Raw genomic sequence first — 64,491 nt, 5'->3', positions numbered from 1 at the left:
AGCGATATAAGAGAGAGCCTCTAGATCATGAAGCCTATCAAGCGGGTCTGAATAGCATTCATACTGATGCAGTCGCAGAGGTAGTTAATAATTACAGTATGAATGCCATACTCGGAGTCCACCCCCATCCATTGCAGCTGAAGAACGTCGGCTGCCTAGGCAAACCAGGGTAGTTTTGGCCCAACTACGTTCAGGATGGTGTAGCCGTCTCAATTCGTATTGGACACGAATTGATGAGGATGTGCGGAACGCCTGCCCAGCGTGCGATACAGGCCCGCACGACACGCTGCACTTGTTTAATTGTCCTGCCAAACCTACCCAACTCCGTCCAGAGGATCTATGGCTACAGCCCATAAAGGTAGCAGAATTCCTAAACCTGGACATTGAGGAAGAACCGGATTAGTCGGAAAAAACAACAGAACGTGTAAAACTGCTACAACAACAACTACAAAGAAGGCGTTGCGTCTGCAGACACTTTTTCGTGATTTCCATCGGATACAACAGCGATAAATTACCATTATTTACAAATTTAACAAAAACAAGTAAAAAAGCAGCTAAGTTCGGTCGGGTCGAACTTTTAATACCCTCCACTTTTTGGAAGGAATTTTAAAATTTTTAAAAAAAATCCGAAAACTACCACTAAAATGAAAATCGTTATATGAGGACTATACGAAGAAGTGGACATGCTTACGAAATTTTTGTCAGAAGCTGTAGTACCCATTACGAACTTCAAATACGATATTTGAAACAATTCCAGTGAATAATGTTGCTAAATTATTAAAATATCGAATATCGGGAATAACCGTTACATGAGTGATATACGAAAACGTGAACCTGCATACGAAATGTTTTGTCATACGCTGCAGTACCCACTTTAAACACAAAATTTGTTACAATTCCGGTGAATAATTTCATGAAAATACCGAGTAAAGTACCGTCATATGGTATATGAAGATGTCGGTCTGCATACGATTTTCTACGAAATATTCATATTTCGAGAAGTTACAAACGGAGTGACAAAGCTAATATACCCTCCATACAATGTTGGAAGGTTTGTGGATTATAAGACAATATGGTGCGGTAGTAAGCAAGCAAGTAAGCAAGCACCGGTCCGTCCAGTTCATTGATTCTATTTGCCAGCAGCTATTTAGATAGCTATTATTTAAACTTTCACAGTAGACTCCGGCTCCCGTTCCACTTTCCATCTTTGATCCATCAGTATAAACAGCTATACCGTTAAAAGGTGGAGTGTCACTCATATAACCATTTGATTATATGCGGCTTGAAACCCCAGCTTTTTCCTATAGAGTGTTTACAAGAATAAAGTGCAATTAAGCCCTTCTTCGCTCGTTCTTCGATGTTCCTCTTCCAGTTTAGCTTCTGGCCTAGGAAGGTACCGAGGTACTTGGCTTCCGAGGAAAGGCTTAGCTTAGTAGTTCGTGTTGTGCTGATTCAACAGATCTGCTTTTCATATAGGCATGTTGAGCTGTGCTCAACGAGGTCAGGGGTATCATAGATCTAATCTCAATGTCTAGTAGTCTCTCCAGCGTTTTCAATAGAAATGATGAGCGACTAATAGGCCTGTAATCTTTTGGAAGCACATGACTTGGTTTCCCAGCCTTGGGAATGTAAGTGACTGTAACTTCGCTCCATAGTGATGGAATGTGAGAAAGACGCAGACAAGCCTTAAAAATCGCCTCCAGAAGTGGTATTAATACCGTCGATGCATGCTGTAGCATGGCGGGAATAATGCCATCTGGTCCCGGTTACTTGAAAGGTTTGAATGAATTTATAGCCCACAAGATCTTGGGAGCGCTCATAATCTCTTAGACAGACTAACATCCTCCACCCAAGATGCTGACTTGACCGATCTAACAATTGGTCAGTTCGCTTCGGAGCAGTTCGGAAAGTGAGTATTGGCTAACAGGTTGAGTGTCTCTAGACCAGAGTCAGTCCAGCTACCATCATTCCGCTTTATGCAACCAATGGATTTGGGGTCCTTTGAAAGCACTCTACGGAATCTGGATGCTGCGTTGACATCTTCTATGGATTCAGTAAAGCAAACCCAAGACCTTCGTCTGGCCTTCTTGATTTCACTGTTGTACTTGTTGAAGGCTGATTTGTAAGCCTCTCAGTCCGTACCCAGTTTGGTCTTGTTGGCCCTATTGTAGAGGCATCTGCTTATCTTCCTGAGCTAGGCTAGGTCTTTCGACCACCAGGCAGGTTGGCACCTTTTTCCCGGGAAGGTAAGCGGACAAGCTCTTTCATAGCTCCCAATCAGGATTTTAGTTAACAAATTGACGGCCTCGTGCACATCAGAGACGGAGTCTACCTGAAGATAACCAGTAGATCACAGCTTCCATGCAGTGTGCTCCGCAAATTTATCCCATCGAGCCTTTCTCGTGTTCCTATGCGGTTTTTGATGCAATCCCTCTACCAATAACTGGAATGTTTTCTTCCGATGATCCGAAAAGAAACGATCTGCTGAAACTTTCCAGCTCGGTATGAGTGATTCATCCAAGTTAGTAAGGGTGAGATCAATGACCTCCTCCCTATTCCTATTTTGAAAAAAAAAACTTAATGTGTAAGTAATTCAACTAATTAGTATAAGTTCTATGAAAGTGTAAATTTTAAAAAGTAGCAAAAACAATAAAAATTACGGCGTTTTTTTCACTCTCAATATCTGTCGAAGTGACTTTTGTGATTATTACGATGCACTATTTAGTCACGCTGAAAACAGTCGTTCATTTCTTTCCGAAGGATGTTACTTCCGCCATGAGAAAGCAATATCAACCTCAATGATTTCTATCGCTTAGCTGTGACTTCTGGAATATTTTTTGTTTGCAGGAACACTCGACATCGATATTATCGAAGCAATGCATGCATAACATACCAACAAAAGTAAAGCACGACAATCAACCATCATATCAATGTTGAAAAGGCAAATGCACTGAAGAAGAAACTAATGTGTTGTCTAAATTAGAGCTTGTTGATTTTAATTTTAAATTAAACACGTGACCTATTATGAACTGGCAAAAAAAATATTTAGTAGATAATTTCTTGTCATTTACAATTTAAATATAACTTCTTAACTTCTTAACGTTTGTTTGAAAATACATTTCTATTAAACCCACTGAGGTGGGTTAAGTCCTTTGGTTCTTCATATTTTAATACATTTAAGTGTCTAGGCCCTCGGTTTCTACGTAATTCAGCCCCTTGAGGTGTTCAAGCTCTCGGGTCTCCGTTCGTTGTTCTTACCTAGATCACTGTTGAAATCGAGGAACTTCGTTGCTTATATTCATTTATTCCTGAGAGCTGTGTAATCTAAGGTAACCTCAATTAATTAAAAAATAAACTAAAATTATTTGCTTAAAAATCAAACCACTTGCGTTTTTTGCTCTCTCGGCCCCTTTATAAATTTCTTTGACAGATCATAGCCCCTGTACATCTCAGCTAGACAAAGAAATTTAAGGTTACAGTGGCGCCCATGAAATATGAATTGATTGGAATGTTGGTAGGATGCTGGCATCTTTGTTGAAAGACTTGTTGGTATATTAAGAGGAGTTCGATTGCCCAACATCTAGGAACATGGAAAGAAACAAGGACTGGCCGTAGCCGCTGCTTCAAATCGTTCTTCTTCGACATAAAATCAATATGAACACGGATAATGCGGCGATTATTCGAACACGGATAATCCGACGAATACCAGCGGTAAATACGAGAAGAGGTTTATACCCAAGTCATCTTTAGCAACCGGCGATTGTAAGTAAAATATCAGCTGCGCCGGTCTCACTAGTGTATTCGGTATGCAGTCGAAAATACATCGTCTCGGAACGATCTACACCACGTCAACAGTAAACGAAGGGGGAGCCGAAGTGGCTGTACATAAAAGTGCAAGTGCGATTGAAACAAACCAACAACCAAGGATGCAATTCCTAGAGTTTGAGCTCCAGTTCGGCAAAACTACTTAAAGTTTTCCTTAAGTAAACAAAAACAATTTGGCTCAAGCCGGAGACAATAAAAAGAACGGTATATTCTAATCCTAGTATAAGCGATGGATAATTTCGAGTCTAAATTCAAAGGTCCTTCGAAATCATAGCGTTTTCCTCCCCGTACATCTCCAGGATTAGAAAAGTTGACAGAAAACACGAAGGGAACGCTCACCTCGGGGATGTGAAACTATACGTTTCACTGTGTAAATATTCAAATTGTGTGGATAGGATTCGAAAAGTTGACAGAAAACACGAAGGGAACGCTCACCTCGGGGATGTGAAACTATACGTTTCACTGTGTAAATATTCAAAAATTAGTAATGAACAAAACCCAACCACCACGCATAAAGGCTTTTTACAAACAGTTTGGTTAGCTTAGTGTGTTTGCTCATTATTTCGTGTTGCTTTGCTTTTGTCGTGACGTTTTTGTTATTGTTACTGAAACTGTTTGATAACCACAATTAAACATTTTTAATACTTGAAATTAATAGCATACTTTTCAAAATAACGGTTTTAGACCCTAGGTCTCTTTGGACCAAATATGAAGTAAGAGACCAATTGTCTTCAAATTTCACACCTTCCAATATTTTTAATAGCCCAATGTCTGGGCTAGAAGAAATAAACATCTAACTCTCTCTTTAAATTTCACACATACAAATAGTTTTCTTACACAATATCTGTTGTGTAGTTGATATATATCTGCGAACCACTTCTTGTACCGACAGAGGGTCACCATTTTCAATACTTTTATCGGTCATAACTTCTGAAACAAGTCAGCGGTTCTCTTCAACTTTCTATATCTAAATATATTTTTCTCAACCAAAAATCCTGAGATGAATGTATCGCATTAAATTGGATATAAATGTTTGATTTTGTTCAGATAAAGTATGAAAATGGATTACTTCGGTCGACTTTATATCATATTTATTTAGATACTTTACGACCTATAGTTTGAATAATCATAACACAAGTCAAAATACATTCAAGTAATCGAACATAGGCTGAGGGTATACATCTGTCGGCAAAACCGACTGGTACTATTTTACTTGTTCTTTTGACAATTTCATGCTTGATAAAGCATATCTTAAGGCATAATAATAATATAGTGTGTGCTTATAAATGTAATACAACAAAACCAAATGAAAGGATATTGACATGCTGGCTATGTGATAAACATTGTCAATTAAAATGTGAAGGAATTAACAGTAGGAATTTTGACCTAATAACAGATCGTAAAAATTGTCTTCGTTGGACATTCATAAATTGTAGGTTTCTAGAAATTGACTTTTATCGTCTTTTTTAAGACTCTAAAATGGAAATAGCTGCCCTGAAGAAGGACTTTATCATAGTTTACACAAGACTTCGAAACGTAAAAAACATCCTCTGATATTGCTTCTAGTGAAAACTTGATAAGTTTAAACTCACCAGCTTTGGCTCTGCCACGCAAAATACTGGGAACAATACACACAGAGAATAAAATCGCGCCTCCGGTACTATACTGCTCTAATGTTAATTCCATAACAATTTCGAAACCTACTGTAAATATTCCGATTGAAGTCCAATCTTCAGAAGTTACCCCATATATTGCATCGAGTTTGCCTTCAATAGTCATATGTGCTTCTGAAAATGCTCGTTGTACTAGTAATAATGAATTAATCGTATTTGCTCCCAGAATAAGTATATTTGTTTTCTAGTCTAAATCTTAGTCCTTCTCTAGATACCATTAGTAATTATATCAAGTCCAAAATTCAAAAAGTTCATACACCACGTAATATATCATAATTTAAAGTAGGTTAGGTTGAAAAGAGGGGCGAAAACGATCGTCAAATGTCCTGGTGGACATACACTTGAGCCGGTATAGGCCTGTTGTGCGATCTAGATTAAGGGGTTTTTGAAAGAAAACAAGCAGTTTACAGTCTATTATAATTGCAGTTAAGTTGCCTTAACAAAATTCCTTTACTGATTATTTCATATTCCATATTCTGGTTTAGGTCTGGTATGGAGTCGTTCCCTAAGAATTGGGATCTGATATTTGCAAACGCTGTTTATTGACAGAGAAAATGCTCCAAAGTTTTATCATCTTCCCCGCATATCCTGCATATGCATTTATCTGCACAACCTATCTTGTACAGATAAGCTTGTAGGCCCAGGTGACCCGTGTAGATTGTCCAAGTTTACTGTTGCTAATTCCCTGTCTTTTATGGCGAGAGAGTTCGCTATCTCGTTACCTTTAATTCCCACATGACCCATATAATGCGCACTGAGCCGTGTTGGAAATAATTGTTGATTGAATTTATACATTCCAATACGGTTTTTTAATTTACTGTTTTGGATGTTATAGCTTTTATAGCGATTTTTACACATTTCGACATTTGTGATAGGAATCCGTTAATACACGAGTCTTCGGTCAGTGTGTCATCCTTGGATTGAAACCCCATTTTGAGCCTATAGCCGTTTTATACCATCTATGAACTTTATTTGCTCTTTCTTGGATATGGTCTCTATAATTAATTAAATAATGGTCTCTACGTGTGTGTTTATCAAATGCCCTAGGGTCTTTCCTATTGCTTCCATCTTATTACCAATATTATCCATTATTGTCTCGGCTTGTGTATGCGTTTTAGAAAGAAACTTTTTAATTTCTGAGGCATTAATTACGCTGTCAACCTGTTCGAAGAAAATCTTCCAGAAGTTGCGTTATGCTGTTCTTACTATTTTGTTGAATTCTTTAAGTTTATTATGATAGCTTTTTCAGAATACTGCTAATTTTTTACGTCGAGCTTTATAGTAAAGCCTTCGGACCTCTTGTCCTTTGTTATAAACTTCCCTGTCATCCAGGAGTTTTCGTAGGTAGATTTCCTCTTTCGAAGGGGACAACATTCTTCGAATGACTTTACTAAAGTGTCCGTTAACCTATTGACATTTCTGTCTATGTCCTCTATGCTAAGAAATTTAATGTTTTCTTGCACTAGCCTTCTTTTTACTAGTCTCCCAAACTTCATCCAGGAGTATTTGGACCATATACCGATGATCCAAATACTCCTTGTTTATCCGAAACCCTCCAATTTTGACTCTGGTTTATAAGGTTTTCTGAACAAAAAGTAATGTCTAAAACCTCCTCCTTCATTTCTTTTACAAAGGTTGCTTTATTTCCAATGTTAAGAACTATTAGGTCGTTAGTATTTAGATAATCTAGTAGGGTGGGACCCTTTCGTTAGTGTTAGTACTACCCCACACAATGTGGTGTGAGTTAACCTCGCTACCTACAAGTACTTCGTTACATGTTTGTTTTGCTTGCAGAACTGTTGTGTCGGATGTTGACAACTCTGGAGAGAAAAGAAAACATAATTTTTTGTGACATATTATACAAGTTCTCTGTCGAGACACAGTATTGGCATAGAACCGTTGCTAGTTAAAATGGTTTAGTCCAGAGACCTTGTTCTTAACCGCCCAAGGTTCCTGAATTAATCCAAAGTGTGTTTATTCCTTCAATCAGAGCACTAGTTGAGAGCCGCTGATGTCTTTTTCGACTCCTTGTTTTGTGTTGCTTGTTGCTCTCCTCCTCGCTGGACTTTGATGCTTTTGCATAAGATGGCGGCTTGCTAAATCCCAGGGTTAGCAGTCGATTTCGCGGCCGGGTCACCTTTTCTGTGTTGGGGCCTACCTCGTCGCCCTCGGCCAAAGGATTCTTATTACAGCCTCCTTTGTGAGGTCCTTGATTGGGTTTCCTGGGAAGATTTTTTTCCATGTTTGCTTTAGATTCATCTACACCACGTGATATATCATCATCATTTAAAGTCACTTTTCATTGTTAATGGTTTATAAAAAATTCTGAATTAATTAAAGAAGTCTCTCATATTCACTCTTCAACATCCCTTTGTCTATATTTTTGTCCAAGTTCTTTAAATGTCCACCTTTTGTGAAACCGGAAGATGAATATCATACAACACTCGTCATAAACCTTTAATTTAATATTAAAAAAAAAAGTGTGCAAAAGCACAAATTATAACCTAACAAATTAAATTTTTCTAAAACCAATATTTATCTTCTTCGTTCTATATTGACCAATTCAAGGTAAGTTAGCTATATCAGTGACATTTCTGAAGTTCTATCCCAACTCGGGACCAGTTTGGTTTACCCCACATCTTGGGTGCTTGCGTAACATAAAAAGTAGGTTTTTTAAAAAACTCAAATTTCGTTATTCTAAAATTCTATTGTTTGCTGATGTTGTGAAACTTTTTTGGAATAAGGACTCTCACATTAGGTCCCTTTATTTGCAACATGATATCTACTCCCTTGTACAGTGCTAATGGTATGATGCTAAACTTCAAAAAAAGTACTGAATCTTTTAATAGAGGTTAATAGAGGTAGATTCATTCGGTGATATTGACGTAATTGTAGACATCAAATTGAGTTTAAAGTTTGTTATTTTAAATGAAACACTCCAACCATATGAAGATTGCCATAATTATGTTAAGTAAGTTAAGAGCTTTATTTATTATAAAACTTTTGTGCCGTAAAATCGGTTCTCAGTTTCTAATGTTATGTTTACGTTAGAACTTTTTTCAGGGTTAACTTACTTCAAGAGGATTTATTTGAAGTATAAGTAATCGATATGACAATTTTAATCCAAATCCAGTAGGTTAACCTATTTATATGTAAACGTACTGTAACCGATGATTTAAATTTTAACATTCCTTCTCGTAACACTTGAAATTACACACCACTTAAACCCTGATTTGTAACAGTGAACATTTAGGTTCAGTGACCATCGAAATCAAAAATCAAACGCACAACTACAATGGCAAAGCATTGCATAAACACAAAACATGCATTGCATAAAACGATCGAAACAAACAGAGCTTTGCATAAAACTGGTGCATTAACGCCCAAGAACAAACGAACTATCATTCATTTTCTATTTTCAATAAATTATTTTAATTTAAAACTGTTCATTTTTGGAAGTTCATAGTTCTAGAAAATCGCGAAAAACATCATCCCTTTCAACATAAACTGTTCTACATTTTCCAAATTTTAGAAAACATGAAATATATGACTATATTACCCAATGTAGTAGTAGTTCCTTAACCGCGAAAAGGTTTCCAACCATCGCTGTTGGCGTTTTGTTAAATATAACAGTGAATTTTTCTATTAATAGCAAGAAATATGAAAAAATTGTATATCAAGAAATAGTATTAAATCACAAAACGTATTATTGAATTTGATTGAGAAGTAACTCCGGGATTTCATTGTTTACATTTAATTTGTTTATGTTCTTATTACACTTCTTAAAAGTATATATCTATATTGCTTTTGTTATATAGGCAGGTTTCTTGTTTATTTATACATATATTTCCTGTATAAAATTATTTTGTAGTGGCATATCTACGTTTTATTTTATATTTCTTTTATTAAATCTTATATAAAATGTAATTTTTATTTTGACCGAATTGTATATAATAAATTTACAATTAACTTACTATGGTGTGTACTTTTTATATATTTATTCTCTATTAATTCATCACTTTTTGGTAGAGTCTCAGTTTGTATTTGTTTTAATAGACTTATTTTATTTTACAATGCGATAAATGAATATTCATATTATTGTAATTATTATAAGAAAATTCATTCCCAACAAAATATTCTTACTTAACGTAATTTCTATAATTTTGTTTAAGTTTGCACAGTCTTCAATATTGATATTACCAACTATTGGGTTGGCATTAATTAATTTTTTGTATAATATTTATAAAAATATATTCTATATACCACTACTTTGTTTGAAAATTTTTTGTTGTGGAAGGTCAAACTGCAATTATTAAGAACACCAAGAAAGTCTCCAGTTAAAACTAACTCCCTATCATCGCAATTTTTTAAGGGTTCAGAAAAAGCAATTTTAATTATTATTCTTTTTTGTTAAATTTTCTTCATATTTGTATGGGATGCCGTTTATGCTAATTATTGTCTATTTCATTATTGTCTGGAATAGGAACGATAGTTTTAAGATCCACTTTCATAAAGCTTTCCGGTATGAATATCGCTATAACTAAAATTCTTCTCTACGAGTTATAATACCCACTTTCAAGTTTTTTAGTTTGTTAAAATAAATTTAAACTTTAAGATCTCTTGCGACGTAAAAATGCTTGGATGTTTAAAATTATTTTTAGTTGATACTGTGTTGTCCTGTATTTGATCTATTGTATGCTCTAAAGTTTTAAGCTTAAAAAGCTGATTTAAATAAAATAGCTTGTGTTTGCGTTGCAAAATGAAAGAAAATAGATAAATAAAACAATTATAATTACCTTGTTTACAGGATGTACGGGTTTGATGCTTTCTGGTCGTGAATCAATGAGCGAGTAAACTTATCGAATTAGAAAAGCTAAGATGTCGCAAAGCGGGGTTTAAAAAGCTACTCGTTACATTTTGTTACTACGATTGTCTTTGTCTACGAAATAAACAAAGACGTATAAATGAGTAGTGGACAAAATGTAACGAAGGGATAAAAAAATGACCCGTGAGGAAATATTTAATTAAATGAATCACAATTACTTTGAAAATATACATTGCCGCCCGCGTTGCAATATCCTGCTGTTGCAAAATTATGAAAAAAGATATATGTGTGTACATTTTGTTTTTTTTTATTTTTTTACTTTTTTCAAAAAACAAAATTATTACAAAGTTTTTGCTCGCAGATCGTTAAATGGCTCGTAGAGACCAGATCCGTTAACTTTTTTTTTTTCAATAAGTGACTCGTAGAGTCTTGTAACGAGGGCTCGTAGAGCCGGAGGCAATTGAAGATTGCCCCTCACATGGTTTTAGATATGGTAGACTTCCGGGCCTAAAATCAAACTGACTGTAGCTGTTTCGTAGAACCGAGGATCGGCAAGTTGCAGGCCAGCATAATGGTCTTTTAGGCCCTCGGACTCAAACTCCGAATGAGAAATTAGGTGCGGCAGGTTTATCACTCGCGCCGACAAAGAAATGCGTTGCGTACCATCGTAAGAAGAGGCAACGGACAACTGACAGAATCTTTCTGGACCCACAATCACAGGACATAGTCCGAGGCTGTCAGCCAAAGACCCACAAATCAAACTGTGCCCTGCACATGGGTCCAGAAGTGCCCTGACTGGTATCCGGTGGTTGGCCAAAATGACCTGTACCACCAGCAACAACGCCGACTGTTGCAATATCGGAGAGAATGCGTTGACGCCAAACAATTGCCGCAGCATCTGTAAAGAGCGACTGTTCGAAGCCTTCTCTCAATGCGCATCGCCTGAAACTCTTTACAATCACGTAGTTGATGTTTACCGTCGCAAAGAACGCATGCCTTGTTCGAGCACTGGTTACTTCGGCAGGGTGCCGAAGAAGGTGGCGTGACCACAGTTTCTCCTGAAGGAGCTTCAGGGTCCGTCGTAGACTGATTTTTTGATATTGGATTTTCCTCCGAGGGAGGAGCAGCTTCAGGGGGCCCAGATACCATTGACTCATCGGAGATGGGGGTAGTACTGGCGTCGAGCTCCCTTTCCTCATCAGACATTGGGACGTCGTCCTCATAGTCGGGTAGAGTTGCAACCATCTTTCCTAAATTTGCTATCTTCTGTGAAAATAGAGAGGATGCAATAATACAACGATGAGGAGAGGGTTATTGGAGTTATTGGTTAGGATGACCATCAAAAACCGTAGGCCGTTTTAAATTGTCATGGCCCGAGAATTCGCAACGCGTTCGCGGCCATCAATTATATTTTTTCTTTCACGAAAAAGCATAGAGGATACAAATACGAATCGAAAAACATGGACTATGACAATTATGGTAGCGCAATTAGCTTAACAATTGGTCGTCGGGTAGTGCCATTTTCCGTATGGATATCTGCGACTCGTACTCGACCATCGGAACCCGGGTGCACCGCTATAATCCGTCCTAGTTTCCACGAAGTGGGAGGAAGATTTTCATGCCTAACTACGACTAAGTCGTCTTTTTGAAGATCGCGTTGCGGAAACTTCCATTTGTATCTTTTGTGCAAGCTCTTCAAATACTCATCCTTCCACTGTAGGCAGAGTAGATGAGTGAGAGCTTTAAGTTTCCGAAACCGATTTACCAGATGCAAAGGCGCATCGTCAATCACTGGCTTCGGAGGAGCAAGGATTGGGGTTCCAATGAGAAAATGTCCTGGTGTTAGTGCTACTAAATCTTGGGGGTTGTCATTTATGGGACATAAAGGACGTGAATTTAAACAAGCTTCGATTCTGGAAAGAATCGTAGAAAGTTCTTCAAACGTAAATTTGATGTTCTTAGCTTGCTTACGAAAATGCAACTTAAAACTTTTTACGGCGGCCTCCCATAGACAACCTATATGGGGGCGCCAGCGGGAATAAATTGCCATGAAAGTTCCTGATACTGCAGTGTGGAACACAGGTTAGTACAACTTTCACGGAGAACTATTTTAAAGTCATTTTCGATTTCCCTAGAAGCTCCAACGAAATTGGTGCCATTATCAGAAAAAATTGTTTTTGGACAACCACGTCTGGAGATAAAGCGGTGAATGGCTGCTAAAAATGTTGCCGTAGACAAATCAGAAGTAGCCTCAAGATGTATTGCTTTCGTAGAAAAGCAAACAAAAACACAGACGTAACCTTTAGTGATTTTAGAAAAGCGGCCTGTATAAGATTTAAGATCGAAGGGACCTGCAAAATCAACACCAGTAGAGGTGAATGGTCTAGATAATACTGTTTTTTCCGGAGGAAGGGCAGCCATTATCTGAGAGCAAGACCGTTTTTTGTCCAAGAAACCTGTTTTACATTTAGTAATGGTGGTTTTAATTAGTGGTGTGAGTCGTGGGGTCCAATATTCAATTCTAATGATGCGTAACATCAGTTGATTTCCACCGTGAATGGAAAGAACATGTATGAATTGAAGTAGTAAGTGCGTGAAACGACTTTGGCGAGGCAGAATAATGGGATGCCTTTCTGTGTAAGACAGAGTAGGTGATTGCGACAAGCGTCTATTCAGCCTAATTACCCCGAATTCATCCACAAATGGATTTAAGGGTAAAAGAGAACTCTTTGCATTTAAGGGAACCTTATCTGACAAAGTAGCCAGACGTAATCTAACCGCTTTTATCTCTGAACTGGTAAGGGATTTCTCATTGTAAATGTATTGACCTCTATGAGCAGGATGAGTCCGGTGGAAAAATCTAAAAACATAGGAGAGGACTCGAAGAGCCCTATCTAACGAAGAGAAATTTTCTAAGGGGTCATAATAATTATTAAAGAAAGAGGCATGAGTCTTGACAGCACGCATTTTAATTTCGGTGTCAAGCAGAGGAAAATTGGATAAATTCCAATGAGAACTATTTTGGCGTAGCCACTGTGGTCCATACCACCAAAGATTAGAGGAGGCAAGCTCGGAAGGCGAAACCCCCCGGCTGCCTAAATCAGCGGGACTATCTTCAGAGCGCACGTGATGCAAATTACCTATGTCTGTTGTCTCCTGAATTTTGCTAACACGGTTGGCAACAAATGTCGTCCACGTAGATGGACTTTTGTTGAGCCAGGAGAGGACGATCGTAGAATCCGTCCAACAATAAATTTTTTGAAATGAAATGTCAATCTCATCTATAATATTTTTTAATAATTTGGAGGCCAAAACGGCTCCGCAAAGTTCAAACCGTGGTAAGGAAATTGACTTTAGGGGGGCTACCTTAGTTTTGCAGGTCAGGAGGTGAGTAAATGTCTTTATTCGGCGTTATAATCCGAATATATATCACCCCCGCGTATGCCTTTTCTGAGGCATCAGAAAAGACATGAAGTTCGGCGGAACAACTTGGCGTATAATGGACCCACCGATAAACTTGAAAGGAATTCACGTCCTGGTAGCAATCCACAAAATTTTGCCAATCACGTTCTGTGCATCATCCCAGCAGACAGAAGTGCATCATCCCAGCCGATTTTATCTGTTCAGATCTTCTGCATAACTATTTTAGCTGTCACAATTACGGGGCCTAACCAAAGGATCGAACAGTTTGGCTGGTTGGAGGGCGACAAAATTGGACGTTTAGGAACTTCCTCCAGTTCCCAAAAACGAAGAAGAACCTTGTTAAGGTTTTCTTCGTCAGATATACTGACTTTAACGGAAAAGACTGATAGATGTTGAGGGGGAATAGAACCTGTAATGACCCAACCAAAGACCGTATTTTGTGCTATTAGGGAGCCTAATATATTAGTGTGAATTCCCTGTAGCAGAATCTTCGAATAAAGATCTGCTCCCAGCAAAAGGTCAATAGGGCGACTGTTGAACAAATTTGGATCCGCCAAACGTAGATTTGGCAAACGAGAAACGAAGTCGCTATTGACAGAAAAGGAAGGCAGATTGCCAGAGATGGAAGGTAAAATCAGGGCAGTAGTTTCCAATGAAAGCGAAGCATCCAATGGAGAACTTATACAAATTAATCACAACATGCGCGGCGTAGTCGAAACTGCCTGATTAATGCCAGATATTGTAGCAACAGTTGTAGTGGAGGCGATGCCTAGTATGTTCTGTAAGCGATCTGTAATAAAGAAAGCTTCTGAAGCAGGGTCAATTAATGCTCTGGCAGGGTACGTGGTACCCTGGTGAACGATGTTCACCATTGCCGTGCCTAATAGGACATTTCGACTTTGAGCGGTATGAAATACCTGTCTATTAGAAGAGCTGGAAGATAGACCTGAAGAAGTGGAAGGTTGATTGGACAAAGCTACGTTCCTGACTTCAGAAGTTGCTGCAGTCGAAGACGTGCAGTGTGATGTCTTTTATTACATTTGCTACAAATGTATGGACTACTGCAGTGGACTACTCCTAAATGTTTAGGAGACAGACAATTTAAACAACAATCATGTCGCCTAATGGTGTTAATTCTTTCAGGAACTGAAAGTTTTAGAAATTTTTGGCATGCTCTGATATGATGCATTTGTCGTGGACATAGAATGCATGTTTTATTGGAGGGTGCTCGGATTGGCCTAGATGACGAAGGTGAATTACGAGGCGTAAAAGTAGGGGATCGGTTCGTGCCAGCATTCGTGAAATGTGAACGAACTTGTTTACTACTTTGAGATTTTACGTTGTCAATGCCTCTAATGTGACGGATGCAGGTAAGAGTTTGGATGCGTTCTGTAAGAAACTTATCCAAATCTTCCCAGGAAGACAAAGCTGATTTATTTTTGATACTTTGTTCCCAAAGTGTGACGCTATTTTTGGGGAGCCTTTAAAGACATATGAACACTAGAATAGGGTCCCAGCCTTCAGTAGACACGTCATAATTTAACATGTCTGAAATGCACCCATTTATGCCTCTTTGCAATTTCTTTAAACCTGGCAGGTCAAATAAAACTGGCAGGTCAAATAAAAGCTTAAGTTGGTGGTTCACCAAAATACGTGGATTGTCATATATTTGTTTTAGAGCTTTCCACGCAAGACCAAAGTTTTTGTGGGTAAGTGAAAACTTAGCCTCTATGTCATGGACGTCGCCACTGGTCTTATTGTTTAAATGACATAGACGTTCAATGTCACAAATGCCAGTATTGTTAATATACATTGCCGAGAATAAGTCTCTAAATGTGGGCCAGGAAAGAAAGTTGCCATTAAATATTCCTATGTCGCAAGGCGGTAAATTCAACCTATGACCAGAATTATCACCACCACAGAATGTGAGTGATGAGTTATAAGATATTGGCGAATGAGACGAAGCCTCCAAAATCGAAGCTCTATCCTCGGAACGAGGAGTAGGCTGATTGACAGTGTTTAGAATTACCTACGCTAGTCTGAGGAGACGATGTCGCCATCGATGACTTAGGCGGAGCCCGAAGTTCATCTAACTTCCTATTTATGGAAGCTAATACTTTTAAATAACATCTAAATGCGACATCGTATTTAATGTCAGCGGCAGTGATGTCCTCACCTGAACTGTATTTTTCTGAAAAATAATGAAGACACTTGTCAAAAACGGTTTTCACCTTTTCCCATAACGTTCTGACTTCAGCTCCCTGTAACTCTAAAATATAGACATCGAGCTGGGAACTGAAGTTGGCATCAAATTTAACCAAAGCATCAGTAGCTCGGATGAACAAATCTAGAGGTGTGAGTGGCATTTTATTTCAAATAAATGAACGTAATTCAGAAAAAATTAGGAAAATGTCTAAAGTTTTCGTGGAAAACTGTATTTTGTTTTACAAAACTGCAGGAAAAGTAGCAAAAACACCAAGAATTTTCAAAGAATTGTTTGAAAAACAATTTGTACTATGAAAATCTTTAAAAAGGTGTACCAAAAATACAGCAGAAATATAAAAATATAGATTGCAATAAATGCTTTAACTTATATAAAGTGACACGTAATGTCGAATAATTTGTTTGAAAATTCAAAAAAAAGTTAGTTTTTCACAAAATATTAATAAAATGTACTTTAAAGCACGAGATGCTTGAAGAAAATTAATGTGTTTTATTAGAAATACACTAATTTTATAATTAGTCGTTGACTAATCGTAATAAAGTATCGTAGATACGGCAAAAATATTGAGGTTTAACGTGATTAAACCACAAATATATAGAAATTTTAAGAAAATAATTAATTATTAGCTTAAAATTTCTCTCAGTGTATTACAAATTTTGTAAATTGTTTTCAGTGTATCGTAGAATACACGAAAACTATGACAAAGTATCGAAAGTAACAATTGTCAACGAAAAAACATCAAAAATTTTGAATAAAAAAATCAAAAATTCGAAGAAATATTAAAAATGTCAATAAAACCGACTGTAGGGTGCACGGACTGTAAGATGCTCGTTTCAATCGGTAGCGGATAACAACAAAAAAAATAAATCAAAAATATTTTATAAAAAATCAAATAATTTTTGATTAAATATATAATATATTATATTCACCCTTATTACGGCTGGCGTAGTCGTACCGAAAATTGCAAGTTGATGCGTCGTAACGACTAATTAGTATTATGTGTGTCGTATGCGAGAAATTACAACTCTGTATGAAATTCTGTAACAATTTTCGTGCCACAAGACGCGTTCTTATTCGACAAACACTGCAAAATTAGTCGTTAGAGATTTTGTTGCCGACACCACACAAAAGTTTATCCAAATTGACATTACAAAAGAATAAGTAATATACAAAATGGTTTTTAAGAAGAAATATGTATCAACATTACAAAAATATTTGTATGTACATCTTTTTCTAGATTTATAGTCAGAACAAAGAAACAATTTGACGAAATTATCCAGATCTTGGCAGTTAATCGAAACTTGTCTAGAGGTTACAGCAATGGCTTGAAAAAAATTAACATCAAGGAAGAATGGTGCAAAACTCAATATCCTAGGACCGCCGGTTCGAACAGTCGAGGACTGGATAAAAGTCTGGACCGACTACAAATTCAAATTGAGGAAAAAGCTAGTTCATACCAAGGTAGAATGTCGTGCTACAAATGGAAGCCCCTTCAAGTAGTTAATTTTAAGCGACACGGAGGAAGCAGCATCACGCTTGTTACAATTAGAGACAATTGTAAATGCAGGGAAAAAAAACAATTGGAATTCAACAGCGTCCAACACCTGGTGATCTGGAGACTGAGGAGGAACTGTTTGGAGGGTTTGAAATTAGTGAAGACAAAGAAAACCACAATCCCTGCACACTGACTTTTCCAAGGGTAAACAGACTACACCGAAATACGCAACAGAAGCAGGATGTGGTCATCCAGGATGTCTGTACGCTTCCCTCTGTAAGCAAAAATAACCCGCATTATTTTTCGCCTCAATTTTAAATCATTTTGAATATACTCATCTTCATCCTCAGTTAAAAAATTGCCAGGACTTAACATATTTCAATATTTAATTAAACAAATAATCGTTCTACTTCAACCATTTCAACTGACGCTTTTATTTCTTTTAACCGGGTAACTCGTTAATTCAAAAAATGTGTATTATTCCAGAGCACCCTGCTTTTTCATATCTATTACAAAAAAGACGTAGTCGAAAATTGTACATAATCACCCTTATTACGGCTGGCGTAGTCGTATCGAAAATAGCAAGTAGACGCGTCGTAACGACTAATTGGTATTATGTGTGTCGTATGCGAGAAATTACAACTCTGTATGAAATTCTGTTACAATTTTCGTACCACAAGACGCGTTCTAATTCGACAAACACTGCAAAATTAGTCGTTTTTCCAAATTGACATTACAACCGAATAATATACAAAATGGATTTGTTAAGTTACATCTATTAGCATTTCGCTTTTTCTAGATTTAAAGTCACAACGAAGAAACAATTTGACGAAATGATTCAGATCTTGCAAATGAATCAAAACTTGGCTAGAGGTTACAGCAATGGCTTGAAAAAAATTAACATCAAGGAAGAATGGAACAAAATTGGTGCAAAACTCAATATCCTAGGACCGCCGGTTCGAACAGGCGAGGCTTGTATGAAAGTCTGGGCCGAATACAAATTGAGGAAGAAGCTAGTTCATAATAAGGCAGAATGTCGTGCTACACGTGGAGGGCCCTTCATGCAGTTCACTTTAAGCGACACGGAGGAAGCAGCATCACGCTTGTTACAATTATAGACAATTGTAAGTGCAGGGAAGCAATTTGAATTCAACAGCGTCCAACACTTGGTGAACTGGAGACTGAGGAGGAACTATTTGAAGGGTTTGAAATTAGTGAAGACAAAGAAAACCACAATCCCTGCACACTGACTCCTCCAAGCGTAAACAGACTACACCGAAATATGCAACAGAAGCAGGTTGTGGTCATCCAGGATATCTGTGCGCTTCCCTCTGTAAGCGCAAATAACCCGCATTATTTTTCGCCTCACGTTTAAATCATTTTGAATATACTCATCTTCATGCTCAGCTAAATAATTGCCAGGACTTAACATATTTCAATATTTAATTAAACAAATAATCGTTTTACTTCAACCATTTCAACTGACGCTTTTATTTTTTTTAACCGGGTAGCTCGTAAATTCAAAAAATGTTTATTATTCCAGAGCACCCTGTTTTTTCATATCTATTACAAAAAAGACGTAGTCGAAAATTGTACATAATACCAAACATTTCTAGTTACGACAACGCCTACGACTACGTCTACGACACTTGAACGCCTACGACAACGCCAACCATAATAAGGGTGATTATATTTATATAAAAATAATATTTTAATAAATAAGACCGAATATAGGGTGCACAGTGTCGAAAACACAATTTAAATTTAATTTAAGTTGATATCCGAAGGATTCAGCACAAAAAATATCCGAAAATGGGACTAAAATATTTCGATCAATTTGTTGGATAATATTAGGAAGTGTGAACACCCCTAATAAATGTAATCATATGTTACTTATATGTAAGTATCAAATATGTCACAAGGTGGCAACAATCAGCAGAGATGACAATTACTCTTGCATATAGTAATTGTTGTTGTGATGATTTTGGTGTTTTGAAGAAAGAAGAAGAAATAAATGAAAAACAAAACACCAAAATATCAATAGATCAAAAATAATGAAAAAATAGAAGAAAATGTGAGAAAACACAATAAAATGCAAATGAAAAGGAAACAAAATTACTATGATTGTGTGTATATTTTTGTTGTAAACAAAAATGAAAGTGACGGACTTGATACTTATTGTTTTTAAATTGCAATTTGCCGACGGCAAATGGACGGACACTTAGCGCGTTTTAAAACGACCGACGGCTTTTTTATTATTTATTACAACACGAGAACTACTGTATGTCACTATTTATTTGTAAAATAATGATGTGTACATACCTGTGTTGCTGATATAAATTTATTTAAAAAATAAATAAAATAAAAAATTTATTTGTTGATCGTTGATCTTTGTGTGGATGTTGTGGTTCTCGACGAAGTCGAAAATTGCCTTTGTAAAAGCAAAAAAGAGACGGGTTAGTTTTCGTTGAAAATAATCCGGCTCGATTGGACAAGTGTTTGCGTTGCAAAATGAAAGAAAGTGGATAAATAAAACACAAGGATTAGCATTTTTCAAAAGCAGTCGTGGACTGTATATTTATATTAAATAATTGTTCGTAAAACATTATAATTACCTTTTTTACAGGATGTAGGGGTTTGATGCTTTCTGGTAGTGAACCAATGAGCGAGTAAACTTAGCGAATTAAAAAAGCTAAGATGTCGCAAAGCGGTGTTTAAAAAGCTACTCGTTACATTTTGTTACTACATTTGTCTTTGTCTACGAAATAAACAAAGACGTATAAATGAGTAGTGGACAAAATGTAACGAAGGGATAAAAAAGGACCCGTGAGGAAATATTTAATTAAATGAATCACAATTACTTTGAAAATATACAGTTTGTTTAAAAAAATATTATTAAGTTCTTTGAGCTCTTTAAATTTCCTTTCTGCCATTTTCTACCGCTGTTTTCTGTCTGTGTTCTGGATTGAAATGATTTGATAGAAACCTTTAGCCAAATCTGTAGTGGAAAGTACTGGGGGGTTACTATGTAATTCGATTAGAAAGTTAATATTACGAATGCGAATTTTTTCTACCACCTAACTCAAATTCGCAATTATATTTCCTAGTTTCGAGTTATATTTCCTACTTTCGGATTTGCATCACTATGTATCCCGAATGTAGATGTCAAAGTCGCTCGAAAGAAGTCATTTGTATTCGTTTGATTTTTACCTAACGAATACAGCAAAAGGAAACAACCACCAATGAGCTTTACCCACCGAAAAGGAAAAATCCAAAGTAGACTGCTATACGGAGTGGAACTGTCCTTTATTATTCCTTCTTCATGTACTTTAGAATATCTGTACTCTATTTAATTTCCTGGGGTGTTACTATGTAACTCAATTCGAAAGTTCGAACAAGTCGAAAGTTGTATTCGATCCGAATTTAAACTCTCAATATGTAACAGTTTCGGATCGAGTTAAAAGTGTTGTAACTAAATGGATTTATTTTGGCAGTACTTTCGAGTGTATTATTCAGAATTGGCAGCATTTACTTCGTAAAATATATAAAATATAAAAAAAGAAAACAACGCAAAACTCAACAATTAGAAATAAATACGTTTCACGTGCCTCAAAAAAATGGATTCGTTTGCAGCCTTTAGCCAACTGTGGATGTTCCGTCATAGAATTGAGTATAGTCTGAAATTGGCTTTGATTTGTATTGATCCTCCATCATGGAAAACAGGGTATATTCAATTTTTCATTCCATTGCATTAGAACCCATAAAATAGTAAGTCGATTCAAATATATCTGCCTGTTTGGTGATATCACGATACAGCCCACATTATTTGACGTACAGAAATTTGCTACAATAATTTGTATTGTGTCGGTAACGGTCCCCGTTTTCGGTTATGGCAATCCGAAAGTAGGAAATGGGTTTGCGAATTCGAGTTAGTTGGTAGGAAAAATTCGCACCCGAAATATTTTAGTTTCGAATCGAGTTACATAGTAACCCCCCTGAAGTTCAATCAAAGACCTAAAATGGTAAAGACTGGACAAAATGCATAATGGAAAAATAGTTAATGTGAAAAATATATAGAGGCGCTGCTCACAACAGTGACATGTTAGCGTAAAAATTATATTTACAGAGCAATTTTGAGAATAAAATTTTCTGTAAACCAAAAATTTGAACTAAAAATTGCATTTCACTGACGTTTGAATATTGCATTTGCTGTTAAAACAACTTAACATTGGTGATTATGTTGTTATGATATCGTAACAACAGAGGTATTTACACCTGGTGACAATATTTTGACTCTGTCTTGTCCCATCTTTATACTTCTATGTCTTTGGTTCAATTTCTTGCATTATTCCCGATCATAAAATTTTGTCAATCAGACATCTTTTTTTTGTTACTATGGGTTGCTTTGAGTTAAGTCCTATATGGTAAAATTTGCATCTTGCTGAATTCAATCAATAAAATTTTGATTGGAACTTTGGAGTTTGAGTAGATATTATACTTTGTCCGGATTATTTATGGGATTTCTATTTTGTTGAGAATATCTACATTGATTCGAATTTTTTGATCTGGAAAATTTCTGTTCGGTCCTTAGCGTATATATATGACGGTAGCTTTGGCCAGACATATTCCTCTGTGTATTATTATGAAAATACTGTCTTTTAAAATTGTTAATACATCCATATTCGTTTTTTGCACTTTTTTGATTTTAATTACATTTTTGTCCTGAAAATCGGCTCGGTGGATCAATTTGGTGCTGCGGTTTGGATTCCCTATCGTTCCGTTCAATAATAGTTTTATTATTCCTTTCCAATTCACTATTATGTTTTTGTCCTTATTATCCGATGCCTATAATCTACGCCCCTTCTATCATCGAATAACCTAAGCGTTTTACATTTATTTATATCTTGAAGAGTCTCTTCATTTTCAAGTGTTGGGAAAATCCAGCAATAAACATTCTAATATTACATATTTCCCAGCCGCCATTAAATACCACATGAGAACAATTCGGTGATCTTGTGCGCTGACGCATACGATTATGTGTGAGATAATAAAGGTTATGATCCACATGCACATGGTTCTGTACGGTTTGCCGAAATACCATCCACCATAGATCAGTCTCGGTGGATGTAATAGATGCGGAGGATGCGTGCATTTTAGGAATTGTTCCGGCTTAACCCGGTTGCGAGAGTATAGCGAAGGGACTATGTTGCATAGTGCTGTACCAACGTAGTCCCCAGTGAGTCCACGACCTCGTCGTCAACTTCCGAGTCGTCGTCGGAGTATGGAACTCCCCCACAGTCTCCAAAACAGCAACCTTCACCGCGGCACCTAACGCCACATGTTGCTGTTCCAATTCCGGACAGTGCATCATTCTTGCAATTCAATTGCAACGGACTTCGAGGTAAAATTGATGAGATAGTGGATTTTATGAATCGGAGGAATATTAAGATCACAGCGGTGCAGGAAACGAAACTCATTAAAAATTGTAGCTTACAACGTTGCAATAGTTACAACGTTCATCATTCTGTTCAATGCAGACCTATCTCGCTTGAGCTAGTCTATAGTGACCCATACATGGAGTGTATGGGGGTAGCAGTCAAGTGTGGAACTGCCGAGGTAGATTTGCTTAATGTGTATATCCCGCCGGTTAATAGCTGTGAACCGCGTTATTTGCCTAATATAAGCCCACTTTTCGAAGGTAATAACCGCCTGGTACTAGGGGATTTCAATGCCCACCATGAGTTGTGGCCATCCGTCTTAGGTAATGGCCAGAGGGGATCAGCGTTGGTAGAGCAGATTGACTGCTCCACATTCTGCACGGTTAACGAGGATGCCCCCACCCGAATAAGAGGAGAGTGTCACAGTTCGCCAGATTCAACCTTGTGTCACCAGGTCTGACAAATGACGTGACTTGACAACCCGTCATTTCTCTTGGCTCAGACCATCTCCCGACAATCGTCTCCATAAGCAGATCGCCCAATTTCATAACCTCTGAACGCCGCACTTTCCTTAACCATGGGAAAGCCCACTGGCCTGAGTTCAGAAAGTTCACCAACCGCCGCTTCAGAGAACCGCCCAACCCTTCTGATGTTCGGGTAGCTGAAAGGATTTTCCGGGACATCATCAAAGCTGCAGCAGCTCGCTATATACCTGCTGGTCGAATACCCGAAGTAAGACCAAATTTCCTACTAGCGAATGAGCGTGATGAGCTCCGGCGTACCAAACCTACTGATCCCAGAGTCAGTGAACTGACAGTGGAAGTCAACAGCTTGGTACAGGAGCATAAGCGGAAAATGTGGCTAGACCATTTGAAGTGTTGCAACATTGGAACCAATTTGAATAAACTGTGGGAAAAAGGATATAGGGCAGCAGTCACATTTAACGACGTAACGGTGACTGATCCGAAGAGGAGCGCTGGCCATTTTAACCGTCCATTTGTCGAGCACCCCGAGAGTGATAGGGCGAGGCGAATAGTACTAGACTGGGAGATGACAACACAGCTGAATGTGCATTCGACAGCATGTTCAAGTCGTTCGCGCAAGCCACATCTATCTGCGACAAGATGAAAAGTAGGAACAAGGTTCTCAAGGCGCTTGCCTGCAGCACTTGGGGTGCGGATAAGGAAACCTTGTTGATCTCTTATAAAGCGATAGGTCGGTCTGTGGTTAGCTATGCGGTTCCAGTGTGGTCGGCGAATACGAGTGCAACCTGCCAGACCTGCCATGATGCCGCCCTGAGAACTGCAACAGGGTGCCTCCTCATGAATCATGTAGACAATTTACATGAGGAGACGAAGGTTTTTCCCTTATGTCAGCATAATCATATGCTTTTGTTGCAGTATCTCCTTGGGTGTTACCGTGAGAGTCATCCCAACCATCATATGGTGGATACAACTCCCCCACCCAGGCGTGTCAGGAAGGACCTGCATGATCTAGAGAGAGAGAGGTCCAGCGATATAAGAGAGATCCCCTAGATCATGAAGCCTACAATCGGTACAGAGGTACTTAATAAATAGAGTATGAACGCCATCGACGGAGTCCACCACCATCCATTGCAGCTGAAGAAGGTCGGCTGCCTAGGCAAACCTGGGTAGTTTTGGCCCAACTACGTTCAGGATGGTGCAGCCGTCTCAATTCGTATTGGGCACGAATTGACGAAGATACGAATATATAAGACAATAGGCTGTATCTGTTTAATAGTCCAGCCAAAGCTACCAAACTCCATCCAGAGGATCTTTGGACATTGAGGGAGAGCCGGATTAATCAGAACATAAACAACAGAGTATGTTAACACAGCTACAACAACTACTACTACCTCTATTCTTAAGTGATCGAAACTCACTAATATTTCATTGATCACCAGGGATGAGAAAATGTATGTCTGCGCTATAACCCTGCCTAATTATTGACATAAGCGTAATGCGATGAGCTTATTGTAAGATTATTAAAATTTAAACGAATGTACAGTACTGCTAACTCCTTCTACAGAGCTATGTCAATTGCTTTACCCTTTACACTATTCTGAAAATTTGAAATTTAACCAATATTAATCAAAGATTATTATTAAAAAATATATCCTCTTACATTTGTGCCTTGCAGTGGAATTTGCAGTGAGGTGTATGCATTACATTTATTTCCATTATTATGTCCAGGACGCCATTATGTGGCGGGAAAGTCAGTAGTGTTTTGTCTTTACTACGAACTTCATCTATATCGCAAGGTTTCTGCGACCTTACCGATTCGATATTACTGTCTTTCATATGTCATTAATTTATGAAGGGACTAAGGCCGACCAGGTACCAACGAAGTTTGAGAATACAGTCCTGCCCTGAATTCTAACTTGTAATACTGATTGCTACGTATTACGACATTGGAGGTGACGAAGTCCGCAATGGCAATACCCTCATACCACGGTAAGGACTTGACAACTAATCCTATTGCTCGCTGAGGCGCTCAAGAATTAGCTAGGTACCCAGACTGCATTCCTTGTAACACTGATGGTTGGTTATTAGAGTAACACATTAGTTTGCCCAGTCGAGAACAAAACTCATAGGCACTCGAAGATTCCGAGACCGTCACTCCGGAAAACTCTTAATTATGCGCGACTGCTTATTTAAATAGCACTTACCATATATGTTGTATGTATGTGTATATGTATAGACCTCAACAAACTCAAAAGAAGGAACAAGGATGATACAACATTAGCCACACAAAAGTGATCTAGAGATGGAGGACAAACGCTATGAGAGCAAAAAAACTGCCAGATCTGAGTAGTATTCATACTAATGTCAGTCACCACTAGTGTCATAAATCGAAACGGTATTATGACCACCCTCATTGTCCGGATAAACACGTATACACCGGTTCTAAAACAAATAATTGTTAAGCTATCTAATCTGATAAATGACCTAATAAACTGGTTAAGTTTTAAAGAATCCCATATCCCCAATTAAAAACATAAAACAAAATCTTACAGATTTCCCTAAATATATTCTATGAATGGGTCACACATATGTAAAATAAAGTTACATTTCTTTGTCTACGTTTTCTTTCAAATGTTCTTCTAATGATTTTTAATTCCTCGATTAGGGTCAATTGACTATTTTCTTAATAAGTATTTCGTTGTATATATTTATGTTTACTTGTTTGTCCATGTTTACTTGTTTGTCAGCAAAAATGCTTCTAGCAAAACTACGAACTACCTCAACGACCTACCGTTCGTGTAAGGAAAGTAGTAGCAACTTCGAACAATTGTCTGGGAATTTCCAAAATCACAAAATAGGACGGGTTAAAATAAAACGTACAAAAATGTTAATGTTGTTGGATTTTGCCCTTTTTGGAACAGGTAGAGCATATGGTAGTAGTATATTAAGTAGTTTAAGTATGTAGTCAACTAAGTTAAGTATTTTGTACCTTAGAGAATTTGAATAACCCCGTGTGACTGGGGCCGTCACATTTGTCCGGTCGGCCGAACTGTAGTAGAATATAAGTGAACACAAATACGGTAAATGAAGACACATATCGATAATACGATTAAAATACAACTATGTAAAAGATAATCCATATCATGTAAGATAATAAATGTTTCTGGTTACCCTAAAATTTGTAACAATTGTTATAAATTTTTACTGGAAGTCGTCTGTTAACCCAAAAGTTCTGCAAAAGAGAGCGGTCGGAGAGAGAAAGTTTGACAGTTCTTTCAGTGAGAGTTTGCAAATTCTTGCTGGACAAATTTCTTCTTGCAATCACTTGCAACTCTTCTTCTTCACATTCATCGGCATTCAATCAGATGTTTTCTTTTGTTTGTTTATTTCTTTTTTTTTCTTTCAATTTGAAAATATTTTTTTTTTGGAATGGGCAAGACTAATTGTTTTTTGAGATAAACTTTACAAAATGTGAAAAACGTAAATATTAATATGTAATAAGAAAATAAAAGGCTATTTCCAACGTTTTTGGACAAATGCCATTAGCAACAGATTTTAAGGACTCCGGGGAACACAAAAAATCTATCTTTCTTTTATTGCTTATATTTTTGTTTAATTGCTAATTTCCTTTTTATTTAAAAATCTTGTAAAATTGGTGGTGCTTCCTTTCTTTTTATTCTTATAATAGGGGACAAATTGGTTTGTTTTGACAAATCAGCTGATTAGTTGCAAGCTTTTGCAGGAATACCGTCTGTTTACTTACTACCTACCTTACTCTCTCAGAAAGATTTTGCTGGACAATTCCTGCAGGAAAAGTAACCAGACACACCTAATATAGATACAGAAAATAATAAGTATCGCGACACTCGCTAAGTGACCGGCAAAGGTTACAGACGTCAACAAATCTATATAATTTGAATTCAAATTACAACAACTAGTTGTAAAATATTATGTTATTTTAAGCTGGTTTGATACGATTACCATTATAAATCTACATTGATTGGTATAAATAAAAGAAAGGAAAAAAATTATAGTTTAAGTATTCTTAAAACTAAGGAAGTAAAAGAGCGGTCGGGTCGAACATTGAACAAATTTTCAAAATTTGTATCCATCACAACTTTGAAGCCTGCAGGTGGTACATGTATTTGCTGGGTTGGCGGACCCTGGCCGAAACATTGTTCCTTCGAGTCAATCCGGTTCATAGAACCGGCCGCCGTGAGATTCGCTTAAAGTCGCTTAAATAATAAAAAGCCCAATATAAGGAGGTATCGTTATATGGAGGCTATACGAAGACTTAAACCTGCAAGCTGTAATACGCATTAGGAACTTCAAATACAAAATTTAAAACAATTCCGGTGGATAATGTCGCTATAATCATCAAAATATCGAATATCGGAAGGTAATGTTTTATGGGGGCTATACGAAGACGTGGACCTGACGGTGAAGGAGGTACCGTTGTATAGATGCTATACGTTATATGGAGTCTATACGAAGACAATTTTATGTCATAGCATATAGTACCTATTAGGAACTTCAAATTCCATTGAAACATTTCTCATGAAAAGTGTGACACAAATCATAAAACTGCGGAAAATCTGGAGGTACAGTTATATGGCGGTTATACAAAAACGTGGACGAATATAGCCCATTTTCAGTACCAAAAGTCCTGCGGACCTAACACACATCTGAGAAATTTTATAATCGTATCAACGTATTTCATTTCGTTCGAAAGCTAGTGTGATTTCCACAGACGGACGGATATCGCTAAATCGACATAGAATCTTATGCTGATCAAGAATATATGTACTTTGTGGGGTCTGAAATTTATATTTAGAGGTGTCACAAATGGAATGACAAACTTAATATACCCTCCATACCTTGGTGGAGGTTATAAAAGGGGGTTTTATTGTTTTGGTTGAAAAAGTATTATTGTTTACCTTTGTACAATGAGTGATGCAAGGAAATGCGGTCTGAAGTCCGAGTTAAAAATAAAATTACAGAATAGCATGCAAGATTAGTCATCACAACATACGCGCGAATTGAGCATCTCGGTATAATTTGACATACCTAACTTTGAAAGTTCAAAAATTAATAAAAAATGTTGCACAATTTACAGAAAAAGAGCGAGGGTTGTATATTTTTGAATTTCAATTAAATCCAGCATTAACAAATTTAAATTAAATAAGGTAAAATCACCTCATTAATAACTCGTTTATTTGGGTGCCACGTTAAGTGATGTACAAAGGGTTTAACGATTATTATCAATTTTCCATGGTCCGCCAATGTTTTTAAGCCAATGTCGTCCGATGCATATATTTTTCGCTCATTCAATGGAATTACATCAAGACTGTCGTTGTAATATCCAAAATGACTACAAAAATACAAATATTAATCAGAGCATTTATAAACACATTTTGACACCTACTTTGATTGCAACGGTATAATCATTCCGTCGTTCGGTCCTCCAATAAGAATAAATTTATCTAAACTAGTTAATGCTGCTTTAAAATCAGTTGAATTTCCAGAAATAATCTCATTGTTTATGTATGGCTGAAAAACACTGAATTTCAAATACATATCTTGCTTATGTGGGTCATTCCAGTAGTTTCCGACGGATGTGTGCTGTCCAACTTTGGAGTAAAAAAGCTCATATGCTGTTTTGGCAGCCAAATCAGGAAAAATCAAATGTAGAAAACTGGCTATAAATATTAAAAGCTATATATTTATATCATGCTATAATCTGTTGAATCCGTCTTTAACTTACTTCCATATTGACCTGCTTGAGGAGAAGATAGCGATATAAAAGTTCGAACATTGTGTTCATGCATTGACTGGATTGTTGCTACAAATTAAATACTTTTTTCCAAAAACAAGCTGCCCCAAGAGAGATATTTTGTCGGGGATATCGAAAACTACCAGATAACACAAATACCCTACGATAATAGAGGCTTGCAATATGTGATTATGGAAAACGAATAATAAGACCCAGGGTTGTTCTGCCAGGTAGAGCCTATGGTAGTAGTATATTAAGTAGTTTAAGTATGTAGTCAACTAATAGTACGTTTACGCTGTAGAGGATTTAAAACCCCCAGTCGGTTTAAATTGTCAATTCCTTTGAATATACCTCAAATAAATCTTGATAAAGAAGGTTAACCCCGAAAAAATTTCTTACGTAAACATGCTTTAAGTTAAGTATATTGTACCTTAGAGAATTATGAATAACCCCGTGTGACTGGGGCCGTCACATTTGTCCGGTCGGCCGAACTGTAGTAGAATATAAGTGAACACAAATACGGTAAATGAAGACACATATCGATAATATGATTAAAATTCAACTATGTAAAACTATTCGATCACATGTTTTCTATTGTTTGTTTATTTTTTTTTTTGTGCTTTCAATTTGATAATATTTTTTTTTGGAATGGGCACGACTAATTGTTTTTTGAGATAAACTTTCAAAATGTGAAAAAAGTAAATATTAATCTTTCTATCTATCTTTCTTTTATTGCTCATATTTTTGTTTTATTGCTAATTTCCTTTTTATTTAAAAAACTTGTAAAATTGGTGGTGCTTCCTTTCTTTTTATTCTTATAATAGGGGACAAATTGGTTTGTTTTGACAAATCAGCTGATTAGTTGCAAGCTTTTGCAGGAATACCGACTGTTTACTTACTACCTACCTTACTCTCTAAGAAAGATTTTGCTGGACAATTCCTGCAGGAAAAGTAACCAGACACACCTAATATAGATACAGAAAATAAAGTATCGCGACACTCGCTAAGTGACCGGCAAAGGTTACAGACGTCTACAAAGCTATATAATTTAAATTCAAATTACAACAACTAGTTTTAAAATATTATGTTATTTTAAGCTGGTTTGATACGATTACCTTTATAAATCTACATTGATTGGTATAAATAAAAGAAAGGAAAAAAATTATATTTTAACCATTCTTAAAACTAAGGAAGTAAAAAAGCGGTCGGGTCGAACATTGAACAAATTTTCAAAATTTGTATCCATCACAACTTTGAAGCCTGCTGGTGATACTCAGCTTCGCTTCCGGGATCGCTACGACTCATGAAGCTTGCGATTTCGTTGATATCACCTCGGAGACCATCACAGTTGAATTGGGGAAACGATGCATTGTCGGGAACTTGAACATCAATGTGTGACGTCAACTGCTGCACGACTTGCGGTTGTGAAGGATTGCGGGGTGTCTCAAACTCCAACGACGATATGGACGACGAAGACTCACTGGGGTCTACATTGGCGCAGAAGGAAGCAATGTAGTCCCTATTGCTATACTCCTGTATCCGGTTTAAGCCGGAGCAATTCCGGAAATGCACCCACTTCATGCATCCGTTGCATCTCACCGAGACCGATCTGTGGTGGATGTGATTAGGACAGAGCAGAACCATGGTCCGGAACCAAGGTACGAACATTTCGGGTAATGTTGCTCCCACATCAGAAAAATGAACGAAAACGAACATGCATTTGCTGGGTTGGCGGTCTCTGGTCGAAACGTTGTTCCTTCGAGTCAATCCGGTTCATAGAACCGGCCGCCGTGAGATTCGCTTAAAGTCGCTTAAATAATAAAAAGCCCAATATAAGACTTAAACCTGCAACCTGTAATACGCATTAGGAACTTCAAATACGAAATTTAAAACAATTCCGGTGGATAATGTCGCTATAATCTTCAAAATATCGAATATCGGAAGGTAATGTTATATGGGCCTATACGAAGACGTGGAACTGACGGTGAAGGAGGTACCGTTGTATAGAGGCTATACGTTATATGGAGTCTATACGAAGACAATTTTATGTCATAGGAACTTCAAATTCCATTGAAACATTTCTCATGAAAAGTGTGACACAAATCATCAAACTGCGGAAAATCTGGAGGTACAGTTATATGGGGGTTATACCAAAACGTGGACGAATATAGCCCACTTTTCAGTACCAAAAGTCCTGCGGACCTAACACACATCTGAGAAATTTTATAATCGTATCAATGTATTTCATTTCGTTCGAAAGCTAGTGTGATTTCCACAGACGGGCGGATATCGCTAAATCGACATAGAATCTTATGCTGATCAAGAATATATGTACTTTGTGGGGTCTGAAATTTATATTTAGAGGTGTCACAAATGGAATGACAAACTTAATATACCCTCCATACCTTGGTGGAGGTTATAAAAGGGGGTTTTATTGTTTTGGTTGAAAAAGTATTATTGTTTACCTTTGTACAATGAGTGATGCAAGGAAATGCGGTCGGAAGTCCGAGTTAAAAATAAAATTACAGAATAGCATGCAAGATTAGTCATCACAACATACGCGCGAATTGAGCATCTCGGTATAATTTGACATACCTAACTTTGAAAGTTCAAAAATTAATAAAAAATGTTGCACAATTTACAGAAAAAGAGCGAGGGTTGTATATTTTTGAATTTCAATTAAATCCAGCATTAACAAATTTAAATTAAATAAGGTAAAATCACCTCATTAATAACTCGTTTATTTGGGTGCCACGTTAAGTGATGTACAAAGGGTTTAACGATTATTATCAATTTTCCATGGTCCGCCAATGTTTTTAAGCCAATGTCGTCCGATGCATATATTTTTCGCTCATTCAATGGAATTACATCAAGACTGTCGTTGTAATATCCAAAATGACTACAAAAATACAAATATTAATCAGAGCATTTATAAACACATTTTGACACCTACTTTGATTGCAACGGTATAATCATTCCGTCGTTCGGTCCTCCAATAAGAATAAATTTATCTAAACTAGTTAATGCTGCATTAAAATCAGTTGAATTTCCAGAAATAATCTCATTGTTTATGTATGGCAGAAAAACACTGAATTTCAAATACATATCTGGCTTATGTGGGTCATTCCAGTAGTTTCCGACGGATGTGTGCTGTCCAATTTTGGAGTAAAAAAGCTCATATGCTGTTTTGGCAGCCAAATCAGGAAAAATCAAATGTAGAAAACTGGCTATAAATATTAAAAGCTATATATTTATATCATGCTATAATCTGTTGAATCCGTCTTTAACTTACTTCCATATTGACCTGCTTGAGGAGAAGATAGAGATATAAAAGTTCGAACATTGTGTTCATGCATTGACTGGATTGTTGCTCCAAATTAAATACTTTTTTCCAAAAACAAGCTGCCCCAAGAGAGATATTTTGTCGGGGATATCGAAAACTGCCAGATAACACAAATACCCTACGATAATAGAGGCTTGCAATATGTGATTATGGAAAACGGATAATAAGACCCAGGGTTGTTCTGCCAGGTAGAGCATATGGTAGTAGTATATTAAGTAGTTTAAGTATGTAGTCAACTAAGTTAAGTATTTTGTACCTTAGAGAATTTGAATAACCCCGTGTGACTGGGGCCGTCACATTTGTCCGGTCGGCCGAACTGTAGTAGAATATAAGTGAACACAAATACGGTAAATGAAGACACATATCGATAATACGATTAAAATACAACTATGTAAAAGATAATCCATATCATGTAAGATAATAAATGTTTCTGGTTACCCTAAAATTTGTAACAATTGTTACAAATTTTTACTGGAAGTCGTCTGTTAACCCAAAAGTTCTGCAAAAGAGAGCGGTCGGAGAGAGAAAGTTTGACAGTTCTTTCAGTGAGAGTTTGCAAATTCTTGCTGGACAAATTTCTTCTTGCAATCACTTGCAACTCTTCTTCTTCACATTCATCGGCATTCAATCAGATGTTTTCTTTTGTTTGTTTATTTCTTTTTTTTCTTTCAATTTGAAAATATTTTTTTTTGGAATGGGCAAGACTAATTGTTTTTTGAGATAAACTTTACAAAATGTGAAAAACGCAAATATTAATATGTAATAAGAAAATAAAAGGCTATTTCCAACGTTTTTGGACAAATGCCATTAGCAACAGATTTAAAGGACTCCGGGGAACACAAAAAATCTATCTTTCTTTTATTGCTTATATTTTTGTTTAATTGCTAATTTCCTTTTTATTTAAAAATCTTGTAAAATTGGTGGTGCTTCCTTTCTTTTTATTCTTATAATAGGGGACAAATTGGTTTGTTTTGACAAATCAGCTGATTAGTTGCAAGCTTTTGCAGGAATACCGTCTGTTTACTTACTACCTACCTTACTCTCTCAGAAAGATTTTGCTGGACAATTCCTGCAGGAAAAGTAACCAGACACACCTAATATAGATACAGAAAATAATAAGTATCGCGACACTCGCTAAGTGACCGGCAAAGGTTACAGACGTCAACAAATCTATATAATTTGAATTCAAATTACAACAACTAGTTGTAAAATATTATGTTATTTTAAGCTGGTTTGATACGATTACCATTATAAATCTACATTGATTGGTATAAATAAAAGAAAGGAAAAAAATTATAGTTTAAGTATTCTTAAAACTAAGGAAGTAAAAGAGCGGTCGGGTCGAACATTGAACAAATTTTCAAAATTTGTATCCATCACAACTTTGAAGCCTGCAGGTGGTACATGTATTTGCTGGGTTGGCGGACCCTGGCCGAAACATTGTTCCTTCGAGTCAATCCGGTTCATAGAACCGGCCGCCGTGAGATTCGCTTAAAGTCGCTTAAATAATAAAAAGCCCAATATAAGGAGGTATCGTTATATGGAGGCTATACGAAGACTTAAACCTGCAAGCTGTAATACGCATTAGGAACTTCAAATACGAAATTTAAAACAATTCCGGTGGATAATGTCGCTATAATCATCAAAATATCGAATATCGGAAGGTAATGTTTTATGGGGGCTATATGAAGACGTGGACCTGACGGTGAAGGAGGTACCGTTGTATAGATGCTATACGTTATATGGAGTCTATACGAAGACAATGTCACAAATGGAATGACAAACTTAATATACCCTCCATACCTTGGTGGAGGTTATAAAAAGGGGTTTTATTGTTTTGGTTGAAAAAGTATTATTGTTTACCTTCGTACAATGAGTAATGCAAGGAAATGCGGTCTGAAGTCCGAGTTAAAAATAAAATTATAGAATAGCATGCAAGATTAGTCATCACAACATACGCGCGAGTTGAGCATCTCGGTATAATTTGACATACCTAACTTTGAAAGTTCAAAAATTAATAAAAAAAAATGTTAGACAATTTACAGAAAAAGAGCGAGGGTTGTATATTTTTGAATTTCAATTAAATCCAGCATTAACAAATTTAAATTAAATAAGGTAAAATCACCTCATTAATAACTCGTTTATTTGTGTGCCACGTTAAGTGATGTACAAAGGGTTTAACGATTATTATCAATTTTCCATGGTCCGCCAATGTTTTTAAACCAATGTCGTCCGATGTATATATTTTTCGCTCATTCAATGGAATTACATCAAGACTGTCGTTGTAATATCCAAAATGACTACAAAAATACAAATATTAATCAGAGCATTTATAAACACATTTTGACACCTACCTTGATTGCCACGGTGTAATCACTCCGTCGTTCGGTCCTCCAATAAGAATAAATTTATCTAAACTAGTTAATGCTGCTTTATCAGTTGAATTTCCAGAAATAATCTCATTGTTTATGTATGGCAGAAAAACACTGAATTTCAAATACATATCTTGCTTATGTGGGTCATTCCAGTAGTTTCCGACGGATGTGTGCTGTCCAACTTTGGAGTAAAAAAGCTCATATGCTGTTTTGGCAGCCAAATCAGGAAAAATCAAATGTAGAAAACTGGCTATAAATATTAAAAGCTATATATTTATATCATGCTATAATCTGTTGAATCCGTCTTTAACTTACTTCCATATTGACCTGCTTGAGGAGAAGATAGCGATATAAAAGTTCGAACATTGTGTTCATGCATTGACTGGATTGCTGCTCTTGCTAACAAACCTCCTTGCGAATATCCTTGCCAAATGAAAATGTAAAAAAATGTACAAATAAGGCTTTATGATGTAGGATGGCTCTAAATTATTTACCACAGGTTAGGCTTTATCTACTTATTTTTAAACTTTATTTAAATATTCCGCGAGTCTTTGTATTTATTACCATTTATTTATTTTTCTATTGATAATAATATTGAAGGAAATCGGATTAGATTTGTAAGAAGAACTGGAGTCGAACATGGAGCGTTCTGGTGTTTAATTCGCATATGGTTTTTTGCAATATATCCAAATTAAATACTTTTTTCCAAAAACAAGCTCTTGTAAAAAATCCATACAAAATATGCCTAGTGGCCCGCTTAAACGACAATGAAACGCGTCGCATAATGTTGAGTGTGTGATAGCATCTCTTTGGTTTTAGACATACTAAGGCGTAGGTTCAGAAGGAGAGGTCCAATAGACATAGATAGACATAGATTTCACATTATATAAAAGTTATAAGCATTCATAAATTTGAACATTTGTGGGGAGCTTTTTAAAAGCAGTTGACTCAATATCGCTCCTTAATTGAGTCTCATTAAAATATTACCATAAAATTTGGTATCGGGTAATCGATGCTTTTAAAGAAAACAAGCTTTAACTGAAACTAGCTTGTCTAGCTTGCCTTTAACATATTGAATTAAAAAAAGAAACATCTCCACTATCTTTAAAGCGACGACTTTGCGTTTTTTTTTTCTTAAATTAGCTTGGGGTTAGAGACGGAGACGGAATTCTCATATACCGGCTTCTCTTTCTTGCGCAACATAATCCTATCATCGGTAAACAACGGAAAACATTTGTACACCAATTTATAATAAATTATAATTCCAAATGACTGATGAACAAGTCCAGGGTTCCCAAAGGGACACAACCATTGAGGAATTGAAACAACAACGTGGCTCGTCAAAGGGGAGTATGACCCGAATTAAAAATATAATTGAATCCAACACTTCATTGTCTCATACAGAACTTGAGTGTCGGTTGGGAATTGTAGAATCCCACTACAAGCAAGCTTCTTACTACCAAAGTCAGACAGAAAGATTGTCCCCCAGAGATAATGGAAGAGCCGAAATTGAGGAACTGTATGTTTCAATTAAAACTAAAATTCTTTCTCAAATTGGGCAAGGTAGACGTCCTAGTATAGCTGATCAATCTTTTGTGTTGCCTCATGTCCCATCTAATAGATTACCCAGCTTAAAATTACCCAAGGGAAATATCTGGAATGGGAAATATCTGGAATATAAGAACTTTATAAATACGTTTAACAATTTGGTGCACAATGACCCAAATATTTCTACTTCGGAAAAATTCAACCACTTACTCTCGTGTCTTAGTGGGGAAGCGCTTGCAACCATAAAGGCATTCCAAGTCACTGATGAAAATTATTCTAGTGCCCTTAAAATATTGAAGGAGCGGTACGATAATGACATACTAATCTTTCTTGAAAATGTGACATCAATGTTTGAACTTCCGAAGTGCAATAAACCTGTTCCAAAGCAATTGAGAAATATTGTGGATACAATTTCTGCTCTCTATAGCTCTTTGAAATCCCTTGGCTCCTCTGAACAAATTTGTGATGCCTTCATAATTCATCTCGCAATGAGCAAGGTTGATTCTGAAACCAAACAACGATGGGATGAATACATCGATTACTCTAAATTACCCTCTTGGACTGAATATTGCTCCATGTTGGACAAGCTTTGTCAGCAATTGGACGCACAGTGCCGACGGTCTTCAAAACAGCATAACCCTACCATAACAACAAATTACTCACATAGTAATAATCAAAAACAACATTCATTCGTAACAAAAAATGTGGCTCAAGATTTTGTGTGCAGTCATTGCTCCAAATCGGGTCATATGATATCAACTTGTCAGCGGTTCATCGTTCTTACTCCTAATCAACGAATTGAACAAGCTAAACAACAAAAACTTTGCCTCAACTGTTTATCAAAAGGGCATGGTTACATACAATGCCCCTCAAAATATTCATGCAGATTTTGTAAACAACGTCATCACTCGCTTCTTCATAAGCAATTAGAACCAACCTGTCCCCAGAAAGAAGAAGAACCGTCATCATCATCTGCTGCCACACGTAGCACCTTTCAAAACGAACCCAGTCCCCAAGTGAGTACTGTTATTCTTGCTACTGCATTAGTATTAGTTCGTGACTCAGAGGGAAAACATGAACTGAGCCGTGCTCTGCTTGACTCTTGCTCTCAAGTTAACTTCATAAGTGAGACATTATGCAAATCTCTTAATCTCAAGAAATGCACAAATTCAACAGATGTCTCTGGAGTTGGCTCTTCGAAGTTGAGAGTCACTCATAAAACACAAACGACAATAAGATCTCGTCTTAATAACTTCAATATGTCATTAGAGTTCCTGGTTTCTCACAATATAACTGGTTATCTTCCTGATGAGAATGTTTGCCCTCCAACATAGAGCTAGCCGATCCAGAGTTTCATCGTCGACGAGGAATCGATATTTTACTCGGAGCAGAATCATTCTTTTCGCTCTTATCCGTTGGTCAAATTAAACTTGGAGAAAATTTGCCCACTTTACAAAAAACTCTCTTGGGATGGATTGTCTCTGGAAAGTATACAAGTCAAACGGCAATATCATCACAAAGGTCTACTTACTCCATTGTATAACACAAAGATATTTTCCAAGAGATAAATAAAAATATTGAAATGTTATGGAAAATTGACGTCGTTGGAAGCAAATGCCAAAATATGTCCCAAGAGCAAAAAGTATGTGAAGACCATTTTGTGAAAAATGTATCTTTTCAATCGGATGGACGCTTAATGGTGAGATTGCCCTTTAAAGGTGACCCAAATTTGCTTGGCGATTCACGAGACATTGCCCTGCGTCGTTTCTTTTCCATAGAGAGAAAATTGAACAAAACCCAGAATTAATTAAGATTACTCAAAATTTCTTAAAGAATATGGCCCAAATGTCTCAGGTGGACGACACTAATATTTCAGTTCCCAACTATTACATACCACATCACTGTGTTCTTTGCCCCAGCAGTGTGTCGACCAAGTTGCGTTTTGTTTTCGACGCATCATGTCGAACCTCTTCACAAACATCCCTGAATGAATACCGACTGTTTACTTACTACCTACCTTACTCTCTCAGAAAGATTTTGCTGGACAATTCCTGCAGGAAAAGTAACCAGACACACCTAATATAGATACAGAAAATAAAGTATCGCGACACTCGCTAAGTGACCGGCAAAGGTTACAGACGTCTACAAAGCTATATAATTTAAATTCAAATTACAACAACTAGTTTTAAAATATTATGTTATTTTAAGCTGGTTTGATACGATTACCTTTATAAATCTACATTGATTGGTATAAATAAAAGAAAGGAAAAAAATTATATTTTAAGCATTCTTAAAACTAAGGAAGTAAAAAAGCGGTCGGGTCGAACATTGAACAAATTTTCAAAATTTGTATCCATCACAACTTTGAAGCCTGCTGGTGGTACTCAGCTTCGCTTCCGGGATCGCTACGACTCATGAAGCTTGCGATTTCGTTGATATCACCTCGGAGACCATCACAGTTGAATTGGGGAAACGATGCATTGTCGGGAACTTGAACATCAATGTGTGACGTCAACTGCTGCACGACTTGCGGTTGTGAAGGATTGCGGGGTGTCTCAAACTCCAACGACGATATGGACGACGAAGACTCACTGGGGTCTACATTGGCGCAGAAGGAAGCAATGTAGTCCCTATTGCTATACTCCTGTATCCGGTTTAAGACGGAGCAATTCCGGAAATGCACCCACTTCATGCATCCGTTGCATCTCACCGAGACCGATCTGTGGTGGATAGAGGCTTGCAATATGTGATTATGGAAAACGGATAATAAGACCCAGGGTTGTTCTGCCAGGTAGAGCATATGGTAGTAGTATATTAAGTAGTTTAAGTATGTAGTCAACTAATAGTACGTTTACGCTGCAGAGGATTTAAAACCCCAGTCGGTTTAAATTGTCAATTCCTTTGAATATACCTCAAATAAATCTTGATAAAGAAGGTTAACCCCGAAAAAATTTCTTACGTAAACATGCTTTAAGTTAAGTATATTGTACCTTAGAGAATTATGAATAACCTCGTGTGACTGGGGCCGTCACATTTGTCCGGTCGGCCGAACTGTAGTAGAATATAAGTGAACACAAATACGGTAAATGAAGACACATATCGATAATATGATTAAAATACAACTATGTAAAACTATTCGATCACATGTTTTCTATTGTTTGTTTATTTTTTTTTTGTGCTTTCAATTTGATAATATTTTTTTTTGGAATGGGCACGACTAATTGTTTTTTGAGATAAACTTTCAAAATGTGAAAAAAAGTAAATATTAATATGTAATAAGAAAATAAAAGGCTATTTCCAATGTTTTTAGACAAACGCCATTAGCAACATATTTAAAGGAATCCGGGGAACACATAAATCTATCTTTCTTTTATTGCTCATATTTTTGTTTTATTGCTAATTTCCTTTTTATTTAAAAAACTTGTAAAATTGGTGGTGCTTCCATTCTTTTTATTCTTATAATAGGGGACAAATTGGTTTGTTTTGACAAATCAGCTGATTAGTTGCAAGCTTTTGCAGGAATACCGACTGTTTACTTACTACCTACCTTACTCTCTCAGAAAGATTTTGCTGGACAATTCCTGCAGGAAAAGTAACCAGACACACCTAATATAGATACAGAAAATAAAGTATCGCGACACTCGCTAAGTGACCGGCAAAGGTTACAGACGTCTACAAAGCTATATAATTTAAATTCAAATTACAACAACTAGTTTTAAAATATTATGTTATTTTAAGCTGGTTTGATACGATTACCTTTATAAATCTACATTGATTGGTATAAATAAAAGAAAGGAAAAAAATTATATTTTAAGCATTCTTAAAACTAAGGAAGTAAAAAAGCGGTCGGGTCGAACATTGAACAAATTTTCAAAATTTGTATCCATCACAACTTTGAAGCCTGCTGGTGGTACTCAGCTTCGCTTCCGGGATCGCTACGACTCATGAAGCTTGCGATTTCGTTGATATCACCTCGGAGACCATCACAGTTGAATTGGGGAAACGATGCATTGTCGGGAACTTGAACATCAATGTGTGACGTCAACTGCTGCACGACTTGCGGTTGTGAAGGATTGCGGGGTGTCTCAAACTCCAACGACGATATGGACGACGAAGACTCACTGGGGTCTACATTGGCGCAGAAGGAAGCAATGTAGTCCCTATTGCTATACTCCTGTATCCGGTTTAAGCCGGAGCAATTCCGGAAATGCACCCACTTCATGCATCCGTTGCATCTCACCGAGACCGATCTGTGGTGGATAGAGGCTTGCAATATGTGATTATGGAAAACGGATAATAAGACCCAGGGTTGTTCTGCCAGGTAGAGCATATGGTAGTAGTATATTAAGTAGTTTAAGTATGTAGTCAACTAATAGTACGTTTACGCTGTAGAGGATTTAAAACCCCAGTCGGTTTAAATTGTCAATTCCTTTGAATATACCTCAAATAAATCTTGATAAAGAAGGTTAACCCCGAAAAAATTTCTTACGTAAACATGCTTTAAGTTAAGTATATTGTACCTTAGAGAATTATGAATAACCTCGTGTGACTGGGGCCGTCACATTTGTCCGGTCGGCCGAACTGTAGTAGAATATAAGTGAACACAAATACGGTAAATGAAGACACATATCGATAATATGATTAAAATTCAACTATGTAAAACTATTCGATCACATGTTTTCTATTGTTTGTTTATTTTTTTTTTTGTGCTTTCAATTTGATAATATTTTTTTTTGGAATGGGCACGACTAATTGTTTTTTGAGATAAACTTTCAAAATGTGAAAAAAAGTAAATATTAATATGTAATAAGAAAATAAAAGGCTATTTCCAATGTTTTTAGACAAACGCCATTAGCAACATATTTAAAGGAATCCGGGGAACACATAAATCTATCTTTCTTTTATTGCTCATATTTTTGTTTTATTGCTAATTTCCTTTTTATTTAAAAAACTTGTAAAATTGGTGGTGCTTCCATTCTTTTTATTCTTATAATAGGGGACAAATTGGTTTGTTTTGACAAATCAGCTGATTAGTTGCAAGCTTTTGCAGGAATACCGACTGTTTACTTACTACCTACCTTACTCTCTAAGAAAGATTTTGCTGGACAATTCCTGCAGGAAAAGTAACCAGACACACCTAATATAGATACAGAAAATAAAGTATCGCGACACTCGCTAAGTGACCGGCAAAGGTTACAGACGTCTACAAAGCTATATAATTTAAATTCAAATTACAACAACTAGTTTTAAAATATTATGTTATTTTAAGCTGGTTTGATACGATTACCTTTATAAATCTACATTGATTGGTATAAATAAAAGAAAGGAAAAAAATTATATTTTAAGCATTCTTAAAACTAAGGAAGTAAAAAAGCGGTCGGGTCGAACATTGAACAAATTTTCAAAATTTGTATCCATCACAACTTTGAAGCCTGCAGGTGGTACTCAGCTTCGCTTCCGGGATCGCTACGACTCATGAAGCTTGCGATTTCGTTGATATCACCTCGGAGACCATCACAGTTGAATTGGGGAAACGATGCATTGTCGGGAACTTGAACATCAATGTGTGACGTCAACTGCTGCACGACTTGCGGTTGTGAAGGATTGCGGGGTGTCTCAAACTCCAACGACGATATGGACGACGAAGACTCACTGGGGTCTACATTGGCGCAGAAGGAAGCAATGTAGTCCCTATTGCTATACTCCTGTATCCGGTTTAAGCCGGAGCAATTCCGGAAATGCACCCACTTCATGCATCCGTTGCATCTCACCGAGACCGATCTGTGGTGGATGTGATTAGGACAGAGCAGAACCATGGTCCGGAACCAAGGTACGGACATTTCGGGTAATGTTGCTCCCACATCAGAAAAATGAACGAAAACGAACATGCATTTGCTGGGTTGGCGGTCTCTGGTCGAAACGTTGTTCCTTCGAGTCAATCCGGTTCATAGAACCGGCCGCCGTGAGATTCGCTTAAAGTCGCTTAAATAATAAAAAGCCCAATATAAGACTTAAACCTGCAACCTGTAATACGCATTAGGAACTTCAAATACGAAATTTAAAACAATTCCGGTGGATAATGTCGCTATAATCATCAAAATATCGAATATCGGAAGGTAATGTTTTATGGGGGCTATACGAAGACGTGGACCTGACGGTGAAGGAGGTACCGTTGTATAGATGCTATACGTTATATGGAGTCTATACGAAGACAATGTCACAAATGGAATGACAAACTTAATATACCCTCCATACCTTGGTGGAGGTTATAAAAAGGGGTTTTATTGTTTTGGTTGAAAAAGTATTATTGTTTACCTTCGTACAATGAGTAATGCAAGGAAATGCGGTCTGAAGTCCGAGTTAAAAATAAAATTATAGAATAGCATGCAAGATTAGTCATCACAACATACGCGCGAGTTGAGCATCTCGGTATAATTTGACATACCTAACTTTGAAAGTTCAAAAATTAATAAAAAAAAATGTTAGACAATTTACAGAAAAAGAGCGAGGGTTGTATATTTTTGAATTTCAATTAAATCCAGCATTAACAAATTTAAATTAAATAAGGTAAAATCACCTCATTAATAACTCGTTTATTTGTGTGCCACGTTAAGTGATGTACAAAGGGTTTAACGATTATTATCAATTTTCCATGGTCCGCCAATGTTTTTAAACCAATGTCGTCCGATGTATATATTTTTCGCTCATTCAATGGAATTACATCAAGACTGTCGTTGTAATATCCAAAATGACTACAAAAATACAAATATTAATCAGAGCATTTATAAACACATTTTGACACCTACCTTGATTGCCACGGTGTAATCACTCCGTCGTTCGGTCCTCCAATAAGAATAAATTTATCTAAACTAGTTAATGCTGCTTTAAAATCAGTTGAATTTCCAGAAATAATCTCATTGTTTATGTATGGCAGAAAAACACTGAATTTCAAATACATATCTTGCTTATGTGGGTCATTCCAGTAGTTTCCGACGGATGTGTGCTGTCCAACTTTGGAGTAAAAAAGCTCATATGCTGTTTTGGCAGCCAAATCAGGAAAAATCAAATGTAGAAAACTGGCTATAAATATTAAAAGCTATATATTTATATTATGCTATAATCTGTTGAATCCGTCTTTAACTTACTTCCATATTGACCTGCTTGAGGAGAAGATAGCGATATAAAAGTTCGAACATTGTGTTCATGCATTGACTGGATTGCTGCTCTTGCTAACAAACCTCCTTGCGAATATCCTTGCCAAATGAAAATGTAAAAAAATGTGCAAATAAGGCTTTATGATGTAGGATGGCTCTAAATTATTTACCACAGGTTAGGCTTTATCTACTTATTTTTAAACTTTATTTAAATATTCCGCGAGTCTTTGTATTTATTACCATTTATTTATTTTTCTATTGATAATAATATTGAAGGAAATCGGATTAGATTTGTAAGAAGAACTGGAGTCGAACATGGAGCGTTCTGGTGTTTAATTCGCATATGGTTTTTTGCAATATATCCAAATTAAATACTTTTTTCCAAAAACAAGCTCTTGTAAAAAATCCATACAAAATATGCCTGGTGGCCCGCTTAAACGACAATGAAACGCGTCGCATAATGTTGAGTGTGTGATAGCATCTCTTTGGTTTTAGACATACTAAGGCGTAGGTTCAGAAGGAGAGGTCCAATCGGACATAGATTTCACATTATATAAAAGTTATAAGCATTCATAAATTTGAACATTTGTGGGGAGCTTTTTAAAAGCAGTTGACTCAATATCGCTCCTTAATTGAGTCTCATTAAAATATTACCATAAAATTTGGTATCGGGTAATCGATGCTTTTAAAGAAAACGAGCTTTAACTGAAACTAGCTTGTTTAGCATATTGTTAACATATTGAATTAAAAAAAGAAACATCTCCACTATCTTTAAAGCGACGACTTTGCGTTTTTTTCTTAAATTAGCTTGGGGTTAGATATTTTATAGAACATAATTTCCTTTTTGTAAGTTATTTGTAGGTATTAAATAAATTTAAACCTATATGGAAAGAGGATTTAAGAAAACTTTAATGGCCTTTAACATATTGAATTAAAAAAAGAAACATCTCCACTATCTTTAAAGCGACGACTTTGCGTTTTTTTCTTAAATTAGCTTGGGGTTAGATATTTTATAGAACATAATTTCCTTTTTGTAAGTTATTTGTAGGTATTAAATAAATTTAAACCTATATGGAAAGAGGATTTAAGAAAACTTTAATGGTACGGGAAATGAAATATTGCACAGGACTTTTTTACTCCAATTGACAAAATTAATTTTACTCAATATTGAAAATTTTAATATGAAAGCTCTTGCAAAGCTCTAATTTTGGTGTTTCGTAAACAATAACCAATTCGGATACATCTTGGACCACTTAACTATTTCCGGTGTGCGTCGAAACTCCAACTTAAAATAACAAATTAAGAATTTTGACATCGTTTTTTTATTTCTACTTCTTAAGCGATAGGAAACCGTTGGCAACCTTAGAGACAAAATCAATGTCGAATCAGGCCCATTGTTCTAATATTAAATTATGTTAGTAGAATCACGCCTAGCCAAACGGGTTTTCTGTAATGTAGTTTTCAAAAATTTTGTCTTCACGTGGGTCTGCTCTTCCTGCAGAAAAAATGTTTTCTTTACCCAATGGTGGAGGGTATTAAAAGTTCGGCCCTGCCTAACCTAATGCTTTATATACCCTACACCACAAGGTGGTCAGGGTATTATGTCTTTGTGCATTTGTTTGTAACAGGCAAAAGGAAACAAGATAGACCTATAGTTCCTTTTGATGATCTGCATAGAATCACATTCTGAGTCGATTTATGCATGTCCGTCCGTCTGTCCATGTATTTTTGTAAACATAGTACAGCTCGCATTTATTGCCCTATCCAGATGAAATTTTGCACAAATCATTTGTTTGGCCCAAGGCCGAACCCTATTGAAATTGGAGATAATCGGACAAAATGTAGATACAGCTTCCATATATATCTTCGTCCGATTTGCCTTTCATTGTGCACCAAACGTGTAATATCAGCCCGAATAGTATGGAATTTTGCACATACTACCAAATTAGGCCTAAAAATAAGTATTCCAAATTTGATCGAAATCGGCTCAGATATAGCTACAGCTCCCATATATTTTGTTCATCAGATTTGTACTACTTCAGGGAAATATATCAAATACAGCTCAGAAATATCTTTGTCAAATTTTATCGAGATCGGTTCAGATTTGGATGTAGCTCCCATATATTTTTTTATCCGATTTACCTTTTATTGTGCAACAAACGTCTAATATTTTTCCAAATGGGATGGGACTCGACCGAATTGAGTCTAGAAGCTGGTATGTCAAATTTGGTGAAGATCATATATACTGTTCATCCGATTTGTTATATTTGTTACCCACAATCGTAATATGCACTCCGTAACAACGATATTCAGGGAAATATATCAAATACAGCTCAGAAATATCTTTGCCAAATTTTATCGAGATGGGTTCCGATTTGGATATAGCTCCCATATATATCTTTATCCGATTTCAAATTAATTGTGCACCAAATGGGCAATACAAGTCCAAATTTGAAAGATACAAATGCTTCGGTATATTTAGTCCTTTGAACTTTAAATTATAATTATAATCATAGTGTGTATGATTGAATTCTCCCATAAAAACGGAGCTCTACTAAATTAGCAAAGTGGTGTAGGGTGTCATAAAGTCCGCCCGCCCGACTTTAAGACTTTCTTTACTGGTTTTACTTGTTTTTGTATAAACATTAAGAAATTTAATCTTGTGTGCACCGAACATTCAAGTGAGTCAAAACGGGTATTTTTGGTCCTGTTTTGAAAATATGGTAAAAGCCAGGAATTCATTTATATTAAAAACACATTTCAGTGCTAAATCCGTACTTTATGTGCATTCATACTAATATATCCTATAAAACAAAAATGTCATTCATCAAATCTAACTGTAAGTTACTAAAGAAAAGAAATCTATATTTCCACTGTATATCCAAAAATATTTGCAACAATGTTTATAAAAGACCGAAAATGATTTTTTAATAAAACTTGTGGGGTAATGTTATTCAAATTTTATTTGCATTTATGTAATATTGTAAATGTCAGCGGGTATTTTAAATAATAATTAAATTCATGTCTTTGAAATTTAGAAAACTTTTTAACTTTTTACGAGGAAAGTCATAATTTGAAGAAGACAAAACAATTGTAACTTAACAATGGTTAACAATTTCTTTTTTTATATTTCGTAGCGTAACCATTATTTTCTATAATAACGTTGCATCGGCGCTGCATGGACTCTATCAAATTAATTATTGTGTCCTGTGGAAATCCATACCATGCATCTTGGACCCGACTGAAAAATTCATCCGTATTTTTTACGTTATTGCAATCAATTGACAATCATAATTGACCAGAGATTTCCGATTGGATTAATATCCGGTGACTGTGGTGTGACATTGCATTACGGCAACTTTTTTTCTTTAGCCATCCCTTTACCACCTTCGAGGTGTGTTTGGGATCGTTATCGTGCTGAAACGTCCACCGTAATGGTATTTCCCATTCAGCATAACCTTTTCCAGAATGTCTTTACAGACCCATCTATCCATACTACCCTGTATTCGATGCAGCGGACCTAATTCGTTGGCAGAAAAACATCCCCAAAGCATGACATGGCCACCTCCATGTTTAACTGTCTTCAGGCAAAACTCCTGTTGAATTCGTTTTCCTCTGGGTCTTCTAACGTGAGTTATGCCATCACTACCGATGATATTGAATTTTGACTCATCGCTGATAAGCACACTTTCCAACTGGTCCACTGTCCAGTTAACATGTTCTTGGGCAAACTAAAGCCATTTCGATTTGTTTCGGTTAGAACATACCTTCAGATTTCCTAATCTGAAGAATTAATGTTCTGTTTAGATCTAGTAGATACTACCAATTATTATATACTGATTTTCACCGCACGAATTATTCAATGGGCGAACCTCTTAGTAAAATGTGTGTTGACTTTAATTCTGTGTACTGTAATGTAGATTTTGGTATGAGTTTGGAAGTTATTAAATCTAGAATAATTTTAGTTTTAAACAATTAACATACATTTTCTATTATTTGACAAACTAGCTGATGAATTTAGATTCTGTGGCTGGTTTTCAATTTCCTACTATATTCCCATTATGATGCGGATCATGATGTGTACGTGATCCCTTCGTAAAGGGAGGTAGCACCCTCGGTCGGCAGGGGTGGGAATGTGAGGCGTGGGAACGTTCGATAGATATAAGGGGCTTTTTCGCAGGGCGATAAGCTAACAAATCATCTTCAACGAGACGTCGACAAATCGTTCTTGCGGTAATTTGTAGTTGCAATTCTTTTGCCAATATCGGAGCCGATTCGAAAGGAAATTGTTTAACCTCTCTTACCTTTGCTTATAACTTCCTATCCTTATAACTTCCACCGATTTAGTTTTTCTAAAACGTGATAAAATTTTCAAAATTGGTGACTTGTGCAATTTGTATTTAATGGAGAGCTCCTTTTGAAAAATTCCACGATTAAAATCGTCATTAATTAGCTTTCGTAAAGCTGTACCGAATTTATTTGGTGCCATTATCACCGATATTGCAAGCTAAACTGGTCATTATTTCTAAAATATTTTTGCAACTAAAAAATCACGTGGTTTTCTATCAAAAAGCAGGGAATGAGATTAAAACAAAACAATAATGGGTTTTCACAGTTTAGGAAAAAAATGGTTTAATTTGCAATTGTGTTGTCTTGTTCAAATAATGACTTTCCTCATAAAAATAAAAAAATATTCGAAATTTCGAAGATTTTTGTTTAAAATGCCCTCCTACATTTACAATAGTACATAAATATATACTAATATACATAATATATATATATATATATATATATATATATATATATATATATATATATATATATATATATATATATATATATATATATATATATATATATATATATATATATATATATATTATATCCTGATGGAATTCATGAGTGGCACTGATTTCTTTATATTTGGCTGGTAAACCACAAGTGGCTATCGTTAGAGCAGATGGTCGCTCTCCCTTCCCAATCAATTGACCGTGGCATCTGAATAAATGCCGAATATTATCGCGAAAATATACTGGAAGGTGTATTAAACCCTTGCGCACGCTAACATTTTGGCCGACAATCTTGGACATTCAAACAGGACTCAGTAGCATCGCACTCAGCTCGCGCCACCCAAGAATGGTTACAGAATGAGGTTTCTCGCTTCATTTCCAGCGCACAATGGCCACCAAAATCTCCGAATACCAATCCGTTGGACTATCTGGAGTATTTTTAAAAACAAGGTTGACTTCGCCGGGAATGGGCCAAAATACCGCAGAGCAACATTCGTGCAGCGTGTGACGGTTTCATTGGCCGTTTGAAGCCCATAATTCGTGCAAAATTCGAACAAATCTAAACTGCTATTTGATGATATTTCCAACATTTTTTGCTTTCATTCAATAAATTAAAAAAAAAAGTCTTAAAATTATGGGGTTTGACTTTGTTTCAGTTTTTTATCTGCATTTTATATGTGCGCTATAGAAAAGCATGGACTGCCACCGGAGCGAGAACCCATTATGAACTACAAATACTAAACTTTAGACAAATCCGTAGAAAAATATTCCAAAAATCATCAAAATACTGAATATCTGGAGGTATAATTACGTGGGGGCTATATGAAAACGTAGACCTCATTGCGAACTACAAATACCAATTGTATTTGTAGAGAGGTACCGTTATATTGGGGCTGTACGAGAATGTGAATGTGCAACATACAAAACAACACCACCTCCAGGGCTGCCAACCAAATTTCAGGAAAAATTCTGAAAAATTCTGCAGAAAAAAATCTGCATAATCGGCACATGTATTTTTATAAATCGTCAAAAAATCGGCAACTTATAAATTATTATATTAAATGATATTTTTGCTTTATAATAAAAGAAATTATTTTATTCCATCTTCATCGCTGTTCTAAAACCTAACTTCGTGTGAGATTTCGTGTCCTTTGGTTTCTATTTGTGATTTAATAACGGCTGCAAAATCAGGAACAGTTTTTAGTTTTTTGTCCATTTAAACCCCTAAATATATTGCGGACATCTTTAAAAACAATAAGCCTAGCCTTTCTATTGGGCTATTGGTTTATCACATAGGAAAGTATATATGGATCTTCCTAGCTCGCCGAGCTGAGTCGATCTAGCTATGTATGTCCGTCCGTCCGTCTGTCCGTCTGTCCATGTTAATTTGTCATCACTCTACAGGTCGCAATTATGGCCCGATCCTCACGAAATTGAAAAAGGAGGTGGGGTTTACGTCAGAATAGGACCCTATTTCCTTTGGAGATGATCGCATGATATTTAGGGGTTGAAATGGACCAAAAACTGAAAAATTTCCTGATTTTGCAGTTGCTCTACAGGCCGCAATTATGGACCAGACCGGAAGTTAGCCTGGGGCTAGAGCTTAGATCTGGGCAGAAGCCTTCCAATTTTGATGGTCATCGGACAATTTTTAGTGGGTAAAATAGACCATAAATAAAAGTCAAAGTAAAATAGACCATTAAATAAAAGTCAAATTTTCCATCAAACCGCGAATATTTATAATTCCGGCGAAATCACAAATAACCGAACAGGTCAATTCTGACCGTTACGTAGATGCCGATAGGAAATATATCGGTTATGTATAGCGAAATATATACAATGTGTATATACAAAGGAAGGGGATGTTAGTTAGAGAGCTTATATCTCAAGAATGGCTAGACCGATTTTGACAAATTTTGTCAATTCAGAATGCCCTCCTGTCATAAAAGTATAAAATCTAAAAAAAATATGCCGAGAAAGATGTTAATTTAGATTTTGTAGTATTTTTGTGACATTTTTTTATATTTTCATATTTTTTTTCGCATGCGATTTTTTTCATTTGACTTATAATATTGAAGTGTATATTTTGTAATATTTTTTCACCTTACCACACAGTTTGGGGTATTATAAACAGATTGCAATTATCGTCCGATCCTCACGAAAATTTTTACAAAGGTAATGTTGGGCTCAGAAGGGCTAGGCCTATTGTTTTCGAAGATGTCCGCAATATATTAGGGGTTGAAATGGACCAACAACTAAAAATTTTCCTGATTTTGCAGCCGTTATAAAGGTCACAAATATTATGCAAAGGACACGAAATCTGGCATGAATTTAGAGTTTAGGACAGCGGGTACAATGGACCACTAATTTTGTGTGAAAAAATACCAGCATTACTTACAGGCGATATCCGAAATACAAAAAAGGCGAACATCGGGTTTTTTTATGCTGATTTCGTTGACGAATTTAGCGAAATATCTTAGACAAGCAAATCATATAGTTGAGTCTAAATTTGGAGATACGGAGGGGCATTTTGCTTTTGGAGATGATCGCAAAATATTTAGAGGTTCAAGTGAACCAACAGAAAAACTTCCTGATCACGAAATTGAAGCCAATCGACACGCCTGTGAAGAGAGTTAAGGACAGGGAAGAATTCTAGCATTTTGGATGGCCATTGGATTATATTTAGCTGTAAAATGGAGCACAACAATTAACAGCACGACGGAGTGCGTAAATATTGGGCAAATGTCCCTAGTCAAAATCCTAATTTCAAAAGCGAAATCTTCCATAAGGGTGCTTCTAACATATTGTAGTGTTGTAGGGTATAACATAGTCGGCCCCGCACGACTATAGCCTTTGCTTACTTGTTTCTATTATACATGTTTTATTTCACATTATACATTGCCAATTTTGGTATTAAAACAATTGGAGTTATATTTAGGTAAACTTTAAAATTCTTAAGTGAGCTTCGTTCCTTGTTTGTAATGATTATTTGTACAAATTTAGATAAAATTAAAAAAAAAAAAAACTAAATTCCCCACTTTTTTATATGGGATTTTTCCATTTATTTAAATTTTCAAAAATTTTTTCAATATGTAAAAACTTTAACTCTTTATACATGGATTGTATAGATTGGTTCTAAAATAAAATTAGGGAAATGCTGTTACATAATTTTTGGCCCAATCAAACTTACATATAATACCCCCACCACATAGTGTTGTAGGGTATCATTAAAAATATAAGGTATTTCAATATTTTTTTTTTTTTTTGATATTTTATCAGGATATTTGTCTGTATGTGGTTATTTTTTCTATTATACATGTTTCATTTCACATTATACATTGCCAATTTTGGTATTAAAACATTTGGAGTTATATTTAGGTAAACTTTAAAATTCTTAAGTGAGCTTCGTTCCTTGTTTGTAATGATTATTTGTACAAATTTAGATAAAATTGAAAAAAAAAACTAAATTCTCCACTTTTTTATGTGGGATTTTTCCACTTTTTTTAAATTTTCAAAAATTTCTTCAAAATGTAAAAACTTTAACTATACATGGATTGTATAGATTGGTTCTAAAATAAAACAAGTAAAAAAACATTAAGTTCGGCCGGGCCAAACTTTTAATACCCTCCACCTTAGGGTAAAGGAAACATTAGAAGAAATGTGGCAAAAACCATTAAAATGCCGAATATCGGGAGGTACCGTTATATGTGGGCTCTACCAAATCGTGGACCTACACATGCAAGGTTCCGCCAACGGAGCTAGAACCCATTATGACCTACAAATACCAATTTTCAGACAAATACGTGAAAAAAAGGGGCAAAAATCATCAAATTACCGAATATCGGGAGGTACCGTTATATGGGGGCTATACCAAAACGTGGACCTTTAATTACAATGACTCGCCACACGAACTGGGACCCATTATGATCTACAACTACCAAATTTTCAGTGAAATTCGTGAAAAAATCAGTCAAAAATCATCAAAATACCGAATATCGGGAGGTACCGTTATATGGGGACTATACCAGAACGTGGACCGATATATCTTATTTTCAATACCAACCATCCTAGACACAATACCAATTGCTCTGCTAAATTTTGGCGCTCTACGTCAAATAATGTGAGCTGTATCGTGATTTCAACAGACAGACAGACAGACGGACATCGTTAAATCGACTTAGAATTTTATGCTGATTATGAATATATATACTTTATGGGGTCTACGACGAATATTTAATGATGTTACAAACGGAATGACAAAGTTAATATACCCTCCTTTCCAAGGTGGAGGGTATAATTAGGGAAATGCTTAAAAATTATGACAAAGAATTATTTCTCTTATTTATTACTATTTCAGGATCGATATTCTGTTCATGATTTTTGTGAAGTTTTGTTTATGAAACAATATCTTTTATATATAAACAAAAATCAACTTCATTGTTTTGTAAAAAAAAAATTGGTGTCCATAAAGTCAGTTAAATGAATAGTATCTTATAAAACGTTCTGTTTTATGAAAAAACTGATAACCCTGATAACTATTCTCTCTCTCTATAAAAACTTCTCTTTTTATACCCTACACCACAAGGTGGTCAGGGTATTATGTCTTTGTGCATTTGTTTGTAACAGGCAGAAGGAAACGAGATAGACCCATAGTTCCTTTTGATGATCTGCATAGAATCACATTCTGAGTCGATTTATGCATGTCCGTCCGTCCGTCTGTCCGTCTGTCCATGTATTTTTGTAAACAAAGTACAGGTCGCATTTATTGACCGATCCAGATGAAATTTTGCGAAGATCTTTTGTTTGGCCCAAGGACGAACCCTATTGAAATTGGAGATAATCGGTCAAAATTTAGATATAGCTCCCATATATATCTTCGTCCGATTTGCCTTTTATTGTCCACCAAACGTGTAATATCAGCCCGAATTGTATGGAATTTTGCATATACATCCAAATTAGACCTAGAAATATGTATGCCAAATTTGATAGAAATCGGTTCAGATATAGCTATAGCTCCCATATATATTGTTCATCCGATTTGTTATTTTTGTCCACCGCCGCCGTAATATGCACTATGCAACAACAATATTTGGGGAAATATATCAAATACAGCTCAGAAATACATTTGCTAAATTTTATCGAGATCGGTTCAGATTTGGATATAGCTCCCACATATAACTTCGTCCGATTTACCTTTTATTGTGCACCAAACATCTAATATTTGTCCAAATGGGATGGAATTTGGCACTTGCGACCGAATTGAGTCTAGAAGCTAGTGTGTCAAATTTGGTGAAGATCGGTTCAGATATAGCTATAGCTTCCATATATATTATTCATCCGATTTGTTATATTTGTTACCCACAACCGTAATATGCACTCCGTAACAACGATATTCAGGGAAATATATCAAATACAGCTCAGAAATATCTTTGCCAAATTTTATCGAGATCGGTTCAGATTTGGATATAGCTCCCATATATATCTTTATCTGATTTCAAATTAATTGTGCACCAAATGGGCAATACAATTCCGAATTTAAAAGATACAAATGCTTCGGCATATTTAGTCCTTTGAAGTTTAAATTATAATTATAATCATAGCGTGTATGATTGAATTCTCCCATTAAAACTTTTAATTGTTATGGTGAGCTCTACTTAATTAGCAAAGTGGTGTAGGGTATCATAAAGTCGGCCCCGCCCGACTTTAAGACTTTCTTTACTGGTTCTATCTCTATCCTACCACTAACAACTATATTTTTCCTAGGATGGACACAAATGCACGTGCATTTTTTTAGCATTACTCTTATACTTTGGATTTTTCTTCGAATTATTTTTGGTGTCTCACAGTGTTATTGTTTATCAGTCATTTTAACTATTCATCCATGCTTTTTCTTATTTCTTCTTCCTAGCCTCGCCATGATGCCAAGCTGTATGTACTCACACAGAGTTTCAGAGCTTTTAATGTTGTCATTTAAAATAATCATGTGACGAATCGAATCCGGATATCCAGAATGAATAACTTGTAAGTCTACCAAGAGGTCACCGTGCCACTTAAAAAAGGTCGACTAATGGCTTTTAACATAATAAAAATCTATGTGTGCGTGCGTTCATGTAAAAAATTTAACATCCGTACCCTGCAAAAATTTAGATCGGAGTTTCTAACTAATATTACACCACTTTGTCTCTTCCTATTTGCGAAACGTCGATAATTGGTCGATTTGCAAAAACAATTATTTTGGCCAACTACAGTCAACTAATTTTCATCTCCAATAGTATTTTCTTTGGCACTTCCCGTAGACCTTTTTTTGCCATAGGCTGTAATTCCCGTAGACCTTTTTTTGCCATAGGCTGTAATACCGATTCCGAATTTAAAATACGAACTTTGAAACATTTCCGGTTAATTATGTTGCTAATATCAAAATGCCGAATATAGGAAGATATCGTTATATGGGGGCTATACGAATACGAAGACCTGCATAGACAATTTTTGTCATAGGCTGTAGTACTCATTACGAACTTCAAATACGAAATTTGAAACAATTCCGGTTTATAATGTCACTAAAATCATTAAAATATCGAATATCGGATCTTTATTATCGTTCTCCTTCTCTCTGGTTTTATAAAAGGCAAGTATTTTTCACAAATGTTTGTTTCTTTACTATATTTTCTGAATTCCTTATTTGTATTTTGTCAATCTATGTTTTGCTCAGGGATCGCGTACTCACCATGATCCGCACCATGGTGGAAAATTAGTAGGAAACTCTGTTTACTCTATAAAGCACAATGTCACTTTGAAGCAGTACTATTAGTGAGCAACTTTTTATTGTCGTTCATTTTTAAGAAATATTAAAAAATCAGTGTTTTATATAAATGATAAAGTCATTTCCTATAAGCATATCCATCTCTGCATTTTGTGTAATTTACTCTGCCAAATTTCCCTGCCTAGAAAGCAGGTTCCCATCTCTGATTTGTATGTACAATGGATTTATAAATATACATTTTCACAATGAGATGTTGTCAAATGCATAACTTTGAAAAAAAGTAAAAAAGCTGTAAGTTCGGCCGGACCGAACTTTGAATACCCTCCACCATTTGGTAAAAATTTGGCAATTTGGCTATTAAAAATTCTGTTAAAATCTTAAAAATACCGAATGTAGCCCTATATTAGGGTCTATACGAAGAGGTGGACCTGCACAGACAATTTTCTGTCAAAGGCTGTAGTATTACGAACTTTAAATTCTAAATTTGAAATAGTTCCCGTACATAATGTCGCTAAAATCATCAAAATACTGCATATCGGGAGGTACCGTTATATGGGCTATACGAAGACGTGCTAGGTGCACGGCCCATTTTCAATACCAAAAGTTCTGCAGACATAATACACATTGAAGTAAATTTTCCACAGACGGATAGACGGACGGACTCTTTTAAATCGACATAGAATTTTATGCTGATCAAGAATATATATACTTTGTGGATGCTAAAATGTATATTTCGAGGTGTTATAAACGGAATCACAAACTTAATATATCCTCCATACTATGATGGAGGGTATAAAAATGTAAACATATAAATGCATGACTTTAACTTCTTATTTCTACCATAGTTGAAACCTTAAATTTTCCTTTGTCCTTGTTAACATTAATTTATTTTTTTAAAAAAATGAATTTATTTTATTTTCCTAAAAATTACAATGATACAATAGAAGCACCCGCAGCTGCCAGCCGCCAAACCAAGACATGACTTAAAATAAAACCCCGAACCTAGTGGGGCATTAATCGCTAAAGTCAACTATATTTAGTCATATAACGAAAACGTTACTTTATTTTTTTGACTTGGTTCGCTTTAGCTGTGAAACCTTGAAATTTTATTCAGAGTAATAATGAACCAAAATAGATTTTTTTGTTTTTAAATATTTTTTAGTAATATATTTAAATTATATTTATTTTGAATTAATATCATTAGTTAATTTTGAATTTAGACTTTCACATTTTCTTTTGGTAGACTAAAATATTCCTTCCAGAAATTAATGGCAATGCATTTACTTTACCTCTAAATATCTTCGAATTATGTTTTTTATGACTTAGTTCGGTATAGCTGTGAGCCCTTCATATACAGCTACTTCTCATTTAAAAACGACATTTTTTAGATGTTATTATATCAATATTTGTACCACAATCTACGATATCCTCCAATACTACTCATTCTATATATTCTACTTATATACATTCTACACATATAGCTGTGAGCCCTTCATATACAGCTACTTCTCATTTAAAAACGACATTTTTTAGATGTTATTATATCAATATTTGTACCACAATCTACGATATCCTCCAATACTACTCATTCTATATATTCTACTTATATACATTCTACACATAGAATAATCCAATCATGAGTAATCATTTTGGTTTAGACATTAGTTAGATGCAGAGCAAACTGGATTGATAGAAAAATCATATCATGATTGCTCACTGTACTTCATTTGAACGATGAACCCATATTGATGAACAAAACAAAGGTGATTCAACTGATTGTGCGATTCGATTAGATGCAAAAACGATCTTTTCTTGCAAATCAAACCAAACGACTTCATCAATTAATATCATGTGAGAGATCGAGTAAAATTGAATTATTCTTTTTCCTCTAATGCTTAGCCAAAACCAATCACTTAACTACTGCATTGCTATGGACGCATCCCATATATGTCACTTCTCTTTTGAACTTAGAGTTAAAAGCAGAGTCAGATTAGAGATAAATCAGAACAATTTGCTCGGTACGAGTTGCTACAACAATAACATACTGAGATCTTTCTTCCAGATACGGAGAAACTAAACACACAGAAGAAACCAAAGTTTGTCTAGAATGGTTGGTACTGAAAATGAGGCATATCGGCTAACCTTTTCGCATAGCCCCCATTTAACGGTACCTCCTGATATTCGGTATTTAAATGTCATTAGTCACATTTTCCACGGAACTGTACCAAATGTAGTATTAAGAGTTGGTAATGGGTTGTACATGTAGTGCCAAAACATTACGTGCAAAGATCTACGTTTTACAATAAATTCCCATATAACGGAATTCATCAAAATAACTAAAATCATCAAAATATTGAATATCAGGGGGATTCAGTATTTTTATGATTTTAGTCACATTTTTACGGCAATTGTATTTTATAATGACTTTTACAACCGTTGTAAAAATATTGTCCATATTGGTACACGGTTTCTACATAACATAATTGACGATCCTAACCACACGTCCAGAGTACGTCCTTCTTTCGACGCAGATCTTCAATTTCAACCCTTTTCCTTTTATATAAGTATTAATTGAACCGAAAAATTTTCGCGCTTTCCGCGACTTATTTGCTTACAAAACAAACAAAAAAACGTGCCTTGAACATCGGTACTCAACTAGCACATTGTAGTATTTACTACCAACTACTCTTCGTAACATTTGATCCTCTGCCCACAAAAAAGGTAACAAATTTCGAAACACACACCCATGCTTTGGGAAATACTGTTCCAGAAATGTTGAAACAGATGCCAAAATACTAGTAGGACGCAAATAAGATATAAAATAGGAGGTATATAAATTTTACCCGATTTCAAATAAATTTGAGATATTAAATGATTTGGAACTGTTTCCTGTAACGCTCTTGTAAAAATACGTAGTGCAAGTGCCAACTCATATTATTGATACAGATGATCTATCAGCATCACTGCCATTGCACATTTTGCTGGGTTTATAAGGATTAGCCGACAAGACGAACCTGTGGTAAAAGTTCAAACACGTTGCTGTTTGAATTTCTTGTATGTCACCTAAAACTATTATTCCTTCTGGGTGTTTTTTACTAATGATATTTAGATAATCACGATATTCGACAACTTGTTTCCATGCGGCTTCCAGACTATTCCAATTGCTATAGAGGTCGCAGTTGTAAACTTTAGTACCTGGATGTCGCTAGACAAAATTCAGATTCATTATTAACATTAATGAATGTTTTTTTTTGGCATCTTACGATTTCAATATAACGCTTTAAAGACGCCATTGACTCCGATCCTGATAGTACTCCATGGAACAAAACAACAGGCATGAAAGCTTCGACCACGCTTACATATAACAGTAACCAAATGCGAATTAATGCCTTCATTTTGCAAAAGTACAATACTTCAATAAGAAATGAGGTAAGTGACAATAAATAAAGAGGTGGTGTCCTCAGCAAATTTTGCAACTAAAAATTAACTTCCAACATTAAATGACAAAAAAAAATCCTAAAATAAGAAGAAGATGGGTAATTTTTCTGGCTAAACTATGTGATAAAATTACGCTTTTCACGAAACGATTTTCTCCAAGGTGCCGCTCAATACATTTCTTAAGATATAAATCCTTTCTTCACCAGTTTACGCTTTCAAAGGTTTGATTTTTATTTTGTTTTGTATTGTACGTTTTTTTAAGAATTTGTTATTTTGCCAAGAACAACAGCACTACCTAGCAGATAGGCCTTAAACTGGAAAGATTTCATAACAAAACAGATAAAGCTTTTGCACGGCTAAAATATGAGTTATTCAAACGTAGAAGTGACGCTATGAGAATGGCGCAAAAACAAAGAATGTGTGAAGATGTGTCTGGTTACCCTAAAATTTGTAACAATTGTTACAAATTGTTACTGGAAGTCATGAACCAATTATAAGGTCTTCCTTCGAGCGAATTAATTTAAAAAATGCTGTTATTTTATCAGATGAAATGTCAAAATTCATGCATGAGGCGAAAATAAATGTTTTCGCCTTGACAGAAAAATTTTGTGGGGAATATGTTTGTTAGAGGTAGATGCACCAACGCTAGGAAACATTGGTATGTAAACATTTTTAAAATGTTTTTTTTTTTTTTTTTTTCAAAAATAAGTACATTTTTATAAGTTGTCTTATACGACACCAATCAGAGATTTTTATGATATGCACTTTTAACAATTTTTACAAATTTAAATAATTTTTCATTTAAAATTTGGTTTGATAGTTCATTGTCCCAGCAGCTATGCGATGCGACTAACTGTATTCTTCTACCATGGTTTTGAAGTTTGTTAATTTAATTGACAGATCGTATGGTAATCTGCTGAGCTGGAAGGGGACCTAATACTTGGATTATGCTGGAAGTCGTCTGTTAACCCGAAAGTTCTTCAAAAGAGAGCGGTTGCAGAGAGACATTTTGGTAGTTCTTGCAGTGAGAGTTTGCAAATTCTTCCCGGACAAATTTCTTTTTGCAATTACTTGTATCTCTTCTTTTCATTCATCGACATTCAACCAAATGTTTTCTATTGTTTGTTTATTTCTTTTTGTGCTTTCAATTTGAAAATATTTTATGGGAATTAGCAAGACTAATTGTTTTAGGAGAACAACTTTACAAAATGTGAAAAACGTAAATAATAATATGTAACTAGAATATAAAAGACTATTTTCAACATTTTTAGACAAACGCCATAGCAACACATTTAAAGGATTCCGGGGAACACATCAAATCTGTCTTTCTTTTATTGCTCATATTTTTATTTTATTGCTTATTTCCTTTTTATTTATAAAACTTGTAAAATTGGTGGTGCTTTCTTTTTTTAATTCTTTTAATGGGGGACAAATTGGTTTGTTTTGACAAATTTGTTTGTTTTGGCAAATCAGTTGATTAGTTGCAAACTTCTGGAAGAATACCGTTTGTTTACTTTTCGCATGTCCCTTGCAAAAGGGAATAAAACTAGAAATAAAAAAGAAAGATGTTGCTCGACAATTCATGCAGGAAAAGTAGGTTAGGTTAAGGATGTGTGGTTGTGTAAAAACAACCACTCCACTCGGAGACCTATTGGCCCATTGTGATCATCCTAATTTAGAAGAAATGAATGTGAAAGAAAAGTTAGGAGGTTAGAGTAGAATAGATAGGATATAAAAGAGTTAGTGGGTTTGCATCCACGGTGTAGTCAGCGTGTCGTCCTTAGCCATTTTAGTCTTCTGGCTAACTGAAGAATAACTACCGGCTCGGTTTCGGAGAGGCATGACAAATCGGGCAGAATTTGCTTACCTAGAAGCCTATGTCTTACTCCGATCAGGGTAGGACAGTGACAGAGTAAGTGTTCCACCGTTTCTGTTTCTTCCTCATCTTGGCAAAGCCTGCAGTATTTCAGTGTCGTCACCCCCCCATTTTGAAGTCATGGCCTTTATGTTGCAATGACCAGTAATTAGACCCACCACAAGCTTCAGGTCCAGCTTCGTCATGGATGTGAGTGACCGTGATCTCTTTTCTGAGTTCACTGGCCAAATCTTTTTGGAGATGTTACATCCCCTTGCAGATAGCCAGTTTTGTTGGAATCTCCCAAGATAGTGACTATGAAGTACTTGAAAGAAGTGGCATAAAGGTGGCTTCACTGAGGTCTCAATCTCTAGATCTACTGACTCAGATCCGCGTCTGGCCAATTCGTCGGCAGATTCATTGCCAGAAATGTTGCAGTGTCCAGGAACCCAACAGAGCTTGACAAACGACTTTACTTTTTCCAGCGCAATCTTGCACTCCAGAACAGCCCTAGATTTGATTAGAAAAGAATTTAGAGCTTTTAGGGCCGCTTGACTATCGACATATATAGTCACCGGTGCGTCGTGTTCATTGATTCTGTTTTCCAACAGCTCTATGGCCATTTTAACAGCAAAAATCTCTGTCTGAAAAACACTACAATCGCTGTTTAGTCTGAAAGATCGTTGGATACTTAAACTTTCACAGTAGACTCCAGCCCCCGTTCCACTTTCCATCTTTGGACCATCAGTATAGACAGCTATACCGTTAAAAGGTGGAGTGCCATGGGACCAAATATCCCTGTTTGGTATGCGGATGTCGAGTAATTCAAAGCTGTGCCTAGGGAGTATATAGTCACTAGCTATAGCCTGATTACTTACGTTCTCCACATACTTAAGAATGACAGAGTGACCGATGGACTGACTCCGCCATTGTCCCAGTTGATTGATTCGCAGGGCACACCTAGCAGCTAGTTCCTCTACAAATAAGCCTAGCGGCTTTAAATTAAGTAGGGTATCTAGAGCGGATTGTGGCGTACTCCTGACCGCACCTGTAATTAGTAGCGATGCAACTCTTTGAACTTTATCAATATTCTTGCACAGGGTGGTTTTCCTTAAGGAATGCCACCAGACAAGTCCCCCATATGTTAGGATTGGTCGGACGATTGACTCATATATCCATCGGATAATATGGGGTTTAAGCCCCCAACTCTTTCCTATGGAGTTTTTGCAGGAGTAAAGTGCATTTAAGCCCTTCTTCGATCGCTCCTCGATATTCCTCTTCCAGCTTAGTTTCTGGTTTAGGATAGTACCGAGATATTTTGCTTCCGAAGAGAGGCGTAGAATTACACCGTCCAGCATTGGTAGAGAGAAGACAGGTAATTTCCGCCTCCTTGTAAAGAGTACGAGCTCAGTTTTGGATGGGTTCACGCCTAAACCATTGCAGCGCGCCCATCTGGATAGTTTAACTAGAGCTCCCTGCATGATATCCGAAACAGTTTGCAGAAACTTCCCAGCAATCAGCAGGACTACATCGTCGGCGTAAGCCACGACCTTTGTTCCGCTGTGTTCCAGATCGAGTAAAATGCTGTTTATCACCAAAAGCCAAAGCAGTGGTGACAAAACGCCTCCTTGTGGAGTACCCCTAGTGACCGTTTTCCTAACAGAACACGCAAACAAGCCTTAAAAATCACTTCCAGGAATGGTATTATCACTGTCGATGCATGCTGTAGCATAGCGGGGAAAATGCCATTTGGACCCGGTGACTTGAAAGGTTTGAATGAGTTTATGGCCCACAAGATCTTGGGGGCGTTTACAATTCTATCAGCCAGACTTACGTCTTCCGTCCCACGATGCTGACTAGGCCGACCTACCAATCGGTCATATACCGCATCAGAGCAGTTCTCTAGACCTGAGTCAGTCCAGCTACCGTCAGCCCGCTTTATGCTTCCAATGGATTTTGGATCCTTTGAAAGTACTCTACGGTATCTGGAGGCCGCGTTGACATCATCTATGGACTCGGTAAAACACACCCAAGACCGTCTTTTGGCCTTCTTGATCTCACTGTTGTACTTATTGAAGGCTGATTTATAAGCTTCCAAGTCCGTACTCAGTTTGGTCTTGTTGGCCCTGTTGTAGAAACGTCTGCTTGTCTTCCTGAGCTGGGCTAGGTCTTTTGACCACCATACAGGCTGGCGCCTTTTTCTCGGGAAGGTTAGTGGACAAGCTCTTTCGTAGCTACCGATCAAGATCTTTGTTAACAACTTGACAGAGTCGTCCACATCCGATGCAGAAGCCACTGGAAGATCTTCAGTGGACCTTAGCATCCATGCAGTGTTCTCTGCAAATTGGTTCCATCGAGCCTTTCTCGGGTTCCTATGCGGTTTTTGATGCAATCCCTCTACCGAGATTTGGAATGTTATTTTCCGGTGATCCGAGAAGGAGCACTCAGTCGAAACTTTCCAGTTCAGTATGAGCGATTCATCCATGTTAGTGAGATCTATGACCTCCTCTCTATTTTTGTTACAAAAAGTCGCCTCCTTTCCCCGGTTACAAATTTTGAGATTATGTGTTAAAATAAAATCAAAAATGGACTCACCTCTGGCATTAGTGTTGCTGCTGCCCCATTGAGAGTGGTGAGCGTTGGCATCACATCCAACGATGAGACCGCCTTTTCCACCCAATTTTGTGACCAGCTCCTCTACCACTTGGCCTGGCGGGTCGGGTAGGTACAGGGAAACGAGGAAGAGGATTTTGCCCGTTCGAGTCTCCAGTCTGACCGCCGTGGCGTCTCCTCCGCTGAAATTATTGAGGAAGATTAAGTTTAAGTTTTTCCTAGCAACGATACACGTTCTAACCTTTTTCCCCGTTGGAGGTGGCATAGGTAATGTACCGCTCACTCCCTAGTCCAGTTACCTTTTTCTTAAAGATGTAAGCTTGGAGAGGGATAGGAGAAGCTCAGCCCCTGCTGCCTTACAGTGATGCAGATTTATCTGCACGATGTTAAGCAGCTGTGGCTTCGTTCTTCCTATTGCGACAGCGGCGTTAGGCGGAACCGAATCCATCCTGTGCCGAAGTGCAATTTCCCCCTACGCGCCTGAAGGTGTTCCTGGCCAGCAGTATCAACAGATACCTTTATGACCAGGCCTCCTCCCTCCGTACTTGAGCCAACTAAGCGCCAGCTGTCCGTAAAGAGATTGGGATTTTGTTTCCCCAATATTGTCAGCACGCGTGACGGGTCCACAGAGGGCGGCGGCACCCATGCTGTCAATATCCTCCGGCAGGGGCTTTCCTTCAGGGATACAGCAGCAAGTGCACTTCCATTCCAAAGTCCTTGAAGGCCAGCTACTGCGGTCACAAGGAAGTTCTTCGACTCCTCATTTTCGCAGCAGATGACCTTCACTCCCTTGTAGACGGTAGCACTGCCAAATTGTAGCCTAGAAGGGTCATCCCCTAGGAAAACCTGCTCCCTCAGACGGTCCTGAATAAGAAGCCACCGACTTTCGCTGATTTTGCCTTCCGGCTCAGCTCGGTCGATGACCGCTACACGGAGATTGTCCGGGTATAGGGTTTGGGAATATTTCCTCTTCCTCGAATTCTGGCTCGAAGGTTGTGGGTTGGTGGTGGCAGAATTAGCCTTATCAGACTTAGGGTCCACAGAGGCTGTTTCTACCGGCCTTGCCACTGTCTTCTTGCCAGCTACTGGCGCAGAAAACGCAGTTGGCGGAGGAGGAAGTTTGCCCGTTGACGGTTTCTTTGCCTCGGGGTGTGGTTCCTCCGTTGACCGTCCTCTCTTCGTCGTTGCACGAGAAGAGGGTTTGGCCTCCTTTGGATCCACCGGGGCAGCATTTCCGCAAGGGGCGTCCTTCCTTTTATTCTTCCGCTTCCCTGCGTTAGATATGGGGGGTGGGCTGCACTTGATTCCGTTGACGGTGCAGCAGCCGAAGCTGTCTTACCATCTTCGGGAGTGGTGTTGCCCTCTACCCCAGCCTCGGTAGTTGGTTTGTCCACAGACGGACTTACCTTCCTGGCGAGGTCTGTAAAAAGAGAGGCAAGGTCCTTTTCGAGTGA

The 64,491-nt window shown here is 36.6% G+C and overlaps 3 protein-coding genes and 1 long non-coding RNA gene across 5 annotated transcripts; all 4 read right to left on the bottom strand.

Moving 5' to 3' along the window:
• Positions 1 to 28,497: 28,497 nt before the first annotated feature.
• Positions 28,498 to 30,310, bottom strand: LOC131806428 (uncharacterized). Of its 2 annotated transcripts, XR_009344032.1 has the most exons (3): positions 29,592 to 29,717; positions 29,153 to 29,321; positions 28,498 to 29,087 (listed from the first exon to the last, which is right to left on the bottom strand). It is a non-coding gene; the product is annotated as an uncharacterized LOC131806428 (long non-coding RNA). The 2 variants fall into 2 exon arrangements; XR_009344031.1 differs by having other exon boundaries at positions 29,153 to 30,310.
• Positions 30,311 to 31,798: 1,488 nt separating this feature from the next.
• Positions 31,799 to 34,477, bottom strand: LOC131807100 (lysosomal thioesterase PPT2 homolog). Its single transcript, XM_059132111.1, has 4 exons — positions 34,463 to 34,477; positions 32,454 to 32,520; positions 32,115 to 32,388; positions 31,799 to 32,060 (listed from the first exon to the last, which is right to left on the bottom strand). Exons 1-4 carry the CDS (start codon positions 34,475 to 34,477, stop codon positions 31,862 to 31,864), a joined length of 555 nt encoding a protein of 184 aa, XP_058988094.1. The 3' UTR covers positions 31,799 to 31,861.
• A 65-nt stretch (positions 34,478 to 34,542) lies between these two features.
• Positions 34,543 to 35,340, bottom strand: LOC105261442 (lysosomal thioesterase PPT2 homolog). The gene is made up of 3 exons (XM_059130494.1): positions 35,195 to 35,340; positions 34,859 to 35,129; positions 34,543 to 34,804 (listed from the first exon to the last, which is right to left on the bottom strand). The coding sequence occupies exons 1-3, from the start codon at positions 35,256 to 35,258 to the stop codon at positions 34,606 to 34,608; spliced, it is 534 nt and encodes a 177-aa protein (XP_058986477.1). The 5' UTR covers positions 35,259 to 35,340; the 3' UTR covers positions 34,543 to 34,605.
• A 7,577-nt stretch (positions 35,341 to 42,917) lies between these two features.
• Positions 42,918 to 58,858, bottom strand: LOC101892750 (lysosomal thioesterase PPT2 homolog). The gene is made up of 6 exons (XM_059130493.1): positions 58,703 to 58,858; positions 58,395 to 58,647; positions 58,195 to 58,336; positions 43,573 to 43,680; positions 43,234 to 43,507; positions 42,918 to 43,179 (listed from the first exon to the last, which is right to left on the bottom strand). Exons 2-6 carry the CDS (start codon positions 58,524 to 58,526, stop codon positions 42,981 to 42,983), a joined length of 855 nt encoding a protein of 284 aa, XP_058986476.1. The 5' UTR covers positions 58,527 to 58,647; positions 58,703 to 58,858; the 3' UTR covers positions 42,918 to 42,980.
• Positions 58,859 to 64,491: the final 5,633 nt, after the last annotated feature.

The sequence above is a fragment of the Musca domestica genome, unplaced genomic scaffold, assembly GCF_030504385.1.
Source record: "Musca domestica strain aabys unplaced genomic scaffold, Musca_domestica.polishedcontigs.V.1.1 11, whole genome shotgun sequence".
Classification (NCBI taxonomy): domain Eukaryota; kingdom Metazoa; phylum Arthropoda; class Insecta; order Diptera; family Muscidae; genus Musca; species Musca domestica.
This window is presented reverse-complemented; position numbering and strand designations above follow the sequence as displayed.

Coding starts and splice junctions, on each gene's coding strand:
- LOC131807100 (XM_059132111.1), bottom strand. Junction 32,389..32,453: donor TCAAGCAGGTCAATATGGAA/GTAAGTTAAAGA, acceptor TAATATTTATAG/CCAGTTTTCTACATTTGATT. Junction 32,061..32,114: donor ATTATACCGTTGCAATCAAA/GTAGGTGTCAAA, acceptor GTATTTTTGTAG/TCATTTTGGATATTACAACG.
- LOC105261442 (XM_059130494.1), bottom strand. CDS start 35,258: ATGCATGAACACAATGTTCGAACTTTTATATCGCTATCTTCTCCTCAA. Junction 35,130..35,194: donor TCAAGCAGGTCAATATGGAA/GTAAGTTAAAGA, acceptor TAATATTTATAG/CCAGTTTTCTACATTTGATT. Junction 34,805..34,858: donor ATTACACCGTGGCAATCAAG/GTAGGTGTCAAA, acceptor GTATTTTTGTAG/TCATTTTGGATATTACAACG.
- LOC101892750 (XM_059130493.1), bottom strand. CDS start 58,526: ATGAAGGCATTAATTCGCATTTGGTTACTGTTATATGTAAGCGTGGTC. Junction 43,508..43,572: donor TCAAGCAGGTCAATATGGAA/GTAAGTTAAAGA, acceptor TAATATTTATAG/CCAGTTTTCTACATTTGATT. Junction 43,180..43,233: donor ATTACACCGTGGCAATCAAG/GTAGGTGTCAAA, acceptor GTATTTTTGTAG/TCATTTTGGATATTACAACG.